The sequence below is a fragment of the Macrobrachium rosenbergii genome, chromosome 51, assembly GCF_040412425.1.
Source record: "Macrobrachium rosenbergii isolate ZJJX-2024 chromosome 51, ASM4041242v1, whole genome shotgun sequence".
In the NCBI taxonomy this organism is placed as follows: domain Eukaryota; kingdom Metazoa; phylum Arthropoda; class Malacostraca; order Decapoda; family Palaemonidae; genus Macrobrachium; species Macrobrachium rosenbergii.
The window spans coordinates 18,836,422-18,908,510 of record NC_089791.1 but is presented as its reverse complement, the minus strand read 5'-3'; the positions used below and the strand labels follow the sequence as shown (position 1 = coordinate 18,908,510).

The window sequence follows — 72,089 nt, the reverse complement described above, 5'->3', positions numbered from 1 at the left end:
CCTAGGACTATTTCTTTATGTATTAAAGGGTTGTTACTCACCTAGTTACTAATAGTAAGTCATGTTCTACAGCATATTCTACACATACTGTAAGTAGGTTTTATTTTAGCTTTAAATTATATAAGCTTATAATCTTAAGAGAAAAGAAGTCTGTTTAGTTTGTGTATAATTATTCAGGCAGCCCCTGGTTTACGGCAGGGGTTCCGTCCCCAGCAGCACGCTGTAAACTGAAAATTGCTGTAACCCGAAGCATCATAATTATAATAGGAATAAATAGCACTTACAGCACTGTAAGTTCAGGTAATGGCGCCGAAAAATTGGGGTTAATGGCGCTGTAAGTCTGGAACGACGTAACCCAGGGACTGCTTGTAATATTTTTATTTTATTTATCAGTATTTTGGTTTCCTAGCATTTTAATGTTATTCATATATTCTAGATGTAAACTTATGTCAAAATATCCAATAGCATGACACTTCTGGATTTTTTAGTAGTTTACATGTTTTGCATGGTTGATGGGCCTATCAGTCAAAGCCCTTATCCAATTCAGGTATGGAATACATTGGATTAAAGAGTGGGACTTTACTCTAAAAGAAGAATGAATTTGCATGGATATATATATATTTTTAATTTAGTGTAATTTTCATTATTTGCATTCATGTATCCCTTGAATTGTGAATTCTTTTTACGGTTTTAGATAAACATGGCATTACCTTTAATTATTTAGTGACAGTTGATTGTTGCCATTCAACCATATGTGTTTTGAGTGAATATGAAATATTTGCACAGTACACATTTGTCAGTTCTAAGCATCCAGGACTTTTGTTTTTTCAGACATGCGATCGTTCCTCAGTGAAAACCAAGATATTGCCAGGGCCAGCTTAGCTCAAAATGTTCTACGCGAGATCCCTGCTCAGCTGACGTCATATATGCGCACCATTCACTCAGTAAAGTAAAGGCGTCAATCTGAGGGACTTCATGCCGTTTACTATGACTTGGTATTTCTTGTGTGATCTAATTAGCTTTTTAAGTGACAAATAGAGCTATGATTTTTTTTATTTGCATTACAGGTTGCATAATTTTTCTTTTTGCCCTGTTTCATTGCCAGTTGCAATAATTAGGTTTATGTATAATCTTATTCCCTTATTTTACCAACAGACGTTCAGAAGTATTTCAGGTGAATTACTCTCTGACATGAATTCTTATTGTTAAATTATAAAATTCAGAATCTCACAGGTACTGTATCATTTTTTTTATGTTTTGTTTTTTAACATTTACATAATTTTAGTTTAAGCTACAGCCTCATGAGTTTCATACTGATACAGCTTTGTAGGTCTTTTTAATCTCAGTATTCTGGCTTTTAATGAAGCTCTCTCTTGGAACTATTTTTCCTTTCTTTCCCATAGTTTGTCATGGAAAGGCATTTTAGGATTAAAACTAATACTTTGGTAAAATGTAAGGTAAACCTTGAAGTGCACTCTTATAGCAAGTCCAGTATGTTAAACTGCAGAAACATTAGTTGTCAGTTTTTGTACTATGACTCTCAGAGGGATTTCATATACACTTTCTGAATTATTCATGCTGCCATAATATTGTCGCTCCAAATATTTAATCCCGTGAGAATTTAATTCTTCCAGAGTAGGAAAATACTGCAGCTTATAGGAATTGCATTCTTAAAGCAAGATTAATTAAACAGATAGATGTATAATGTGGCTTGAAGAGAATTTTATGTTTTAAATTATGGTAAAACTTTAAAATTTTGGCCTCTAATTTAGTCAACAACAACAACACTGCCTTTAGTGTATGTCTTTATAAGTAGGTTATTAGAATATAGTCAACTGTTTTATTTGAAACAGTTGTGCTTAATATTTTAGAATGATTTCAGGAGATGACTTTAAACAGTTTAAGGTAATAGTGAGGCCTGTAAAAATATACCTTAAAGGGGGCAAAACTTTGTTGTGAGGAAATTTGTACTGTATTTTGAAAGTGCCATGAAGAGGAGGGCCACAAAACATCCAAAGAGAATATAATTGTTGCATTTATATAGACAGTGTTACAGCAAGTAATGCAATGGTAAAAATTATTGAGTGCCTTTTTAAAAAGGTACTAGGGATTTGATTTTTTTTTACAGAGGCCAAGATTTTTTTTTTTTTTTTTCATTCATCTTCCTGTAATAAAGCTTAAAAACCCTGCAGAAATGCAGTTACTGAGGGTAATAGGTCCTTGTCTGTCACTGTATTTGATTTGTATTATAGTACAGTAATTCTTTGTATCTATTGCTTTTAATGTTTCTGGAATATTTCTCATATTAGTTTTTTAATTTTATAATTTTTGTAAGTGAGGTTTTCTAAGAAATGCTTATACATTTTTCAATACATTATAGTAATGTACAGCATAAAATAAAAAATCTGGCATATATGTAGAGAAATTGTAATTGCCAGAAACTAGAATTGAACCTGGATAGGAGAGTAGTACCTAATGTTAATTTTCTTTCTAACCTGTCAGTGAAAGAGCAGGAATTCTTAGAACTCTTACATTGAAATTGTTATTTTATGTGAAATCTTGATATTTTCGAAGAGAACAAATTATAAAAGAGAACTATTTCTTAAGACGTATATTGAAATTTCACGTTACACAAGGGAACAATAGAGTGCACTATATTCATAGTACAGGTATTACTGTAGTATTTTATATATAGAATGTTCAGATTACTTTTTCAAAACTTGGCAAAGAATATTTTAGCCAGCATTTTGTTCCTCTGTCCTTCTTCAAAGAGAAGAGGTATATCTTCAGTTTTGGGATGAAAATCTTCACAAAAAGTTGGAAATTTATCATATTTTGGATAAGAGTTAGACGTTATATTTGGAAAATATTGGTTCCTTTTAGAGTAATGCTACCATAATGCTTATGATTAACCACAGCTATTGCATTCTAATAATGTTTTTTTCATCTTCTATTCAGGTACAAGCAGACTGTAATACAGAAACTTGGTTGTAATTTTTTTTTTTACTGAATTTAAAAGTTCTTTATAGTAGTCTTGTATAGCATATAAATATTTTTTTCATATTGGTACTACAAATGAAGTACAGCACCATGACTATACACTGATATTGATTTTTAACATTTTTATATGTTTGCAATATAATTTATTAAAATATGCATTCTAACTTGAATTTAGCATGTTGCAGTGCATCATAATTTTAGTAGGAAGCAGGAGCAGCTTTACCCTGTGACTCCTTTTTGCATATTTTTTCCTTTTCTTTAAGTTTACAGTATTATATTAATCATAAAGTCTTATGATAATTCTTAATCCATCATATGAAGGCCAACCAGATTTTTTTTAATTGATGTATTTTTTATAAATTTTAATATAATGCACTCTCAGTTCTCTGCAAATCTAGTATAATTTACATGTTTAATGAGGAATTCAATCCTACACCCTCAGTTTTGTACCAGTAACATCGTTGTTTGTAGCAGATGTACCAAACATTATCAGTATTGATGTTTGTTAATATACTGAGCAGAAGTGGTACTGGAAATATATTGTAAAGTCTTTCTCTTAACTCGATGTAGATCCCACTTTAAATGTTTTGCATTTACCATTTTGTTGTTGATAGTGCCATTCAATGCCTGTTTGTTACAGGTATCAATGGCCAGAAAAAACTTTTATGGCCAGAAAAAACTTTTATGGCCAGTCCTTACAGTATAACCCAGAAAAAACTTTTATGGCCAGTCCTTACAGTATAACCCATCATTCAAGGTGTAGTAATTTATGATTTGTGATTCCATCATCTTTTAAAATAGTGAGTATATCGTGTTTTTATAATTTCTTTGTATTCTGTTAAAACTCAGCCATATATTAGAGAAAGCAGAAACCTTTATTAGTTTTAATATATTGATTCAGGTATCTTTATTTGATGTTTTAGTGGTTTTTATTACAGATAATTTTGTTTGAAAGTGCATTTTGTTGATTGTGAGGGGACTTTAATAGTTTATACAGATATTTTGTTTGAAAATGCATTTTGTAGTTTGTGAGGGACTAGTTATTTTTTACATGTACAGATGGAAGTGTGGGTTTTTCCCTATACTGTATAGGTACTGGAAAATTTTTTGCACAAGTTCAAATAGATATATATTTAGAAATAATGCCTTGCTCACTTTGCTATTTGTATAGTTTCGAAGTACAGTGGATCCTTTTTTTAAGAGTGATGACAAAATACTTGTGTTTTGTAAGATACATAATCAATTGGTTATGTATTTACTCAATTTGTTTGTGTGTGCTAGTATTGTATGTGGAATCCTTGACCTATATAGGTGGATTGTTCCATAGAACCCTACATAAGTCGAAAATATGTGTGTCAGCTAATACTGTAAGCTACACTAGCCTCGTGTTAACAAAGTCACGAGTAAAAATGGTTGTATTACAGAATAATATATACAGGCATATATGGGCAAGTTAGAACAGTAAATGTGGATCCCGAACTTGAAAGAAAAGCCTGAGGAATGCTACAGATGGAAATGAGAAAGTTGTATTGCAGAAAAGTATGAAAGTAAGCAGTACAGGAACTCTCAAGCTAACTTCATGAAATAAGGAAATGTCATATGACGAACATTCACTACAGTATTACTATATTTTGCTTCCACTGTCTATCACACCTTAAGTATATCATATCCACAACCACTCTTAAATCATGCTTTGGGTAAATAAATGGCAATTTTATTTCGTGCAGTACCATTCATCTGCAGATATTTTCTATATATGAATATAACCAGTAATGCTGTCTTTCAGAGTTAGTTGGCTAGTATTTATATTTATCCCCTATTCCTTTAGAATGTTTTACAAGACTCATTTTGTGTTAATGTCATCATTACATAAAGACTATGTGGAATAAATTAATCAGCAGTAAATTGTAGTCCTTTTTTTGAAAAATAATGTTCAAGTCATATAAAACTTGTCATGAAAACATGGAGTGCCATTGGGGATGCAGAAGCCATTATTGAGTTTTCTTGCAAGAGTTTAGAACCTTTTTGGTATGTACTGATCTATGTACCTTGAGGAGTGCCTTGTATTTTGAGCTAATTACTGAAAGTGGAAATTTTAAAAACTCCATTAAAAAATGTTTGGCTCAAGATTCTGATATATTGTCAGTTGGTGTACATTCAGGAACTTGTACGAGTTTCTGAAACAGAGGGTCCAAATCCTTAAGGTAAAAAGTTGGCAACAGAAGCATTTCCAGTTTTTCTTGTTTTGATGCAGAAAATGCAATTATTCTGTCAAAAGGTGTTATTATTTGAATCATCACTGTCAAATTATTATTTGTCAAAACCTCATGAAAAAATCTGTCTCCTGGCACATATTTATATTTCTCTTAAGTAACATTCCTGAATGTTCCAAGAGGTTTCATTCAGCACCAGAGCAGTTCATCCTGCAAGATTATCTCCAAATTTTAATTTATAGTTAATCTATTTTAAATCAATCCCAGAGTAAACAACTTTTGAATATGGTACCAAAATAATTCATTCTGAATACAATTTGTTTGGTGACCTGGAATCTCAATTGTTTAATTATTTTTACTTATTGACATGGTTGCACTGCCAACTGCCAATATAAACCACCTGAGAGCATATTAATAAATTAATGCTAGATTTCCATACAATACAGGAACCCTATAAATTTGAGGCTTTTGCATAAATATAGTAAAATAGTTGTGCTATACAGTAATGTTTACATAAATGAATACAACCACAAAACTTTTGTAACTGCTACAGCAAAATATGCAGTTTATCTTATCTAACAAAGGAAGATTGCATGCATATGTCCCACTGTTACTTGTGTATGCATATGTCCTACTATTACTTGTGTTTATGTAATGCAGAAAGAAAAGTAGCTAAAATAGGTTATAACTGAGCTGTGTCTTCATGATTTGTACCTTCAGTGATTAGGTAAATTTTATGGTTTTACTTACTGGCCTGTACTCGACTAGTTCTGATGCAGTATACTGTAGTTTATTTTAGACCTTTTCTTTTACTTTGTATGTAAATGAAAATTACTTTTATTATTGAACTACAGTACAAACTTTTTTAAAAGTTAGTATAGAAGTTCGTCTTCAATAGTCTGGTGCTATTAGAAATGTTTCTCAGGAGATTATGTTGACATCCTTTCAGAATTGAATTGTGAGATACATAGAAATCCCTTTAACCAGCCTTCCAAGAATATTTAATTGACTGTGGTCAAGGATATATTATTTTAATTAACAAGCTTACTAATCTCCTTCTGTGAGAAATTGGGCCCTCAGGCCTGGCTAAGCTTATAGATTAACTACTCCATATTCACACCTAAGAATATGGAAAGTGCTTCTCCTTCTTATAGTTGCTTATTAAAGTTTAAAAGTTCACTTCCTTCCTGAGTCTCCAAATGTCTTGCTTATTAAAGTTTAAAAGTTCACTTCCTTCCTGAGTCTCCAAATGTCTTGCCTTCAATGTATAAAGCTTGTGAGGTCTGAAGAAAAGTTATGAGTAGAGAATACATTTTCATAATGACTGAGGGTATGCAGTCTAATATAATGAAGACATATTTAACTGGTGAAATTATTATTTATAGGAAGAAACTCCTATCTCAATCTTATATTCTCTTCAACAAAATTGGGGGATAGAAAATTTATAGCAACAGAAACTAAAGGATCCAATTTTGCTTGAATATTTTTAGTCCTTTCTTTGGAACCTTTTCTATGTGGTTAAAAACAAGAATATTATAGATTTAATTTTTTGTCCTTAATATTGTGTGTACAATTTGTCATAAAGTTTCATGTTCAAGTAAGTCTGAATGTGATAAATACACAAATGTGTTATGTAGAAAAGAAAGAAAACCTGAGTATATATAGCTGACAAGTTCAAAGGCAGACTGCTGGAATTATTGTGTTTTCCTCATCTTTGGGACAGAGGATGAGACCATTTGTTCTTGTAAGAATATTTGTAGCATTCCATAAACATTATTTCTGTTTATAAATAAAAGTAAAAAATACATTAACCCCTTTTATTACCATTTAATCCAAGTATAGTATTTCCATTTAATCTAAGAAATTTGTACATGGAAGTATTTTACAACTTACGATGGAACTTTGTGAGGGTAAGTTCTTTGATTACTTAAACACCCCACTACCCCTAACAAGATCTTACCATTCCACCTCATCTAAGGTAAGTAAATGAAGGGTCAAAATTTACAAAAATGACATTATTATGTTTTATATATATTTACCAAGTAATTACTTGGCTATAGATTTCACTAGTGCAGCAAACCCTAAATTCAAAATATCGCGCCAGCGCTCTCATTGCATCATAGGTGACAAGCACCGCCCCACCACACGGGTTGGTCGGTAATGACACTTGTCGGAGGCGTCATTATGGTTTGCCATTTATTTCCTAAAGAGGGGAGGAGGGAGGGCTCCGATTCAGTAATTACTTGTTAGGTATATATAAAACTTTATATTTTATTATTGAAAAATGTCATTTTTATATAAGTAACTTACTAAGTAATTACTTAGCTGAATCCCACATTGAAAAGGGAGATGGGATGAATGGACACATTCTATTCCAAAACAAGCGTGCTAATGGCTTCGAAATAGAAAGGACAGCCAGAATTGAGAACAATGCTTGTCATTACCATACTTGGTTAGAGAGCTACTGCAGTTGAATACTGCCTCAGGTTGGTGCTCATCTTATCCCGCAGTGGCGCGGCGGTTGAGCTGAGGGTCACCTCTACATCAGTGGGAGTCTTGCAGCAGAGGATATGCCTGATCGCTGACGAGATGTATAACAAATCAATGCCCTTGCCCTGGGCGCAGTACCAATAATTTTAACAACCAGACAACACTTGTCACCTACACTGATTACAAAACCACTACCCATCCATAAGACTGGTGTGCACTCCAGGCTCCATGTCAAATATATCAAAGCCAAAGGATCTAAAGCCCTTACTTTATTAAAGAAAATCTCACACACCAAATGGGGTGCAGGACGAGAGACAATGTTAATGTTATACAATGCAACAGTACTATCAATTATAAATTATAGCTGTCCAATTTATTCAACTGCCTCAGAAAACAACTTTAAAATCTTTAGATGCTTTACATCACGAGGGAGTACGTGATGTACAGGAGCCTTCCGCTCATCTCCAACTGTCTCTATCCTAGCAGAGGCAGGCCAGCTGCCCCTAAAATATTACAGAGATCTAATTACTTTAAGAAGAGGCTTATCCCTTCAAGCAGGCACATCTCCTGCATCAAATAAATTTCTCAATCAAAATACAAATAATAACCCAAATCAAAACTCATTTACTAAAAAAATTAATCTATTGAATTTACATAACATGATACCCAAATTTACCCAAGAAATAAATCTGGTCACACCATGGACACTAAAAAGGGCAAAAATATGCACATTTATCATATCTTTCAAAGAAATATATGTCCAACACAGAAATGTACCATCAACATGCCATGGAACACAAGACGGAAGGGTAATCCCTTCATAATCTACACAGATGGATCCAAAAATGAAGCTGGAGTGGGCTCATCAGCCTATTCAAGTGATAAAACTATCCAAATGGGCCTTCCTCTAATATCATCAGTATTTACAGCAGAATTAACAGCCATACAATTGGCTCTCAAGATTATAACAAAAAGAATTCCTTCAGCACTCATATTGAGCAACTCAAGAAGTGGAATTGAAGCAATAGGATCATTTAAATCAAATAATCACTTTGTCCAAAATATACAACAGGAAATACATCAGTTAATTACAAACGGCCTTCAAATTCAAATTTGTTGGATCCCAGCCCATGTAGGCATTGAGGGTAATGAGAAAGCAGATAAAGCTGTAAAATTGGATTGTACAATCCCCCCAACTACTATGAAAGCCCCCATATCAGACTGGCTAGCATCAGTTAAACCCTTAATTTATAGGGATTGGCAAAATGATTGGACAAATATACCCCCACAAAACAAACTAAAACAAATTAAGAACGAAGTTAAAAAGTGGCATTCTTCTACCCAAAAGCAAAGAATTAATGAGGTTATTTTAACAAGACTCAGAATAGGACACTCCAGACTCACACATGGTCATCTGATGTCAACTCCGCACACAAACCCAATAACTTGTGAAAGATGTAACATCCCAATAACAATCAAACACATCTTGATTGACTGTCCCAGATGGCATCATGAAAGAAAGACTTATTTACAAAATAAATCAATAAAGGATATTCTAGCAGAAGGTGATAACTTTGCAATTAATAATATCATTCTCTTCTTAAACAAAATTAAATTGATAAGTAAAATATAATCTCCCCCCCCTTTTTTTTTCTCTCGATTTTTTTCTAATTCCCCACCCCCTTTTTTTTTATTTATTTATTTAGTTAACTACTTAATTTTTTATGTACTCTTTCCCCCATTCTTTTCCCAGCCCGAGAAGAACCCTAAAAGAGTTCAGAGGTCTGGTTAAACAAATCATTTATGACTAACTAACTCCAGGCTCCCTAAGACTTGATACCCTACGTCAGGGCGAAGAGATAAAAGAATCTCCTATGCTTTGTTTCCCAATACCATGCCATCCATTGATAATGGCCCTAGGGTACTGCAATCTTCAAACACTGTTTCAACTTCATGTAAGTAACAAGATGTGAATATCAACTAATATCTCCAAGAGGTAGATCGAACAACGGTCGAAAACGACTGCTCAGACTTCATACACTTTCACTTTAAACTTCAGTCAAAGTGTCTCTCTGCATCTGAGAAGGTGGCTCAGAGAACAGGTCTCAAGAAGAATGACAGGACATTCTTTGGAAGAGTGCAAGAAGAATTCTCGACAGAACACCCATGGTAGTTATAAGGTCCTCTGAATTTTCATGGTATCTTGCAGAAAATACCTTAAGACTCCGACTGGGCAGAGCCCTTTGCTCATCCTCCAGACTCCAGATTCCATTAAAATTTTAAAAATGGAAGGAGCGGGTCCAGGTCTTGGGTAGATCCTCCTTCTTGGCTAGGAAAGACCCAAAGTGAAAGAACAGACTGCGACCCTTTGGGAGAAGTCTATGCTTTTGTCAAAAACTTGCAGTTGCTAACTAGTTTGGCAGACATGAAAGCTACGAGGAAGAATGTCTTCCGAGTGAGGATCTTGAGATAACAATAACAGATCCGTGAGTTCCTTTTATCACGACATCTAAATTCTATGAAACTAGATCGGACTTCTTTGTTTTGAAGTGTCGAACGGTTTGATGAGGTCATAAAGATCCTGGATTGGTCACAGGTACCTACTTCTGTGCTTAAAAGCCGAGATAAATTTTGCTTGGTATCCTTTAATGGAGGAAGCGGAGAGACTTCTAGAGGTCCTCAACTAAAGGAGGAAGTCCAGTATTTAAGTTAAAGATGTCTCAGAACACGAAACATCATGTCTTAGGCACCATCAATGAAAACACTATAGTTAATTGGCAGCTGTCACAGGAAGAACCAGAAACCCCTCCTTCATTGGCCCAACGGAGCTGTTAAATGTATGTTTTTTTGTCCAAAAGAATACTCTCGATCTTGTGTTTACGTTTGTTAAAATGTACGTTTAGCGTCTAAAAGAACGCTCCCTATTTGTTTACATTGTATTAATATGTGAAATTTAAGTAGATTTCTGAGTATTGTTAAACTTTACTTATATGACAATTGTGGAGTGTGTTTAATCAGGTATGTATGTGTTTGTGTTGTAAAACAATTATTGTTTTGCCCCCTTTATGAGGGTGACGCCTTTTGAAGTTCCCATTCCCTGTGCTGTGTCGTATTTATGCCCGTTCTTTTCAGAGTTTCTTGCTATTTTTATATTGAAGTTGTAAATTGATGTACCAATTGTGTTTTTGTATCTTGTTTGTACCATTATTGTGAATTTTTGATTGAACTGGGAATTATAAAAAGAACTGTGGAACCTGTTACGTTCTCCCCAAGCTGTTTGAATTTTGAATTTTTGTGAGAGGAAATAAACGATTGAAGGAAGCGTTTCTCTCTCTCCCGTGGGAAAGTTGAGTATTGAGGAGATAATGTCTCATGATGAGGCGCCAGAGGCCCCAAATAACCTACAGGAGCTATGACTGTCATCAAGACGTTGGGGTGCGACAAGAACTTAGTTAGAACTTTCCTCACCATGTTGAAGGGCAGGCAGGCATACAGATCCAAGCTCCATCAGTCTTGGAGTCTGATGTCTGCCGCCTGTTAAAGGATCCTGGGTTGGAGAGCAGAAGAGAAGAAGACTTTTGTCTCTCCAGGTGTCAAAAAGGTCTAGACGTGATCCAGGGTCCACTTGGTGCGGAGGACTTGCCTCTGATGGCTCGGTTCACCCGCCCCGTCGTCTAATCTTCCTTTGAATAACTCTGGTGAATAATGTAATATTAATTTTAGCGTGATTCCCCTGCTTGTCAGGGGAAGCAGGAGCGAGTGCTCTCCCTTGTTACAGATATATCACAATTCTTTGGTGTCATCTGCATGCACTACTACTGTGTGGTTGCCATTCATATTCGAGAAGCCCCGATAATTTGATATGAAGTTCTCCTTTCTTCTCGATTGGTTATTAGGCAGAATTGTAACACTCTCCTATGCCATCAGCCCAACCAAACAAAGATCTTGGTGGGCGAAAAAGAGACTAGTAGGCTCGTCCCTTGGCGGGCCTAACATGACTGTAAGTCATTTTACGTATATCTCCTTCAAAGGGGATCAAAGAAGCCATTTGTCCAGGTAAGACTGATGTTGATGCCCATCTGGTGAATGATGTCCTCGACTTCTTTTGTGGCTCTCTTCAGGAGAGAGGATACTTCTTCCGAAACAAAGGGTGAATGCTTCTCTGATCCTTTTGAGAAGTTCACCAAACTGATGGCAGAGGTGACTAAAGGAGGGTTCTCCATGCAGGGGATGTAGTCGCCCACCTTTAGAATTTGAGAATCCACTAGTCAGCCCCTTGCTATCCCAATTCTCCCACAAAGGGAGAAGTCTGGTTACCACCAGGCCACGAAAGACTCTTATCTCACATGTAGATTGCAACTAAGGCTTGCTTCCACGAAAGGAATACTGTTGCAGAGGAGAGGCCATCTACACCTGAACAGAGAAGACGAAGAACTCTTTGGGGGCTTGGCAGGCCGAGCTAAGAGGTCTTGTGTGGATCCTTGTAAAAGTCCGAAACGATCTCTTCCACAATCTTAGTACAAGAGGGGGTGAAGCGAGTTCATGGGCAAATTCACAACACCAACTTCTAAGATTACTTAACTCCTCTGATGGAAAAGAAGCACTAAGTTTTTTCTTTTCAAACTTTGAAAGAGAAAAGGTTCATGAATTCTGAAGAGCCATCTCTGATGTCTTCATCTGTGCATTAAAGCACACTGAACAAGAATGCCTGAAAGTGCACTCCTAAAAACCTGAAGTTTTCTATGTTCTTCACTATAGCTCCTACCATCCAATGTAGGAACCTGAACAGTTAAAAAAAACTATGAAGAGGTCCTTAAGAAGGTGGTCGAAAAGAACATAATTTTCGCTGAAGCGAAATCCAAACTACAAGAAGAGTTGATAAGGCCGGAGAAGTCCCCCCCTTGGAAGATCGCTGCTCCACAAAAGGGAACCTCCCTGGTGACGAACGAGAGGTATCCTGCAGAGGAGAGGGAGGAAGCAAAGTTGTCTTTCCTGTTCTCTCTTAGAAATGAGCAAGTCTTGGATTTCCTTAAGCACCTTCTTGCTTAGGGAGTCAGGAACTAACTTCTGGGTGGCTCCTCTTCAGGAAAGAGGAAGCAGGATAGGCCAGGGCAACTGTAGGGAAAAACAGGGATGGAATATTCGCCAACACGAGAAAGGAAGAGCTTGCCACACTAAAGGAGCAGAATTGTGATTAATCTCCTCTTCATTCTCGACAATATTGGAGACAGGGATGTGCCCTGGGGAGGGTTAGAGGTGGGAGCTTTTCTAATTAATTTATAATCTCACACAGTTATAGTGTGATGGACACCAAGAGGGGCGCTGGGCACTTGTGACACGCTTCGGGCGCTTGGCATCCAAAAGAGGACTCTGTATACCTGTATAATCTGGAGAGAAAGAGCCCCATAATCCCAATGAAGAGCAGAAAGAGGCACCAATGCAAGGACAGAGGGATCACTACAAATCTACGGGAAGGCTGTGGGCTACCTAAACCCTCTTGTCCCACTTGACAGGAAGTGGGGGAAGACTGACTGGAGTTGCCCACCTGTCTCTCTGACTACCTGGACGAACCAAGGGAGCGCCTTAGGCGGTCTCATGGCGTTGAGTACTACAGGAATCTGATTCCGAGTTGAAGACACAGTACATACATTCACGTGTCTTTCCAACCTCCATCTGTCGACATCTAGGATTTTAGTAGGCTCAACCTAGGGGGGAGGCAACTTGTGTGTAACTCCACTAGCATACCTCGGACCTCTGGTATGTCTTTTCCCCAGGTAGTGGAGCAAAACAGGGACCTTGGTCTAGGAGAGCCAGGGAATGAGAAGCCGAGTTGGAAGACAAATTACACACATCCAACGACATGCCTTTCCAATGGCAGTCTGTTGAAACCTGGGATTTTGCCATGGGTTCAACTGAGGAGGCAGCAACCCGTGGACACACCCCACCAGCCTCACTTGGACCTCCAGTATGTCTCCTCCCTGGTACAAGGGAGTGGGACAGGGACCTTCGTCTAGGAGAACCGGCAGGTAAAAAGCCAACTCCTCCACTTACATTTCCCTTGGCCACTTTCTTAAATTCATCTGTCGAAACCTGGGATTTTGCAACAGGCTTGACTGAGGGGGCAGCAACCTATGGGCAAACCCCACCAGCCTCCCTTGGACCTCTGGTATGTCTTCTCCTAAGTTTAGGGAAGCAAGACAGGGACCTTCATCTAGGAGAACCGGCGGGACAGGAAACCACCTCCTCCACTAGCACTTCACTTGACAATTCATTCAAAGCACTTTGAATTCACTATGAGCTTCAATTTGTTATTGAACCTGGAAATAAGATTGGCAATGGTATTGGGGTTGGAAGCATGGGAGCTAAGCATGGGAGTATGTGGAATGATAGAAGGCAGGGAACACAAGAAAGATCGTGACCAGAAATAGAAAGAATAATAATAATATGATTAACTTAGGATAGGGGAAGAATCTAGACAGACTGGATTTTCTCTTGGCCCTAATAGCCTCTTGTAATACACCTGTTCCCTACAATTACTGCACTTGCATGTGTAACACCTCAAAATTCAGTTAGTCTAACCTAACATTCTTCACTACAACAGCAAAGGCTAGAACTAGAATTAGACATAACTAAAAGAGATATTCTGTAATATATGACAGGTCCTTAACTATATTTATTATTAACTTGACATAACTAAAGGCAAGGGATATTCTACCTTATACAATAGAAATCTCCTATCAATATTATCATACATATGATATGTGGTCGTGCCTAACTTCCTGTCGTAAGGGAGAGAGCCTTGTATGACCGTCAACCATGTGATTAGCACTGGAAGAGTTAGTTAGCCTAGCATTACCTCATCCGCTTAAAGAGAGAAGGCTAGGCTAGCAGCACTTGAATTAGACATAACTAGATGAAAGGGATATTCTGTAGTGTATGAAAAATATCTCTCCATGAATATTATCATAAGTTTGATATGCTGTTGTGACTGAATCTAAACGTATGTCAAATTCTACTTTTCTACTAACAAGAGTTCTTGACCTGTCAGAGATTTTGTACCAGTAAGCTAGAATAACCTTGACTCTGCCTCTTACTCGCTCCCATGTTATACTGGTGACCCCAAAGATGACCAATGCCACCAGCCCACCCAGCTACAACACAGCTGCAGCAAATATCCGCCTAACACCCTTCGCAACCCACAAAGCCAACACCGTCCTCAAGTTCCTGCCAGACGTCTTCAAGCAGATCACAGACTGGCTCGCCAACCAAAAGACAACCGTCACCTACAAAACACTGAAGGCCCAACTGGGTCATCCTTCAGCATGCTGCCCACCCTCAGAACTAGGAAATTCCTAGATGATGTAAGAGCAACAATAGGAGACCAGCAGCTGTCACACATCTACCAGCAACTACGGCGACTAATTATGATCCCTGCCACAGACAGCCAGCCAGAAACTACGTTGGACCTTGTGTGAGAGGTAAAATTACAAAATTACCCCGCCAAACAGTAGTGGCCATCCCCACGCATGAACCATGGACCTTGACTATTTCCTGAAGACAGTCAACGCTGTCCACCTGGCCCACAAGTCAACGAAGCCTACACAACCAACAATAGCAGCAGCCACCCCATAGCCAAAGCAGCAGACTGACAGAGAGACAGACAGTGATGCAGAGGGGTCCCTGCCCCCATACACCACTACTGGAGCTCCAGGTGGAAAAACAAACCAAAATACAAGCCCAAAATAGAATGTCCCAAGGGCATTTGTTTCTAAACTGGAGGTTTGGGAGTGAACCCAGAAAATGTGAAAATGATTGCCAAATGTCAAGAAACATGCAAAAGGGTCAGCAGCAGCAACCTAACAAAATAAATGTCAGCGGTGGGTAGACTGACTGCCTTGTAAGAGACACTGCACTTGCTTTCCGCTGTCTTTCTTCCAGATACAAGCAAAAAGACTCGACATGTTTTTTCACCAAAGATGAAACATCAAATGCAGAGTTCCTGGTTGACACCAGTGCACTAAAATCATTTGTGCCAGCCAACCAGCACAAATGCCTCAATCCAACCCCCAGCACCCTACAGGCATCCGAGCCCAGCTGAAAATATACCGGAAAGTGTCATTCAGCAGGAAGAAGTACTACTGGACGTTTGCCACAGCTGACGTAACAATCACACTTTTAGGAGCAGACTTCCTAAAACCCCATGACATGCTGGTAGACGTAGTGAAGCAGCAGCTGATCAGACAACCCACCCCTGTAGCCTCACTCACAAGCCTTCGGGGCATGGGACAGGCAGGAATATGCCAAAAAGCCACCACCCCCTGCGCATCTCTCGTACACATGGTACCAAAACCTGATGGCACATGGCGACCTGGCAGCGACTACCGGACTCAACATCAAGACAGTACCTGACAGGTATCCACTGCCGAACATCATCAACATAACCAACCAGATGGAGGACGCTAAGTCCCAGTCACAAAGGAGGACAGAAAAAGAGGCCATTATCACCCCCTTAAGCACATACACCTTCAACTACAGCTGCTTCGGCCTTCGGAACTCAGGTGCGACCTTCCAACGTCTGATGGACGGAACCCCGGGCAACCTACCCTTCTGCATCGTCTACATCAACAATACTGTATACTGATAATCAACCACAACATCAAACAACACGAGAGACGTCAGGCAGATCCTGCAAATGCTTGAAGAAAATGGACTTACAGCTCAAAAAGACAAATGCGAACAGGCAAAACCTGTAGTGGAATCCCTTGACCACCAAATAAACCCCGACGGTATCAAACCCCTCCTGACGAAGGTCCAGGCAATCACCGACTTCCCAAAACCAACAACAATCAAATCAGTCCAAGAATTCATGGGTATGATTAACTATTACCACCATTTCATACCTAACCTTGCTGAAATAATGGCCCCAATATATGAGTGTTGAAAAGGAAAAACTAAAAAACTATGTTGGTATGAAAAACCAGATAAAGCCTTCACATTAGCTACAAAAGCAATCACCTCTGCTGCAACACTAATCTTTCCTTTACCCCAAAGGTTCCTCAACCAAACAACAGATGTGAGTAGCACAGCAATGGGCACGGTACTTGAACAAGACACGGATGATGGTCGTCGCCCGCTGGCATTCCTCAGCAAGAAGTTATCGCCAGCAGAACAAAAGTATTCCACGTCTGACTGAGAGTTACTGGCAGCCCACAGAGCCATTTGCCACTTCCAAAACATGCTAGAAGGATGACAATTCTTGGTGCAGATGGACCACCAACCATTGGTACACGCCTTCACCAAAAGCGAAGATGGGTGGTCAGCAAGACAGCAACGTCACCTATCGTTGATAGCAGAACATTCTTGCACCATCAGATACTTAAAGGGCTCTTCCAGCAACTCCAACAACACCGTCGGATATCGTATCCCGACACAGCATTGGCTCAGAAGGATGACATGGACCTGCAGCGATTTCGGTGGGAGAACCTTCGTATAGTATTGGAAAACTTCATGCCATCGAAGACAGCATACGACATAGCAAGAAAAAAATATGTCCCCAAAGACCTTACAACAGCAAAGTATGTGTTCATAAGAATAAGACACATACAAACCACCCCCTCTCTTCAACCTACTTGGGACCACACCGCATACTACAACGCAAAGAGAAAGTGCATCAGTTGAAGGTGGACGGGAAAATCACCTGTTTCCATCGACAGATTAAAACCAGCCTTTATCCCAGACTATGACCTACTCCCCTAGGTTTACTTTCGAGGGGGGAGGGGGTGTTACTGTGAGGTCCAGAGTTGTCGCCGGAACCGTCAGGCCATCCTCACTTCAAAACAGAAATCTACATGATGCATCAAGACTCTCAGGAAACAGATTCAGCGTTCCTGATTCAAGCGATCTTTTATACATTTTTCATTAGATAATTTGTGTCCTTGTCAGAACTGTAATTACTAATGTACGTAAGGCATTGCAAGCTTTCTAACCTCTTCCTTATTTGTATATAGACTTGTTAACCATTCTTCAGGTGTGAGAAAACACATTTGACTGTGTACAGTATAGACGTCCCTCCGTTTTCTTCTAAATGTCAAATTCTACTTTTCTGCTCACACAAGTTCTTGACCTGTCAGAGATTTCGTATCAGTAAATTGGAATACACCTTGACTCTGCCTCTTACTTGCTGCCTCGTTATAAGCTCCTGCAGAGCAAGGCTTTCTTGCAGCCTAGCTAAGAAGTCAGGTCTTTCTGGTTTTTGAGTACAAAAATACTAGCTCAGAAGGCAGCAGTATCATTGCAACTGAACCCAACTATGATGCTTTACTGCCTTCCCCATGTTCAAGGGAGATAGAAATGATAATGCTTTACTGGTTATCCCCCTCCCCTTGCTAAATGGGAGACAGATGAAGTTGCATCCATCAACTACAATGCTCTATTACATAACTCACCTACACCTGGTCAGATTAGCACATACAATGAGAAGAAAACAATCATCCTTTACTCACCCTACTCCATGCCATCCACAAATCTTAAGCAAGATGCTTTCTGTCTAATGGTCACTGCCCGTGTTGAGCAGCCACCTAATGCTCTAAGGAGGTGTTCAAGAGTTTGAAGGATGGAAAGAAGGTCTGGCAGTGCCAAACACCTGCCCTCAGTACCCAAGTAATTCCTCTATAATGCTGGGGACAGGGCAATGCCCATAATTTTGTGGGCCCTTGCCCATGGTAAAGAATCATCTACCTCATCCAATAACTATTATACCCACTTCATGACCATAAAAAGCCAGAACAATACTGTTTTTGAACACCTTCTTGTGCTTAATGTGCTAACAAACATTCTTTGGTATTCAGGCCTAAGATGTCAAGTCTGTGCACATAGTACTGAAAATCTCTGAAAAGGACACAAAAGCATTTAATTTCAATCCTCACCTCCAAAGTCACAGATGGAAGGATTGAGAAGCTCACGAATCTCTTATCATGGACTGACTGGTTATAGGTTTTTCCCCATAAACCCAGAATTGAAGAAGAACAAGAGAAATCTCCAATCCTTCATGTGCCTAACTATGATAGGCTGTGAAGCTTGCAGACCCTTCTGCTAATGCTACAGCTAGCAAGAAGAAAGCCTTGGGCATGCTACTCCTGTCTGAAGCCTCCCTACAGTGCCAGGGTGAGAGCACAGAGCAAGAGTCACATCCAACTCCCAAATGAAAGTGTGCTGGTGGGCAAGACTGCTCAAAGTTCAAGAGCTGGGAGACCTCAACCATTGCACCTCCAGAGAAGCATGGCAAATTTTTACAACAATTTGCATCTTCCTCAAAATACAAAACCAAAGTCATCTGCAAGGACTGTTTTGGCAACAGCTGGTCCAGTCACTGAAGCCTGGTTTTAAAATTTTCAAAGTTAGCAGAAGTTTGTGCAAGGTTGTGGGCAATCACCCACACATACATTCAGATGGGTAGTAACACTCCTTTGGCAGCAGGGCAATTGCTGGAAGTTCAGAGGTAGGATTATGATGAAAGACTTCTGATTTACGCATCTAGGAAAAAAATCAAATTATGGTATCTTTTAAAAATTTGCTGTTTATTCCTACGACACAAACCTGCATCTTTTAGCCTATATGGAGACTTTCTCCTTATGTGGGAGGAACAGTCTAGAGATCATGGCTGGTGTTGATCTCCCACCTGGAAATACCAGACTCCCGGTAATGTAACTGAGCAGGGGAAAGAAGACTCTTGTAACTTCCTGCCCATCTTCATATAAGTGAAGCTTAAGGTAAGAAGTGAGAACCTACAAGACAAAATCAACATACACTATCTACAGACTCCATCTTGCCCAACACATCTACACTGTTCATGCACAACCCAATTATTATTATAAACAATATCCGTAGAGTTCTGAAGAAACACAATCATAATCAAAGCCACAATAAACAATCATTAATAAGAGAGACAATAATCAAGAAAACCTTCAATACACAAGTCAGCTTAGAATGGCACCTGAAGAAAAAATGGTGAGTTACTGGCAGGTGAGTGAGTGGTACTCACCTACCTAACACTAATTAAATACCTTCTTACAAAGCTTTAATGACCTGGCACCAGGAATATTCATACCTAAAAGACAATGGTTTTTATTCCAGTAAGAACAAACTAAGACTATGTTAGCTGAGACTTAACACAAATAAGTTTGATCAATTTCAATCTTGTCTGGTTAAAACTAAGGATTGTTGACACAAAAATGGGGTTATGTAAGATTACAGAGAAGCAAAAGGTCAAAATGGGTGACATAGGGTTAGAAATATCAGGCAAATGAACAACGAAGTCAATGGTGAAACATAGAACACTTGAGAGGCAGTTAGAATAATATAGGGTTCCACCATGTAATCACTGAAAATCACAAAGCAATGATTAAAAGATTAAAGGTAATTGTGGCAGTGGTCATTAAAAGGATATGTACTAACTTGTCTTCTTAGCCTAACCTGTGATGTGTCTAATCTGGCTTTGGGGTTACAGCCCCCTTGAACTCCCAACCTTGGCTAAAGATGTGGCAATCCATTCAAATCTTGCCTACTCTAACTCAGGCATCACGTCCTACCTGGTTGGGGGGAGGGGGGAGCTCAAGACCCCCACCCAAGGGTAAAAGTGTATCAATGGTACTACTTCCTATCCAAATCTAACCTTGAGTGATATGTACTACACGGGTAGGGGGAGGATGGGCTTTGCCCCAACAACTCCCTAATCTAACTTATACGTCTTGATTATATACCTTAACTTGGATAACAGTGTTCTATAGGCTACTTGGAACTTTCACATAATAATGCATGTCCCAGATATTAAAAGCAAAGTATGCAAAGAGGGCTCAGTCAACACCATTACCTGATATTTTTAAGAAAATATAATTGCCAGAAACTGTGGCTCTCCAATACAGTACAGTAGTTGTAAAGTTATCAAAATACTTTACACTTGCCTTGGAACAATAACACTGGTTTTTCACATCCAGGGTAAGATGTATCTTAGGGAATAATTCAAGATTTATCCACTATAGCTCCTAATTCCTCCACAATGTCAGCAACTCATTCTAAAGTGGCAAGGTACTAAATATGGGAAGTCTGAAAATATCAGAGAAGTTCCTCGTTGGACAGGTCGGTATAGTTCTCGGCTAGCACTCTGCTGGGCCCGCATTCGAGTCTCCGGCCAGCCAATAAAGAATTAGAGGAACTTATTTCTGGTGATAGAAATTCATTTCTCAGTATAATGTGGTTCGGATTCCACAATAAGCTGTGGGTCATGTTGCTAGGTAACCAATTGGTTCTTAGCCACGTAAAATAAGTCTAATCCTTCGGGCTGGCCCTAGGTGAGCTGTTAATCAGCTCAGCGGTCTGGTTATACTAAGGTACACTTATTTAACTTGAAAATATCCGAAAATCTCAATATGAGATTATTTTTATTTTACTGGCTCAGGAAAATGAAAACATTAGGCTTGTATAGGATTAAGAATACATGGGTAAAGAAAACAATGGGGAAAATGCGACCATGCATTGGCTACGATGTTTTCCCGAGCTCAACAACATACAATGATGACTGTAGACATGCAAGGGCACAAATGGGGATTCAAACAATCTAAAAATCATGTCCACATAGATAAATCTTGCCTATAAATAACTTGACTCTTACATTCCACTAGGCCTATTGCTATTCAATTCCCTTTGGGGCAAGTAATTAATTACGTCATACTGTACTGTTATTTATTTGCTAAGGCTGACCTAACCTAACCTGACATGAATCTAAAGCACTGCTTACCCCATAATTTAAATCTGACCAAAACTTTCAAAGTATTTTATTACCGTATTTTACTGTAAAATAACCTTTCAGCCTAATTCAATCAGTAGTCTTCCTTAAACATACCTTCGTTGTCATTAGTTTAATTAACTTCTTTTTGACATGAAGCAACCCATCACTATTGCTCTCTGCCATTTGTTTTCGTTTCCTTCATAGTTTATTCAACAGTGCATTGCCTACAGGTAGAAGGACCACTTAGGAGTAAGGGGTATTCACTTCGGGGAAGCAAAACAGGAATATTTGCTCCAACAGCAATGGTGAAACTGCGAACTAAAGAGAAACTGTTGGAATGCTAGAGATACATGCGGAAAATTGACGAAATATTACCTAAAACAGTTTCCTCTGTGCAGTACGTTCAACATGTGGTGAACTGGTGATAGGTCCACACGAAAATAAATTCATTTTCACACAGGAATTTTTTTCATAATGTTAGCATTTAACATCAAGTAAAATTTTACTGTAAACCATTATCGTATTTTCAACTTGACAATATCATTTTCCTATATTTTAACGTGTGCTTTGAACGATTCTGGCGTTTGGTTCGTCAGCAAATGACCAAACCAACTAGACGTAACTTAACCTGAGGGTATGAGGGCCTTAATCTAGTGCATATTAGTTTAAAAACATTCCACAAGCTTACCTTATTCTGAATATGAATTATCAATGGGATTTGCGTCTTGAATTTCACTCGTTTTGTGCTTTCCACACCCTACAAAGCAGTTTTCACATTGTGGTCCACCGAAATGTAGGATATAAGGGTGCTTAGGGTGGTGCTCATTATCTCCAAAATGTACTCATTTGCAGACATAATGAATGTCAGACGTTCAAAGTGCACATTAAAACAGAAAAACAATATTTTCAAGTCCAAAATGTAATATATAATGGTTTAAAGTAAAATAACACCCAGCATTACCTTTAGATGTTGAATACAAAGAAGCAGCTTGCCAATAACAAAAAACTCGTTCGAATGTCAAGCGGCCAACTCGCTTTTCGAATCGAGTTGTTTGGATAATACAGTACTATTATCATATACTCGGCTGGAGTGTCCTCCATTTGCCCTGTCCTCCAGAGTTCTTCTCTCCTGAGGGCATGGGAAGCGAAGACCGTTAATGACCCACCAAATTTGGTTGAACTTTGACGCGTGGGAGATTTTTACCACTGTCCTTTTCTCCCGTCGTTGAAATCGTCGGCGCCATGTGCTGTCTGGTTATGTCTTTGAAGGCGGGAAACTTGCATGACGTCACCGTTAACTTATAGGAACGTATAGGCGTAGTAGTTGACGTAGGAGTAAACAGGAGTGCTTACGCATACGTACATACATATATACATATTTTTTCACCAATAAGCTATTTCCCCAAGAGCTGTAACTATAATTCTCTCTGCCTATATTTGTCTCCTTTTCCCCCAACACAAAGAAACAATTTGATTCGTGAACGTCAAACGGGCGAACAAAAGTTCACTACAGTGAACTTCTGTATTTTTTTACATCTTCTTTCTTTCTAAATTACACGTAACTAAAAATTGTATTTCTCCATCAGTATCAATGGCATTTTTATAAGGATCAAGTGAAAAGCGTCAGAGAAATTTGGAAATCATCCTCTGTTGCATAAGGACCAGTAGTTAGTCAACAAACAAAACTAAGAGGGCGCAAGGAAGTCAGCTCGGCTGAGTAACTTGGTTTCTCAGCCGCCAAAAGTAGCAAATCTAGTTTCAGTCATGCATTATTTATAGTTAAATGATCCCTGGCCACTGGTGAAGCCAAACAACGAAAAAGATTCCTGGAATTCCGTAGCAACAGTCATTTCTGCCCACTTTCCTGAATCACCCTTGATCTCGTTTTCTGTTGAAAGACGATTTACAGAATTTAGTCTTTTCCGCCGTTGTTAGCGACACTTCTTTATTTTAAGAAAGTGACGCAATTTTCATTTCTTTAATACTGATCTGACGTTCGAGCTCTTAAAAGGAGGTACTTTGAGTTCGATGATTAAGTTACTGATATTTTATTTTCTAGATGTTTATTGTTTTGGCGCCTTTCAAGTTGGTCTAAAAAAAATTTGGTAGCCTACATATTTTATCCCACCGAACTGTTCATATTCACAAAGAGAAATGCATGGTTCTCATATCTTCTTGATTAAACATGTTACGTCATCGAAGGAGGTATGAGGCTCAATTGTGAGGCACCGTAAGGGACACAAAATTAACCGAGAAGTACTTCGTCTTTTAGTTCTAGCTACGACTAATGTTAAAAGGGCAACTCATTTACTTCGTTGAAAATTTTCACCCTTCAAAACAATATAATTTCCTTTGATTTTTTGTGTGACATATATATATATATATATATATATATATATATATATATATATATATATATATATATATATATATATATATATATTATATTATATATATATATATATATATATATATATATATATATATATATATATATATATATATATACTGTATATATGTGTGTGTGTAAGATCCATAATGAAATACTTGTTTAAAACTTAAGTATTGAAAATGTGTCAAAAGAATTTTCATAGCGTAGTTCATTGTTGAGCTTACTTTACATTTTTGAGAAGCACGACACAGTACTTATATATACTGTATATATATATATATATATATATATATATATATATATATATATATATATATATATATATATATATATATATATATATATATAGATTATATATGTATATATGATAGACAGAACGAGAAAAATGATAAAAAGGACTGTCTCCATCTTACTGTAGCTTCCACAGTGACTCTCACAACTTTCGAATTTCTCTCAGGAGTAAAGAACATTTCGAGAACGTTCTAGTACGGAGGCGATGTGAGAGGATGGAGGTGGATGAGAGAGAGAGAGAGAGAGAGAGAGAGAGAGAGAGGGCCTTCAGTTCTATCGAAATAGGAATATGCGTGATTTTAATGTCTGCGAAGTCCTTCGACTCGAACCATCGAGAAGAACCCAAATGGTTCGTCATGAAGGTGATGAATATCTAGACATTCCTGAAGGCTTACAAGAGCTTTGTTAATGTATTTTTTGTTTTTTTGTTTTTTTTTTTTGCTCTTTCTGTTTTTATTATTTTTGAGCATGGGTGTTCAGCTCCGTAGAAGCTTACTTAATTAGTTATTCAGTCTTGTCCTATATTCTGAGTTAGACTTACTATCATATAAGTTAATTCGTTTCAATATGGGTCTACTGGCCTAGCGCATCAACTATATCAGTAAAGTGTGAATGTTTATTAACGATTATGATTAAAACTATTGATTCATCAGGTTTTAAGAAGTGCTGCGATTTACCCACTCAGATGCATAACAATATCAAAAAGAAAATGCTTTTAGTACACAACCAAACACATCAATCTGGTGTGACTCACACTTCAGTATTTATGATCAATATATATTTAAGTTTTTGGAAGATTTACAATTTTATGACGGGGGGAAAACAGATAGTCCATCAGGAAAGGGAAGTTGAAGCACATACTATATCTAGGGCAACCTTGTCGCTTACTTTAATAGCCTCAAAAGTAAACTCTCTCTGTCTCTTTCTGTGGGTGTGTGTTTGTATGTGTATCTGTGTGTAAACCTTGGTCTCTTTTCTTTGTGGTTTTTAAGACTGGTGCAGTAAAACGATCACGGTCTAGGTGAATCAAATGTTTCCTAAGAAATTAGGCTGATTTTCAAGCTTTCTTTACTTATCATTGGCACTGTCACTAGTTTTGTACTAGGCATATCAGAACCAAACTTACAGCATATAAAGGTTATTATTATTATTATTATTATTATTATTATTATTATTATTATTATTATTATTATTATTATTATTATGCATGTGCACTCTTTAAAACAGGACACGCCATAAAGGTCGTTAACTTAAAGGAGTTTTTTTTAGGAGAATAAACTGCTCATGGGTAAAATATAAACCAGGCCAAGAGAAGGCAAATATGAATTATTAAACTAAATCATCAAATAGATAAACATATATGTCATCAGGGTCTTGCTTTCATAATCATTTAACCACCATCCGGGAAAGATAAAAATAAAAAAGCAGTCAGCGTGTCAGAGCCATAAAATCCGCCCAGTACCTCCGAAAATTCTTTCTCGAGCTCGCACATGTTCACATGTGCCATGTCCTGAAAGGTTTTCAAATAATCTTGAGCACATTCCGTTTAAAAACCCACTCATAACGCTAAACAAAGGGGGAACAAGTCTCGCAAATAATATTAGGCTACAATACAATGCACGTGCCCCAGCGCGCGCACTCGTACACACAGACGCACACATAGAAGTACGTAACGAGACGCACACACGAACACACATTCCTGTTGCATGCACACGCCCATCCCCGGCAGGCTCTGTCTTTTAATAACGCGGGCCAGTTCGGTGTCAGACCTCACAGGACTAAGACGTCGCGCATCGCTTCTCTGTCATCTCCCCACGTCGGCAGGTATTGTGTTAAGTATATACTGTACCGTATGTCAGTGCTCATACTTTAATATTATTCCAGAGACAGCTCGAACACTTACATAGAATTAAACTTAAAACAGGTTATTGGGGATAAAAATGTTGACTGTTTTCAAGATGTGGATTAATTTTTAACGCGTTTAGAATCAAACATGCTTCACCCTCTCTCTATACTTACAGCACACGAATCGAAATGCTATTATTTTCACAGCGTCATCAATACAACTTTACGAACACCTGTACATGTTCTAAACAAATCGCCCCACTTCCCACCCCTCCATCAATGATGTGCAGACGCACAGTATCTTAACTACAAGGCCGTTGACACCATTCTTTCAGAATCGATTAAGTCTGCAAATGGTCTAGTAAATCGGAACAACTCATAGGCGCGGAATGCGTGGAGCACGTAATGCGGACAATAACTTACATTTGACAGTCATATATATTCTCTCTCTCTCTCTCTCTCTCTCTCTCTCTCTCTCTCTCTCTCTCTCTCTCTCTCTCTCTCTTTCAGATTATATATTTCGAAAAGGGCGTTTTATAAAAGGGCACAAATTAAAAGAGGAATCCAGTGAAGTTACGTAGCATATCTCTACATGAGACAGGTCTTGTGAAAATGTATGAAGAATCGGGTTTACAAAGAAATGGTAAATGAACAATAACGGAAAAGTTATATTTCGAGATAGAAAAAACCTAAAGTTTGGAAAATACTTGAATAGGAATAAAATTAAAACAAATAAAAGAAAGAAAAATAAAAAAAAATGTATTTGCAGTTAGGAAGAAAGAGTCTAGTTCATACTATACATCTTTGGTAAAGTTATATCCCTAAGTAAAGTGATACGTAAATGGAAACCTTGGGCATTCCACTGACATCCTCTGTTGCCTAAAGAGTGAATAACGGCCTTCTCATAGAATCATAGCAAAGAGAAGGCAGCCTAGCTAAAGACTATATAATCTACTCTACTCCGGTGGCTCTCGGGCCTCTTGGTGGCCCATGGCCGCTTGCACCAGACCTCTCGACGTTCCTCTGTTGAGAGCTGTATATCTCCAGTCATTCTCAGTATCCTCCACTCCCAATTCTCTTAGGTCTCTAAACACATTGTCTTTCCATCTCATCCTCGGTCTCTCCACCGGACTATAATGTCTTTTTTAAGAATTTAAGAAGTAATGTTTAGTGTTATCATGTTAGGGTTGACTGTTTAAATGCAGTATGTATTCTTTAAAGCAAGACGCATGATCAGTTTTGGCAGCTTCCCATCTAATTTGCTGTCAGGTAGTCCTTACAGCTGCCCGACATATTAACAAGAGTTAATTTAACACCAATATCATATAATACAAAGAAAATCCATACTTTATTTTTGACGTACAAGAATGATTTGAATTGAGAGGTTAGTGGACGGACAACCCGGTGCCCTGCTCAGGCCCAAGCAAACAAGAAAAAGGAGCGGGGGAGGGAAGGAGGGTGGAGGCGGGAGAAGAAAAGAAAGAAGCCATAAACCTGCCTGTTGAAGGAACAGTCAGTTTAAGGTTCAGGGCTGCAACTTTGCCTTTGCAACGGCGCCCCAGCTGCTTGTGTGAAGATTTCCTAGTTTGGAATATTCCATGTCCTTTTGAGTTGGCTGAATCTGTAATCTCTGCAACTGCACCTCTTTATGTGATTCAAAATTGCTTGTCACATATGGTAGAAAGTTTAATTTTTTTTTTACATCTTACTGTCGAATAGCGCCATTCATCTATTGCCCTGTGTCTTTATGCGGGAATAATACCCACATTCATTACATGCAGCAGTTACACCACTTCTGTCGCTCCTTCCTGCCAACAATGCTTGGGTCCGCATCAAGGAGGCAGTAATTAGTCCTTTCTTGGAAGTTTTCCAACAGTCTTGGCTTAACCAGAAAGAAAATTCCCAGCCCTATTACCTAGGCGACTACCACTTACTTCCCCACCTTTATTCTCTCTCTCTCTCTCTCTCTCTCTCTCTCTCTCTCTCTCTCTCTCTCTCTCTCTCTCTCTAAAGTCTTTGTGGATGCTACTATCAGACAGATCGAGAATTTCCATCAGAAGCTACTTTTACTGAAAGTTCGTCTAGACAACTCGAGACAACCGAACCTCCTGAGCAAAGACACAACAAAACCAATTACTGTACGGAATTCGTACCTGTCCTAGATACAGGACGTAACGTGAGCGTTTGATACAGAAGCCTCTACAATTCACAAACTAAAAAAATGTCTTTTGGAAGTTGCTATTGGCCAACTTCCCCCGTAAGGACTGACTACTGGCCTATATGAAAATCTAAATAGAATGGTGGTCAAAATAAAGTTACATTGACTCATTTGATACCCCATCTTGCTAAAAGAGAGACTTGTCAGTGAATTTGCGCTAAATTAAAAGAGACTTTTCGTAAATTAATTTCACCTGGCGGAGAACTCGTATCTGTTGGGCTCCGAACACCTCTTTTCTCACGCAAGCAATGTTACACCCATCTCTCTCTCTCTCTCTCTCTCTCTCTCTCTCTCTCTCTCTCTCTCTCTCTCTCGAGACGTGTAGACACGCTGATACATAATGAATGCGTGCGTGTGTACAAAAATGCAGGTTGAAAATAGCGAATAATATATTTTAGCCTAGCAAAAACAGGTGATGCATCCGTTATTGTAAAATTGCAACTTTCATGGCAATGGAATATCTGTCATTGGTTTATGTTGCTTCCGTTGTTTGCAAGTTTAACTACATCGTTTGAGAGCATCATTCTGTATTAGCTCTGAAGGTAGAAAATATAACGCCTTCATATTCTGACACTATATATATATATAATATATATACTATATATATATATATGTATATATATATAATATATACTGTATATATATATATATATATATATATATATATATATATATATATATATATATATATATATATATATATATATATAAATTTGACAAAATTTCCTTACTGCGAAGCAGTATACAGGTACTCACAGACTGTAACCAGAGCTTGGAACAGCTTCCCTGTAACTGCCCGAGGCATTTACTCGTATCATTAATAATCCTAATTACCATTTAATTGAAGTCCGATCAAATTTGTCTTATACACTTAACAGGAGCGATTGCGGGATTTATGGAAAAGATTAACATAGATGCCATCACTTTAATTGGTACCTGCAACGAAGTTGGACGGAGATTACAGTACAAATATTCCACCCTTGTCTTCTGTCTTGTTTGTTAATAGGTTGTTTCCCAAAATTAATGACGGATTTTAATGAAGTTCTGTGCAGGGGCGGAGTATAGGCCTAGGAAAAGGTCAGTATAATTTCAAGGTGAATATAGATCCGGTTCAAGATTAGTGTTATCGTCCGAAGCATGAGCTCCCAGAGTGCTTTCTAGCTCAGAGTGAGACTTGATTGGCGAGGGCAGTCGTGCGGAAAGTGTTTACCTCCTGGAGATGTCTAGATAAGAACACCTCTGCTTTGATGGAACAGTAAGCGCTTTGAAAGGAAATATTCGTGGGGAATATAAATGACTAGAGTCCATAATCTCTATTTTTGTTTCCGAAATTCAAAATAAAGTATAGAATTTGCGCATACCGGGCTTATTTCGATTCGATTTGATGAGACGGGCTGGTTTTAAATTAAAGTCTTGTTAACACCAAATAAGTCAATTAATTAACAAAGTGACATATAAAGAAATAGACAAAGTAAAAATAATTACGTTAATTAACAAACGATTGTATTAACTAATAAATACCTGAATATACCGATTAAGAAAATACTGAAAAATTTGCAAAAAACCAGAAAACCTAAGGCAAGTAACCGACTACTGATTACTGTTCTCTGAACGATTTTTTCACTTTCAACGAATTATTGGGAAACCGGGGATGATCTACAGTAGACTTCTTTTTTGGAATCCGCCTTTAGTCATCGGGGAAACATTTCCTGAACGCGGCTCCTCTGGACGCTGCATTTCATGGGGGAGGACCGACGCCAAATTTGGTATTCGGGACAAGGTTGGATTCACTCTGATGCGATAAAAAAAAAATGAATTTGCATACGAAAAGGGAAGTGTTTTTACTATCTTGGATTCAACCTTTCTTTTTTCCACAATGTGGTGGTTGGAGTACCTTTTTCTTTAGAGGATATTTTTTGTTAATATTTCAGTGATACTGAATTCACTACGCCTTTGTTTATGGCTGATGGATGAATTCACTGTAACCGTAGTGGCTCATTGGTGAAAGTCACTGTTTATCGTTTTTTCTAAGGCAGGCAACGGCTTATCCTGCCAGTGACGAAGCACTATATATATATATATATATATATATATATATATATATATATATATATATATATATATATATATTATACATGTGTGTATACAGTTGTATTTTATGCATATGCTACTGGACCTGTTTATAAATATATATATATATATATATATATATATATATATATATATATATATATATATATATATATATATATATATATATATATATATATATATATAAGCAGCCCAGTAGCATATGCATGAAATACAACTGTTTACACACACGTATGAATCTGTATAGACACAGCAAGTACAGAAGGCACTTACTCTGTATCCCGTGAAAGCCCCAGAACTTCATTTGCATCATTATCGGAGAGTAAACATCCAACATCTTCACAATCTTTTGCCATTGAGCTGAGCGTCGTCGGACGACAGTATTTACTCCAGAGAAGAGTGCCCAGAGTTCCTCGATCTCGTCAGTTAAGAGAGATGCATTCAGTGTCGTTACAGGGAAATAATCTCTTGCAAATGCCGTTGCGTGATGTGACACAGGCCGTGTGCTGAATAATTTATGGCAGACGACAAATTAGCATACATCTGCGGCATCAGTGACAAGCTTCGGCTGCGTCTGTTCGTTCTCATCTCTTTCTCTCTTCTTCTTCTTATTCTTATCCATGATTCTCTATTGCTCTCTCTCTCTGGAGAAGGAAAAACGACCCTGACTCCGTACTTTCGAGTCTTTGTCTCGGCACAGATTTCCTTCTGAAGGCCTTATAAGGCCACCACAGGACCCCGGCTTAGGACTACAAACTCTCCTTCTCCTTCTCCTTCTCCTCCTCCTCCTCCTCCTCCTCCTCCTCCTCCTCTAATGCCCATTAGGCAGGGTCGTAAAAATTGTGAAAGGGCATCCCGGGTAGGCAGGCAGGCAGCAGCCGCCGAGTGGGTGCATGGTGACGTCATCGCCGATGACATCATAATCTATGACATCATGGTGTGGGGAGGAAGGTACGATTGAAGAAAGCGGGACCCTGGTGACCCTCCAATTGACGAGATGCATAAGAACATTATTCACTTGCTAGTACTGGTACTACTGCTGCTGCCACTACTATTTCACGCTGCACTGAACTCATGTGCTGGATCTGCAAGAATATTTTGTTCGCTGCTTTCGTCTTTCAGTGAAGGATTGGTAAAATAAATGAAGAATTTAGTTAATATTCTGATCTTCCGTTTTCGCCTTTCTTTGGAAGTGTTAAGTCTTCACAATGCATATTGGTATCCCGTTCAGTTTTCAAATGATTTTTTTCCGTGGATTTTTGTATTCCCTACACACTTTGAATTAGGAAAAAACTGAGAGGCAGTACTTACTGGTGTGACTGCGTGGCACGCACTTCATTTCTAAATATCCATCTTCTTCTCTATTTACTATATTTATACATTTTTCCTATGAAGATCCGTTGATGTTAAAAAAAGAAGATTTTAACCTTCGATGGTCTCGTCAACTTACGAAGTCTACGACAGTCTCATTTAGAAGATTCTAGACGCCTCTGCATTTTTTCAGTTATTGTCTAAGTACTGTTCAAAACGTATTGTTCATATCTCCCAGGTATTTTCATTACTTTCATATTTGTATTCCCTTTTCCCCTCGAGTGGGTAAATACAAAAGATGATTACACTTTCGTTCTCAGCACTGACTTGGGATTGAAACTATTTCCTATTACTAGCGTTGCTGCTGCTGTTGCTTCTCCCTCTCTATATATGGGGGTTCAAGTTCGGCTAAATGACACAGGCTCTAGTCTAGATCGACGTCATTTTCACCCAGACCTCGATTGATATCTTCCTTAATGTCCAGGTCACCAAATCCTACACAACGCTTTCACTCTGATGATATCAGTTGTCAGAGATGTATATGTGGCTGTGTGTACATGTATGTGTATGTATGTGTGTGCGTATGTGCTTTATTGCCTGTGTGGGAGCCCAACAGCACCAGTCAGGAAGTGGTTTGAAAACGGCCCACATAGAATCCTACATGCGAGATCCTCCACCCTTCGGTCGAAGGTTGGTCTACGCCGTTTTATTACCTGATCCCTATTAATTCCAGAAGGACTGCCGGTGGAGAAAGTTGCCGGAGCTGTACTCTTTTCGAATATTCCTTCGGGTCAAGGTCAGGTCACCGCAGTGTTACTGCGAGAGCGAGAAAGTTCGAGAGCCTTTCTTTCTTTCTCTCTTGCACGCACACGTCATATATACGATCAGCATAATATGCATCTCCTTTTATTAGGCCATAAAAAGCTCGAAGCAGGTGATCAGCTGTCTCATATTTCGGTCTAAATAATTTTTGTGGTCTAATCTTGGAAATCAGAACTCGCCAGGTCAGCTGCTGCCAGAATTTTTCCTGAATTGAATCGAATATAGAATTTAGGCCAAAGGCCAAGCACTGGGACCTATGAGGTCATTCACTGCTGAAACGGAAATTGACAATAAAAGGTTTGAAAGGTGTAACAGGAGGAAAACCTGGCAGCTGCACTATGAATCAATTGTTAGCAGAGGGGTGGAAAGTAAGACGGAAGAAAGAGAATACGAAAGGAGGTACAGCAAAAGGAACGAAAGGGGTTGCAGCTAGGGGCCGAAGGCACGCTGCAAAGAACCTTTAAGTAATGCCTACAGTGCACCGCATGAGGTGCACTGACGGCACTAACCCCCTGTGGGGCTGAAGCCTTCTCACCCAGAATTAAATCATAATGAGACCAATATTTCACTGTCTAAGGGTAGACAGAGCAGTCGAGATCAATTTTGAACAGATGATCCACACGTGCACAGGATTCTTTAACTGCAAGTGATGATAATGACAATCTATCTATAATGGTTCTGTTTGCGATCAAGGCTTTAATCGTTAAGTATTTCTGCCATCAACAAATTCATTTGGCCTTCGTAACGATAAAGTAGATTAGCAGACTGGATTAACAAATGATAAAACGTTCTACACAAACTCCTGTTGATATGTTATGGCTTATTGCTTGTCTTGGGATTTAAATATTTTTCCTTGTTGACATTTTCCGAGATGTGAAGAATAATATTTCGTATTTTTGGATATACCAAACTTCCTTTAACTTTAATGCCTAATCATTTTCAATATTAAGAAAATGAGGATAAGAATGTTGGTGTTAGTTGATGTTATATATATATATATATATATATATATATATATATATATATATATATATATACATATACTAATATATTTATGCATATTGTATTTATAACATATATATATATATTATATATATATATATATATATATATAGAGAGAGAGAGAGAGAGAGAGAGAGAGAGAGAGAGAGAGAGAGAGAGAGAGAGACAGGCTCCCCGATTTCTATCTTCAGTACGATTCCTTATCATCGAAGCGTGTTGCCAAGCGCTTCAATCAGGGCGTTGTTGAGAACTTGTAAAATGTGAGGGGGACCCGATTTCATTTCAGCTCGGTTTATTTGCTTATTTTCAATCTAAGTCGCCTGCAAAGCCTCAGTGTTTAAGTTTATCAAAGCGCTCTTTTACAGCTCGAGATTTTAGTTGTAATGTAAGACAGAAGGAAATCTGTGTATTAAGTTTACATGCACATGCATACATACATACATACACACGCTCATACGCACACACACATAAATATATGTGTTTAAAGTATATGTAAACTATATATTCAGGTTTCCTTCTATCTTATGTTAAAACTAAAATATCAAGAGAGAGAGAGAGAGAGAGAGAGAGAGAGAGAGAGAGAGAGAGAGAGAGAGAGAGAGAGAGAGATATTGGCAAGAAGAAAATTCAAGAGGTAATATAGACTCACTAACAACACTTTTGTGTTAATTTCATAAGAAATCGAGAACCATTTTCGTAACTTAGGCCTATAAAAAAAGAGACCAAAAAACAGAGACCATGAAATATGCCAATGAAATATTCTTCTGAAGAATAAGAGAAGCACAAAAACAAAACAAAAAAGGTACTGGGTCTTTAGCTCCCTCAAACTGAGGAGAACGAAATTAATTAAGAAGCAAATGAATACTGGCAACATTAGCTCACATTTCCCAGTCATGAGGTTTACTTACCGCGTGAGGTTGTCGCTGCAACTTATACACTCACAAAAGCACAAGCAGAGAGAGAGAGATAATGTTATTTTATGGTTTACAAAGTAATTTTTCAAACTGTTAAGCATACTTCGTCCCCCACTAGAAATGGTACAGATAGAGAGAGAGAGAGAGAATGTTATTTTATGGTTTACAAAGTGATATTTCAAACTGTTAAGCATACTTCGTTTCGCCCTAGAAATGGTTCTCAGAGAGAGAAAGAGAGAGAGAGAGAAAATGTTATTTTATACTTTACACAGTAATTTTTCAGACTGTTAAGCATGCTTCGGTTCCCCCTCTAGAAATGGTTCAGACTCTTCTCTCCGTCAGATGAATAGACAAGTATCTGGAGAATATAATATATTCGTTTTTATTTTTTTTTTTAAAAATCCTTCAAATAGTTATGAAGATTATAATAATATACATAACATTCTCTCTCTCTCTCTCTCTCTCTCTCTCTCTCTCTCTCTCTCTCTCTCTCTCTCAGTTTAAGAGAGAGAACCGGATAAAACGTGTCTTATGGGAAAAAGGGGGTACTCTATATGCCACTCTCTGAGTCATAAATATACCATATTCAGTCTCTCTCTCTCTCTCTCTCTCTCTCTCTCTCTCTCTCTCTCTCTCTCTCTCTCTCTCTCTCGTAACTTTGAGAGGCTCCCTTAGGGCCCCTAGGTCCTTTCACTCTGACCTTCTGCCTATCATCCCCCCTACACTTACCGCCCACATGCTAAGGGTTACACAAGTTCATCCACATACAACGTCCCGCCCACAAGGTCACCCCCCAGCAAGTGTTCCTCCGCCCACGTCCTCCCACAGGTCAACAAGAAGAAGCTAGATCACCTGTTGTCTGGTCCACGCAGAGCTTGACACCCCTTCCCCCTCACCCCACCCCCTGGCCAGGTCTGACCAAACCTGTTCTATACGAAACCAGTATATCACCCACTCTCATGTGAAACTCGGGTCCAGGATACGAGGCTGGGATATGCCAGGATATACATGCACAGATGCCTTGATAAATATACATTAATCTATTTGTCCATGTATATCTGTAATCATCTTCAGTTTTGCTAAATATTTCCTTCTGGACACAATACCGCACATGGCAAAATAAAAAACTCGACCATAAGACGGCAATTGTTACTCTTGTACTGAATTTAAAAATGATCGTAAAGCATCACACATTTTATATATATATATATATATATATATATATATATATATATATATATATATATATATATATACTGTATATATATATACATATATATACTGTGTATATATATATATATATATATATACTGTATATATATACATATATATACTGTTATATATATATATATATATATATATACTGTATATATATACATATATATACTGTGTATATATATATATATATATACATTTATATATATATATATATATATTATATATAATATATATATATATATATATATAATATAACTGTAGTTGAAATCCTTTTCCATCAAGGGGCCCAGTTCAGAAAAAGGCAGAGATTAACGAGAGATGAGAGAGAGAGAGAGAGAGATTTTAACTCATTAAAAATGTTTACTGAGGTTAGTGGAGAAACTAAGCCTCGCGGCTTATCCGGGTCTTGAGAGAACCTTGATTTAATGACAAAGACTAACCTGAGTAAATAAATCTGTGGTGTTTCAAAAGCAAAAGTTATCGACGCCAAATTTTAATCCAGTCATCTTGCGCCAGGTTATGTGCAAATTTCTCTTTACCACGAAGGACACATTCTCTCTCTCTCTCTCTCTCTCTCTCTCTCTCTCTCTCTCTCTCTCTCTCTCTCTCTCTCACACATTTTTTATGAATTTCACTTTGCATATCCAGTGTCAACTTTGGTTAAAGTGGGGTCATATTATTACCTTCAGTGGTGTTTGGAATTCTCTGAAGATAAATTTATATGAAACAAAGAATTAAAAAATCGAAGTCCTCAAAGAGAATAAAAATATCTAAGTTCGTATGTCCATGGCAAATGCCAAATTACTATGAGATTAGTAGGTTAAACGGTTCGTAGAGATGTAGAGGACTAAACCTAGTGTGGGTGTAAAATGTGGGCTGACGCCAGTGCTCTTTGCAAAGGTGAACTCGGCCGGATAAAAACTATAGTACTTGTCTGACGATATTTCTATTTTCCTGTGTGCCGGAGAACGAGATAAGTGTAGAAATAGACAGTAGTATAAAGATGACAAGAGTTACATAGGCATCTGTTAGCATCCTGACTTCAAGTAAAAAAAAAAAGACAATAGTACTTTTTAGTACTAATCCGAAACGCTTATACTTTACTGGCTTCTGTAACTCCAGCAACCTGTTCTTTTTAAGACTGGCAGCTATTAAGGCTAACAAAAAGTTAAAAAGAGCCATTGGAATGATGCTCTTGCGCCTCTGCACCCTTGACTTGAAGGAAAAAGAAACCTACAACTACAGAACTCATCTGGTGATACTTGTACCAAAAGCCTTGGCTTAGCCTACTACGCCTGAAGCGACAGCAAGTACGACCAACAGGAAGCTGAAGAGAGGACTGGAAGTGCCCATCTGCATCCCTGACTTCGTTGTAATAAGATTATAGCCATCCGGATTACGGACGACAGCCTCCAGCCAATAACATAACAAGAACCAAGTGAAATTGCAGGAAGGACTTACACGGTTCTCGTATGACCCTCGCTTATGGCGGATGAGTTGATGACGCTACCTTTACTCCTCCGCCAAGGGTAGGCTAGCGGATGATTTAGCAGGTCGGGAGTGATTTGTTAGGAATACCTTGGTCATTTGTTTGTTCTGTAATCTATAACTTGTAAAAACTACAGGGTAAATTTACGCTCTATCAACCATTCTAGAGCATTTTTTTTTCTTGTAGTAGCAGAAATATATTATCTATCTATATATAGTTTCTTGCGTTAATTGTTAAAAAAAGTCTTAACAAAGTACTCTGGCGACACAAAATGAGAGGTTTTCATCCTACAACAAGAAACATTCATGGGAAATATACTAATAATAATCGGGGCATGGAGGATTTGGTTTGGCAAAGTAGGATAAAATCAAGCCTCAAGAAGAGTTATTTGTTAGAAGTATTGGGGAAAAACAAGAAGACGGAAGACACAAGAAAGGTATAGACCCATATAATTTTTTTTTTTTGTGATTGCTCAGAGCTTTCATTCTTTAATGATAGATTTTCGTTGCCACAACTTCAATAGAGTTTAACAGAAACTTAGTACCTACTTCGAATGTAGTGTAAGAAGGTTCGTGGTGACGACAATGGTTAGATTTAATTATTTAAAACGCAACAAAATAATTTTAGATGATTGGCAATAATTCTTATATGTAAGAGGATCGATGGGTGTGCACGACAGGATTTTCATTAAAGGTGACAGATTTCAAACGTTCGGAATAACAATGAAAAAATATAATTGTTCGTAACTACAACGGCGAACTGTAATGTGTTCTAATTTAGTTATCAACCCTCAAGATATGAGAGAGAGACCGACTTGGAATAAAAAATATATATATATATTGAAGTGAATTTAACCTGCGCAACGCAATACTGATTAAAAAGCACTATGGCAAATCACGGAAAAGTATTGTTTTAAGAAAATCATGCAGTGTTCGCAGATGACAAATAAAAAGTGCCATTTCATCTAAACATGAGATGGAAAATAACAGCTGTAAAAACTTACACGAACACATACCGAGAGAGAGAGAGAGAGAGAGAGAGAGAGAGAGAGAGAGAGAGAGAGAGAGATCAAAAACATACGGGTGGGCTTTAGGAAATCCCCTCGAGAACCATTTAATTGTGGGGAACAAAGCTTCTCTTGTCTGCTCTAAAAACAACCGCTGGCCACTGGGCGCGTTCCTAACTAAACCTTATGGCTTTCCACCTACATAAGCAACAGCATGTGATGGTCAGAAAGCGGGTGTGGGGTTCCTGCATGAGCTGGAACTTGTTCTAGTGATAAATCAAGCCGTAATAATTCGCAGAGCAAGAAAATAGGACTGAAAATGCAGAAAAACAAAAACATAGGACTAGAGGTATTTCCGCCTCAGCCAACAAAACCAACCCTTTTGACTCGCCACCCATCTGAGCAACTCCATCCCCGGCTGCCAAGTCTAGTCATGATGATACAGTGTTGGTAATTGAGTAATTGCACCTCAAAGTTTCATTCAAACTTAAAAAGAAAAGGAAAAAAGGTTTATCCTTGACACACTTACTGGCTCATTGGGTGAATGAAGGGTGTTCATGTATAATGTGCCCATATTTTGTGGGCTCTTATTGAGAAGTTAAATATGGACTGGATGTTTGGTGCTCAAGGTATATTTTTTGTGCCTGATATTTATACTTGCGACCATGTAGCATATTAAAAGATTGACTTTAATTCACGGTGCACTATTTTAATTCGATGAAATGCAGGAAAATTTCAACTTCATGCAAAATTAGAATTTAGACATATGGCTGCCAAACATAACGGTGGTGGTCCTTCGATCAAATCTACAATATCTAAAACCTATTCGTAACCATTAGCTTGAGAAACGGCTTGAAGTGGAGTTAATATATGATATCGGGCCATGTTAAAGCAGGTTTCTGCTTTATCAGCAAGAACTGGTCATACGGGATGGAATTTGAGAAGATATCAAACATTCAGAATCACCGACGATAAAGCAGTGTAGCTTGGTCCATTTGAACAGCTCTCTCTCTCTCTCTCTCTCTCTCATCTGTCATCATTTTTGTGTTCTCCGCGTCTTCTACAATTATTTGTTCTCGCGCCCACCTTCCACATTCTTTGTTACACCCACACGCGTTGTTTGGATGTTGCCCAGGGGACAATGCCAGTAAAATTTATTTTCAAGTCTGAGCATTTTCTCTTTTTTTTCCGCCAGACTTCGAACATTTTCTGCTAGTCTGTAATTTGCTTAATTTCCAGACATAATTTGCATTAAATATGACATCTTTCATTCATAATTCATTTACTATTTTGCTCAAGGACATCACCGTAGAGGTTATTATGAATGACAGCTATTTTTATTAATAATATAATCTCGTTCTCTATTTGTAACGTAATACTTTAACGCAGGTTCCTAGATTTTTATAATTAGAAAATTTATCCGCATTTTTATTTTTATTTTATCTTATTTAAATAAGGGAACTGACGTATCTTCAGAATTAGAAAACATGCAAATGAGAAGTCCAAATAGCAATGCCTGGCTTCGACGCCATAATGTGAGAAGAAACAAGGTACTACCAACTGCAAATGCTTCTGAGATCATTTAAACTGGTCAGCAATCGTCACCAAATAGCTGACAGCTAATAGAGAGAGAGAGAGAGAGAGAGAGAGAGAGAGAGAGAGAGAGAGAGAGAGAGAATAAAATCTTACACCTGTAAATTAGTTTTTTGCTGGTTATAAAGATTTGTAACAACGCTTTACAGTTAGTTTCTAAGTTATTTGTTCGACATTGCATTTCTTGACTGTGTTCAATGGATCATTCTATCAACAACAGCATGGTAGATGAGTTTTAAAGGCCACTCCATTGAGCCACAATCTGAGGCAGAGTCTGTTAAAAAGGTCATAATACTTCTTAATCATACTTAAAAAAGGATCAGTTTGAACCAAACCTACACTGCCAACTCTTTGGCTCTTCCATATAACATACTTGGAAGAGTCAAAGAGTTGGCAGTTTAGGTTTGCTTCAAACTGATCCTTTTTTTTAACTATGTTTAAGAAGTATTATGACCTTTTTAACAGACTCTGCCTCAGATTGTGGCTCAATGGAGTGGCCATTAAAACTTATCTACCATGCTGTTGTTGATAGAATGATCCACTGAACACAGTCAAGAAATGCAATGTCGAACAAATAACTTACGAACTAACTGTAAAGCGTTGTTATAAATCTTTACAAACCAGGAAAAAACTAATTTACAAGTGTAAGATTTTATTCTCTCTCTCTCTCTCTCTCTCTCTCTCTCTCTCTCTCTCTCTCTCTAATCGAAATCCCATTGAACCTGTGGGTAACAAGGGACTAAATCTAACAAACAAACAATAACAGAGGCACGGAATGTGTTATATAAGAGGGTTGTTCCATCTGGCGCCCAGCCGTACAGAAAATGGATCGAAGTCATTATATCATTCCATTTAAGTTAATTACTGAGGAATGCGCAGTGGTGTTTACGTAATTAGGATATTCCACCTGCTGACCAGTAGTATGAGAAACAAATTCATTGGATGGAAGCAGCCCATAATGTTAAATTAGTCTACTAAAACAGAGGAAGGAATTGCACTCGAGCAAAAGCCTCGCGAAGCAAACCATTTGCAAATTTGCTTTGCTGGTACAGGTGTTTTTGATCTAAGGACCAATTATACCGCAGAACACTGTTCTGTTGATGTTCTTCAAACACTGTAACAAAAACTGCAGTTCTCACAGACACTATCGAACTGCAATATACCGTGCAGGGAGGGGTGGTTAGAGCATGTGATCGGTAACCTCACCACGGAAATCATTGCTCAGAAACTGCCAATCGATCATAGCAGTCTGGTGTGACCGGCAATGGATTGCAATGAGTCCGGAAAAGCAGAGTAAGCGAGCACTCAGCTCCCCACCTTTCCCCGGCTCCTACACAAACACACACACACACACAAATCAGGAATTAGGATCTAATTAAGTAGGTCAGCACAACACCTACCTGAATCCTACGCTACACTTTAGCAGTAGTTTATATGATGCTTCTTTGACACATGCGGATCATTTACATATTAAAGAAACTAAATAAATCCTTGTTCAAAGATAGCGAACAAACGACAAAATTTATGATTCTCCTGGGAGAGCAATAAATCTGTATTAGCCTAGGGCTCGGGCTCATACAAGGAGAAATCTGTAGATATTTCCTAGACTCCGGGAAAAGCCAGGATTTGGCGCCTTGATGGGAGTAGTGGTCGACCGCCACTTTTTTCTCGTTTTTTTTTTTTTTTTTTTTTTTTTTTTACGACTGAACTAAAGCCCGTTGCCCCTTTTCGTTTATCTTTTTCTATCTCTTTTCTCCCTTCTCGTTGCCTTTTTTCTTCGTGTTTTTTTTTCCGTTGGAATCTTTTGATTTTTCATGTGCCGTGTCTGTTGGGATATTTTATTGTTTTTCATGTTATCTTTACGGTTTTTTCTTTTACCCCATCATACTTCATATTATTTACCAACTGCAGGCTATATTTTCGTAGCCTAGCAATACAATATGTCTGTCAAAATTACTTCATCTAATTTACATTGGGAAGTGAACATGGACGTATTTGCTAAGGAAATATGTTTACAATAATGATTATGCATCGTAAAGCACACACACAAATTATATATAGAAAGCTTTCTTCATGGAGGTTAGTTGTCGGTTTTTTACAATTTACACGTTGCCTGTTTCTTTACTCTTCTATACAAGTACAATTATACATTACAGACCTTCAACTAAAATGTACCGTGACAAAGAACTTTTATTTCAGGAACTTGCTGTGTAAAGTTTAGCCAATACCTTCGATGCCTTATGTATTCGCAACTAATTCACCAAAGCTTGCTGATGTATATATGGAGATATTGTAGCATAACATCTTCTTCTTCTTGGCTAACTAACGACTAGAAGCCAGGGCAAGTCGCCAGCTCTGGTCGTCATTAACATTACAGTATATCAGTAGAAGAAGCACTTTTTTTTTTTTTGCTAATTGTAGAAGAGATTTGGTAGCCACTCACAAGTAACTGTAACGTACAGCAACTTAGTCTAATATTAAATCAAGACTGTTCTCCTCCGTTAGTCTAAACATTTCATTAACATTTATTTTTCCTTTATTTCAACGCTCTCAGATAGGCAACTGTAGAAGTACATCGATTGTTCAAGTCAGAAGCTTTTAAAAAAATCTACTAACAATGAGTTCCTTCGGTAAGTCAGCTGTGGATGGGTTTGCTTTTTTTTTTTATTTCAGTATGACGCCCATGCTACCATGACTCCTCCTCCCACCATCCCTTAAAATAAATGTGCATCAAGAGTATGTAAATATTAGACGTCTTCTGATCAACCGAGATTTTATCCTGTTGGCTGAGCATGACCACTCGTAGATGTGTTTGCTTGTCTATGTTTTCAACGGATTTTACCACTTTTTTTATTGTTTGGCTTTTTTCTTAGTTTGGCTTTCGTTTTTTTTCATAGTTCGTTTGCTTGTAATCCGCCATGAAGAATGACTTGAGAGATTTGCTGATTTCTGCTTAATATAGCCTTGTCCGCCATCTGTATGTTACCCTGGTGTGATTTTGTGTTCATTTTTGTTTGCCATTTTTTCTTATTGAAAGGATTATTTTTGTTTCGCATTTATACAGTATAATTATACTGAATGAATGTAGCATTTTCTAACGCTCTGTTATAGAGGCTTTGTAGAGGGCTTTGCATGATATACTGTATATATATATATATATATATATATATATATATATATATATATATATAATTATATAATTGCAGTTCGCGCTCAAAATCAACGTAAACCGTAAATATTTGCGATTGGAATGAATAACAGAGAAAGGTAAGCTGCTTGATGCTTTAACAATTACTGACTGGAATATGTATTTGATAATTAACACTTATTCGTGTATAAATAATTTTGTATTTTCATATATAGCGTGCAATGATAAATGAGTTTGGTCTAAAATACACTAAATTCATAGAAACTTCAAACGAATATTACTGAGAACATTAACTCAGTCTAAAGTCTACAGAAGCCAGTAACAATGTAAGCATATAAACGAGACAAAACTGTGACAATAAACAGAAGAATAAAAAAAAAAAAAAAACACACACACCAAAGAAAAAATCAAACGACCATAAGAACTTTAACCTTTGCCAGAAGTGGGTTAGGTCGTCCGTAATAGGCGTTTATATCCTTTATTAACTTCAGGTGCTGATGGCTCAAGAGAGAGACTAAAGTTTTATGACTTTCAGTCATCGATGCGAGACTCGAGAAGGGTCGCGTGTAAATAGACTCCCACTCGAAACTTTGGTGTCGAAATAATCGCTGGAAATCGTTGACGATTTTATTTCTGGTGTGAGAGGTCTGTTGGGCGACTTGGTGATGTAGGAGCAGGGAGCGAGCCTAGACCTTGCCTGTCTGTCAATTTCGACCGCGAGAATTGTGGGGAGAGGGAGAGAGAGAGAGAGAAAGAGAGAGAGCTTTCCTCGTTGATAATTTCTATTGCTTGAACAATTAAGGATATTTAGTAATGTGGGAGCGAGGCAGAGGAAGGTATTTTCTCCTTTTTTCTATTACGAGAAAATTCGATCTGATTTGTTGCACTGAGAGAGAGAGAGAGAGAGAGAGAGAGAGAGAGAGAGAGAGAGAGAGAGAGATTTCCTCATTTTAAAATTCTCTCCCTAGAAAAATTACAGCGATTTTGCAATGTAGGAGGGAGAGAGAGATCCTTCCTTTGTTTTATTCTATTGTGAGAAAATTCGAGGTGATTCTGTGCTGAGAGAGAGAGAGAGAGAGAGAGAGAGAGAGAGAGAGAGAGAGAGAGAGAGAGAGCTCCTTCCTCTCTTGTCATTTTAAAATAACACACGAGGGTGTAATGACCTGAGGAGGGTATGGGAGCGTATGCGAACGTGTTGGACGCCGACCGCCCTGCTTCTAAAATTGTCTTACGTTGACCCCCTTCTTTTATACGAGACATTGAAGAATGTGTCTATAACTAAGGGCTGCCGAGAATAAACGCCAAGGAATATCCTCTTGTTTCTTCCTAACATATATACAATATATATATATATATATATATATATATATATATATATATATATATATATATATATATATATAGTTTTTAAAGTAGGCAGTTGAGAAACCATAGGCCTACTTCATGAAACCATAGACCTAGTTCTTTATAACTATTTTCTTGATGGTCAGTGATAGTAGATAATTCTTTAATTATTTACTTCTGTTGTAAGAACGAATTTTTATGTTCGTACGATTCGTTAAATATTTTGTGTTTTCCATCAATTTCTTATATCAAGGGATATAGGCTCACAGATATCAGTGTCATGCACACACTGTCTATAAAAGCATCAGGGAATATCTTCGTCAGGAACTTCACAAGCGAGTAAGAAGCTTAAGGAGTAGTACATTAGAGTACGGAGCTAAAATATGTATTGTGGTAAAAAGCCTTTTGGACCTATCTCCCTTTGACACTGAGCGAAGAAGACTAAGTACCAGTAAATGGAGGACCTTGTTGTAGTACCTATCTAATTCTTCTCAGGAAAACCTGTTCATGCGCACGTTCAGGTACTTTAAACGTTATCACCGTTCCCGTCATTTAGTTCCGGCTGCAATTTTGCTTTGCGTGACTAGAGGCTATAAGACTTTTTCTCTAAAGCAAAGTGCATTTTGCATACCTTTGGAAAGCAGGACATAAATACTTTAATACTGTACGTACAGAAGCTCTACGGGGAAATCGTTAAGTCTAGAGTAGTCGTAACCGATGAGGTGCAATATCAATTGCAATGCCGTATATCTTCGTAACAATAGAGGTAAAATGACGAATGCGATAACTTACAGCGTGGAAACTGACGTGGTTAAATATAGATTGTGATAACCTATAAATCCGTAAAAGACGAGATAAGATACAAGCGAAGATATCGATGTTCATCAATATTGTCGCACTGAGAAATGATTCACTTAAAGATCTCAGTAGGCTGCTTTTAGCATTAGGTCAAAAGCATTTCGGAACTGTAACAAGGAACTTTAAGAAACAAGTAGTAATATTAAAAATATTTATATTCACAGTTTTGTTTTTATCCTGACAGGATGTCCGAATGAGCAAGTGCCAGTGCAGGCATAAGGCTAGCTTATTCTACAAATAACATCCTGGTATTTTCGTAGAACCGACCTTTACTTTCCTTCAGATAAATATTCTCGCATTGCGGATAAAGGTATAAACAGCCGTTGAAGATTGAGCTAAATATTCTCGTATTGCAGATAAAGATATAAACAGCCGTTGAAGATTGAAGTTATGACAAGGCGCAAAATTTCTTGAGGCGTAAAGGCAACGATGTTTAGAATTGAGACAGTGAATGTTGAAAGCCACCTTTGCTCTCATTTCGTTAATGTTTCTTTGTTTTGAGTTTCAGAGTATACAGCTAAAATAAACGTCTTCGCTCGTCTTCATTTATTGCAACGCTAAGTGCAACCTCCCGCGTTAATAAATTGTGTTATATAAAAGACGCCCCCAGTTCGCGAATTGAGAGCATAGCTATCATACTTAGTCACTCCGTGTTTTAATAGTTACAGCATTATAGTCATCTGTAGCGTGAAAATAGTTCTCGTACTTAGTCACCCAGTGTTTTAATAGTGGTAGCATTGTATGCCTTATTTGTAGCATGTTACTGGCATCTCACGGCCTGCCTTTGGTCATTCGGTCCGATGCAAAATAACTTGAAAGTAGAAAACGATGTACTGCTGACGATCTAAACGATAATTTCCTTAGTCTAACAAATCAAAATTATTAGATAGCAGACGATGTCTAGATGATAAAGAGACTATTATAAACTTATATTTTTCTTCGGAGCAATTATTTCTGTTAGAGTTAAATCCATTCAATATGAACAGTCGGAATAGCTGACCGGTGGTCGATCACATGCTTTGAGGAAAATCGCAAACAACATAACTCACAGAGCTGAGTGAGTGCATGTCAGTTTGGACGATGACGTAATCTTTCTCTCTCAAATTTGACCAATGAGCGGGGCTCAACCGGCGTCAAGGGTTGTATACCATTCTTCTGTTACAGCTCGGAGTTTTGCGAAAGAGTTCCTCTTCTTGAGGCCAGCTGCGGAGAGGGATGGTGTTTGTATGTGTGTGTGAGAGAGTGAGTGTGTTTAGAGTTATTTAAAGCCTTGTGGCGACAGAACCGCATTCACTAGGTTTTATTAACCGGTATTACGACTTGTGGCAACGTGAAAAAACCTCGGGATTCTTGTCTGTTTGCCACGTTACTCTGAATCTTTATATTTTCATCTCCATAAAGCTTTCTTTCCTCACATAAAGTAATCTCCCCCACTCTGTGTGTGTATGCGTGTGTGGTTTCCGGATGTTAATGCTCACTTCCGGTCAGACACAGACAGTCTGTTATCTAGTAAACACCAAGTACGTTCTGCAAAAGGAAGCACGTCACATTTCCGGTTTGAGTTGTTCGGCGTATTATAAATAACACCGGAGTCATTCTTCGTCCACTCTTTTGCTCTTTAAGTCAGTCTCTCTCTCTCTCTCCGTTGATAGTTTTCTGCATGCACGTGGGACCAGAAGTCTTTTTTTATCAGAGAAACGTGAAGAATATCTGTCAAGATTGTATCGGAAAAGTCTTGAACATAGCCTGTCTGATCTTATCTTAGAAGACCTGACAAGTATTATGTCAAATCGTGATTTGCTGTAGCCCCGAGTGATATGAACATACCTATATTTTTATTCCCGTGAATTTACTTTGAACTTTGTTCAGGAAATTTTGATGTTGAATAAACATATTTGACAGTTTGTAGATACCCAACAAAGAAAATATTTTCTGTAAAACTAAAATATTAACTTTATTACCTTTATATCAGCAATTTTATGACCAAACCTTACTCCTTGATTTTAGATGCACAATATAATTAGCAGTCGAAAATAAGAATTAGCCTGCAACACAAGAGAAACGAACAAGGTCTGTAGAAATACAGCTTAACAGAAACAAGAAATATCCTGTAGACTTATGTGGAAATAAAACAGACGACGACTACGGTTAACTTTATCACCACTCGCTTTTCGCTTTTGATGGAAAAGAATACATAAGTTAGCCGTCAAATTGTTACACAGAGGAAAGCAACAGAAAATGTAGTTCATTAACGGTTTGGTTAACACTAAATATGACGACTTGAGGTCTTTTATAAAAAAATAAAAAAAATGTAATTTCCTAGTTAACGAAAACTTAAAAATACAGAAGTCATAAATTAAATTCCAACATGAAGCCAAAGAAAGTACCATAAACAAAACGGATTTAATAAACATACATGAGGATAGAGTTACCCTGACGACCAGGTTTTTTTTTTAAAGTTTCGACGAATGTCAGCAAGCCTATGTTTCCCTTTGATCTATGGTGAGATCACCTGTAACCTGATGATTTAACGATATCATATGAAGATCCAAAACTCGTTGGGACCGGTCGTTGAGGGTGGTGAGGAGAGTGGGAGGGAGGGAAGGACCGGAGAGAGACCTACGTAGAGATGAGGTAATTTTAGAGAGGTTCGAACCTTGTGAGAAGAGACTGAAGTCTTTCATCTTCCTGTCTGGGACTCCATTTAGTGCTGTTCATTTGTTTGCCTTCCCTTTCGCGCCTGACCTCCTCTTATTTGAGAAACATTCTGGAGCGTCTGGATAGAAGTTTATATAGAATTCGATCTATATCCACAACTTATATATACACCAAAGTAACGACCAAGTGGGTTTTTGCTCGTTTATACAAGCCTAATTTTTTGGTGGTCATCAGTAAAACGAGTCTACAGGCAGCCGAGTCACGTGAAGAGCACGGGAATCTATTATATGAAGGCGTAGGTTCGTATGTTAGGAAAAATACAAATTTCATCTTTATTTCTCTTATAACTTGTCTAAAATGATTCGTATTTTAAGCTTACTTTGATTTTTAAGTCGCTCGAGTAATTAGGGTACGATCTCCACGCAGCTGTAATAATGCTTATCACTGGAGCTAATTTTCCAGTTCAGAGAAGCATTACTTCTACAGACGTCGTAAATCGGGCTTTAATGAGCATCGCGGGTAAAGGAAAGGTTTTGAATCCTACTTCAGAAGAATGTTTAGAAATTAACGCCTTGAAGAAAGAGTAAAAATATACAAAGGAAGAAGAGGTTTTGGGAAAAGATTGGCGAAAATACGAAATGCTGAGTACAGAGAGAAATAAGTTCATTTACTATGCACAGCTTTACTTCGTAAACCGGAAGAACGAGGCAGAGAGAGAAAAACGATGGAAACAAGTTTATGATAAACAGAGGAAAAGAAAGATATTCACACTTTTAATACCCAAAAGCTTATTGTCATGCTGCTTTTTACCCAAACTTTTGTATGTGAATAAATGTGACATTCATTATAAAATGGAAAACTGGAGTGAATAAACGAGATATATATATATATATATATATATATATATATATATATATATATATATATATATATATATATATATATATATACACACACACACACGTGTGTTCATTGGCTAGATAAATGAAATTTTTCTTGACTTCTGAAAGACTTCCTTTCTGCTCAAGACTTTACCACTTACATATTCCTTACTCTAGAAATTAAAATTAAACTATGGCACGTTACTTTCTCGTATTCATCCAGTTTCTTCCCCACCAATTTTTTTTTATGGGGTAAAATAAACAAACACGACGATAGTTCCGTTCGCCTGCTCGTTTTTGCAAAGAAACAAGTTTGTCATAATTGAACACGTCCTTTTCTCTTCAAACTTTTTTTTTTATTGCGGTTCCACTTTCACGGATGGAGAATTATTCTTTTTCGGGATAAGTCATTTTCTTTTGGACGTTTACATCAGAAAATGAAATTGATAATTGCATTAAAGAACTGAACAAATTTCATCTTATATAATTGTGTTATTTCCAATTTTACTTCCATTTTTACGTCAAAATCATCACGTCCATTTTAATTTTCACGAACGCAGAATTATTCATGTTCTGGCTAACAGGCATTATTTTAGACGGTCAACTTAGAGAATAATGAGAGTGGAAATAGCATGAAACAACCGAACAAGGTATGTTTTATATGATTATTTTTCTCATTTCCAATTTAACTTCCTTTTTTTTAACGTCCAGATTGTCAGGTTCATTTAAAGACATTCGACTCAGGTCATCGGTAGTTTTTCAGAAATATTTTAACTTATTTATTTTTACCGGTTTAGGAGTGAGAGGTTAAGGAATTTGTTTACAAGTGCCTGCATTTGTTTATAAAACAAGCTCTCAGTCTGTTTACGGGTGTGTGGAGTAAGAGTGATGATTCGCAATAATAAATAGCTCTTCAAATGTGACATGGTGGATAAATGGATATTTCTCATGTACTCGTGTTTTGAAAACAAACCTTTATTTACGGCGGTTCTCTGGGGGAGGTGGGAGGGGGGAGAGGGATTGAATGTGGTGTAAAGGTGGGCGGTTATTAGGGTCTACGGTTTGGTGAATGGAAGAAAACTGTGGATGGATTATTGAGAAAAAGGAAGATGATTTTGTAAGGGAAAAGTGACGAAATGGATAAAAATAATTGATGAATACATGGAGGTGAAGAGGAGCAGGTGGATCATGGCTATGATAACGAGTGTTCAGTTGGAAACCACCGTAGGGGGTAGCGCCGTCAGCGCACCTCACGCGCGGTGCACTGTAGGCATTACTAAAAAGGGTTCTTTGCAGCGTTCCTTCGGCCCCTAGATGCAACCCCTTTCATTCCTTTTACAGTACCTCCTTTCATATTCTTTTTTCCGTGTTATTTTCCACCCTCTTCTGACAATTGTTTCATAGCGTTAACAGCGAGGTTTTCCTCGTGTTACGAGTTACGCCTTTGTAACCTTTGACTTTCAATCAATTTTCCTTTCAGCGCTGAATGACCTCATAGGTCAGAGTGCTTGGCCTTCAGCGTAAATTGTATATCCTACCTACTTCATAGATATTACAAAAAGCTAAAATGAGGAAAGTAGAGAGCATTATGCACAAAACGAAAATAAAATTTATCTCTGCCACCCACCCACGCATCCCCCATAAAAAATATAAAGGTTAACTAAGAAAACGCTTCATCAAATGTTGCTGAAAAAAGAAAATAATTTAAAGAAAACAAAAGTCAACCAAGAGAACCAAGGGTCGTTTAATTTCTCTCGTTTGGAAGGAACGCATTTATAACCTCAGCTGTCTACCGATAGTTTTCCGTTGACAGAATGATGAATATCGGAACCTCTGAGTGATGAACCCTTAAGTCCTCCCACGGATGCAGATAAGAGGTCCAAATGAAGTGGAATGAATTTTAACACTTCGGCCGAGATGCTATGAATAATAAATGGCCAAGGTTGTTGGTGCGTGTGTTCGGTTGGGACGATGGGTCTAGGAGACCTTTGAACGCTTATTTCTCTGGTTACGTTCATTTGACTCGTGGGGTTTTTTGCTACACTTGCCAAATTTCCATGTTGAGTGTTTTGTTTTTGTTGGCATCGTTGCCCATAGAATTTGTGACGTCAGTTTGTGGTACAACATGAATCACTATACCTTTTTTTTTTTTTTTTTGTACTAAATGATTGGACGCAGCATAACTAAACAGAAATGATAGAACGATAAAGTTCCACACCACGAGAAAGCAGTGTGTGCTGAGCTGCCCTCATCTAATTTCCGTGGCATTTCTCTAATCAAATTCACCCTTTCGTTGCCCTGGTTTAGCGATGGGACTGTGTCAGGATGATGGATGACCTTATAAGAAGACCTCTTGTTAATCCAGTCATTCAAGAATTAACAAATCACATGATCCTCGCAGGCTGTTATTAATATCTTTAAAGGAGAAATGCTTTTAACGTTAATAAGGCATAATCACGATAAAAATATTATCCCTTTGAAAGAGAAGGATAAAGTAAATATGACGTGTATTTCAGCAGAACGATATATTGTCCCTGTAAACATGTGTCATCGTCTGTGCCTCACCTAACTGTCTCTTCCATATTTCACGACCTTCAGCAACAGCTGTAAAGAGAGAGAGAGAGAGAGAGAGAGAGAGAGAGAGAGAGATGACTGCGACGCTTTTAGAAATCCACTTGAGCTGACATTTTGGCCCTCTCCTGTTACAGACGTGTCTCTCCTATTTTGCACGAGCCTAAGCGGTTGTTAGATCGTTTACAACCCGTTAACTAGCGAGTGTCAGGCTCAGGGATTTCGCGACAGTGGGTTGGGGGAAGAAATTTCAAAGGTAGAGGGTTTGCAGACGCTTCCCATTTCGGGGGTTATATTGTGTTTGCGTGTGTGTGTGTGCGCGCGTGTGTTCCTGGCACACATGGATGGTGTTACTGTCCCCAAATGCTTTAAATTACGAATTTTATCTTGGTAATGGATGGCTGATTGCAGCAATTCGTTTACACGCCTCTCTCTCTCTCTCTCTCTCTCTCTCTCTCTCTCTCTCTCTCTCTCTCTCTCTCTCTGTGTTGATAATTTAGTACCATGAAACAACACACTTATCGCTAAATTAAATATACTGCCAGCAACCAGTTATATTGCCGTCTCCTATCTAACTGTAAACATTTGGCAAAAGCTATACACGAACAATAGATTGCACGTCACTTCGTCGGCTACTGCATTAAAAAAAAAAAATTGCACATTCAAGCGTATTACTTACCCCCTTTGATGTAAGTAAATATACCTTTCTCTGGGGTCACAGACCTTCAATCGATCTGCGAAGATGATAGCCTTCTTTTCGAGGAACAGCTCGGGCGCACAAAGGGGGCTTGATTTCTCACCTTCCCCTCACGAGTGGCAGGTGTTTGTCACTTTTAGAAATGGGCGAAACTACTGCACTGCTCACAGCTGCTCTGCTGTCATGACCTGAGACGTGGCGCCGATCGAAGTTTCCTAAACTGGACTGGTAACTGGCGTCGTTAATTAAGGGCATTTAAGGTGACCCGTTTTCTTTGTATTAGGAGTAATTTGCCTGGACATACGCGATTGTATAAACTTAGAACATTTACGAGTTAATGATATGACCGGTTACGTAGCTTTGTAAATTGTGTGATTTGGCTGCTAGTTTCTCAGTGTTTAATTAGGATATCCTAAGCCCAAGTGACAGTTTGATGTCGCACTGTGTGGGGGCCATTAAATCACTCATTTTTATGCGTTTGCGTCCAAGCAAGTGTTATATTTATGCACATAAGAATGCATAAATCTTTGATCTGGGAAGAGAGAGAGAGAGAGAGAGAGACAGAGAGAATGATCTTGGCAAAGATGACACTTAGTACAGCCAAATCCCCGTTGACTCATTGTATTGTCGTGTTCATGAAATAGTTATGTTCTTATTCACGTCATGCATCGCACTAGATGCATATGATCCTACATGCAAGCGCAGACGAATGCTCAACTGCAGCAGTTGGTGACCCACCGTGCTAAGTACAGAAAGTTTTTTTTTTTTATCGCTCTGCAGATCTTTTTCTGAGCTGTTGGCAGTGTTCTGGATGATCTGACTAGGGGAATTCTGTTGTTCGTATGCCACAGAAGCTGATTATTTGGATAAAAGACTGAAATCAAAGGGATGAAGTGTTTACTTCCTTCCCGTGTTCTTTTCTCATGTTTCCCGCTAGCTGCGCAAGGAGCAAGACCCCGTGATAGTACCATGTCAGATTAAACTATAAATTATTTTATTTTAATGGTTTTCGAACCGTATTATGTATAAGCATTGATGTTGCTGTTGTTGTAGCTTGACCTGGGATATATACCAACTCGTAAGAGCAGATGTCGATGAGTCACTGTTTAAGAAGCCTTGTTTAGAATTCTGGTTTACTAAGCCTACAGGGCCTAAATGTTGTCTTCAAACCGTCTTCCGAAAACGGGCCGAAAGAAATCATATTTATGCTATATTGTGTCTGCGCGTAAGTTGTCAGTCCTATGTAGTTTTAAAAAGTCAAGAGATGAACGTGAATTCATTTGAGAAACGCACAGAAGCAAATAAAAAAAATTATGAAAACTTTGATTTGCTCATTAGCGAGTTCTCAAGTCTCGGAGAGTGACATCGCCTCTCAGATTACTATTGGGGAAGAAGTAACATCAGAATAATTTTATTCCTTTATGATATATATATATATATATATATATATATATATATATATATATATATATATATATATATTTGTTTTTTTTTAATACCGTTCATAATCAGAAAATTATCAGTGTTGGTATAAATGACATTTATTACCATTTATACATTTGTCATATTTAATGTCTTCTATATTTCAGTTATACTGCTGGCAGAAATTGTTTAGAGATGTTGATATTTTGGCGTCACACGACAACGATTGATCCGTGTCAAAAAATAAAAAAAAAGCGTTGGCAGAGACGGTCTTGTTATGGCGTACCATGACCTGCATCAGCCGTATATATATATATATATATATATATATATATATATATATATATATATATATATATATATATATATTTATTCACTCTCACCCGTGGTCTAGTGGTTATGATGCCTGCCTCATAGTGATTGGTCCTATTCGATTCTCTATCCATTCATGAAATTCATTATACGTCATATTGGCTTAAGCAGTGAATTATGCATATGGTAGCCAGTCGATTGTGGTAGATTGCAGCATGGATGGTAAAGGGCATGCGTTTATCAACTTTACTCCAAAATTCCTGTATCTCTGCTGATCTGCGTAATGAATTGGTTATTTAGTAGTTAGTCGATTGTGATGGATTGTAGTTAGGGTGGAGATGGGCATGGGGGGTTTATCAACTGTACCCAAAAATTCTTGCTAACAGCTTGAGGGGTAGTTCCTTCTGGATCCCCCATCTTGATTGGGTATATAGTGTACAGTGGAATTTTGTTATAAATATGCAGGAGTTTAGGAATTTTGTTATATAAACTTCCATCAAAAGTGGATTTTATTAATTATTCGGTAGTTAGTCGATTGTGGTGGATTGTAGTTAGGGTGGAGATGAGCATGGGTTAGCAACTGTACCCCAAAATTCTTGCTTACAGTTTGAGGGGTAGTGCCTTCTGGAGCCTCCACCTCGAAAGGGTATATAGTGTACAATGGAATTTTGTTATAAATATGCAGGAATTTCATGTATTTTTTCCAAAAGTCTCCTATGAAAGGTGCATTTTCATCACTATTTTCATTATCATCATCACCATCACCGCTACAAGGAAAATGATGATGGCCGGAACCCACATTGCTTTCTCCTTATTCACTCGAAGGTGACGAGGATACATTTCAGCGTTTCTGGCAGGCGTTCTCAAATCCCCCCCTTGTTAGAGTTGCTAAGCGGGCTCGCTTCTTTTTTTTTTTTTTTTTTTTTTTTCATTAGTTCGTATTTTTTACTTGACTGTACTTTCTTATTCTTTACTTTATTTGTTGTTGTGTAATTATTTTGTTTTTGTTAAGTAGCTACTTTCTTTGCTAGAGACCTTTTTTCTTTGTTGTTAAGCTGTAGTTGAATACGGTGTTTGATTTTGCATATTACTGCAGTTTTTTATTACATTTGTTTTCCTGTCTATATCTGTTTATCCTCTCTGTCTTCATGTATCCGTCTCTTCGTCTTTTTGTCACTGAAATATCATACTGCCCAGTCGTAAATATTCGCTTAGCAACAGTCTTATGTTCCGTCGTCCTGACGCCAGCATCAGTCATTCTAATTTTTCTTAATTCTTCTGTTTTCCCACAGGATTCAAATCGTCCATAATGTCATCCTCCAAGTCCCTGAGCATCGTCAAACGCGAGTCCTTCCTGGACGACTCCTTCTTCAAGGAGTCATGGGAGGAGTTCGACAAGGCCATGCAGAGTATCCTCGACAAGTTTGACGACCAGGGTCTCAAGGTCAGCCAAAACTCTCCACTTTCAGTTCGTCTGCCGGATACTGTTAAATTGCTGTTTATATTTCATTTATTTACTTATTTATTTTTTTAGTTATTCATTGATTTATTTATTTATCCGCCGAATGTTTCTATATTATCTTTGCTAGGCGGACAGTTTAGCAAGCATGCTTCATTATTCTCAAAAAAGGAGAAAAAAAATAAACATCCTACATGAAATTATATACAGTTTTCCTTCCCTAGGTGTAAAAAGGTCTGGCTTCACTTTAACTGTTCAGTACCCTGTAAAATGCTCTAAGCAGGTCTGAGTAGTGTTCTTAAGTTGTGTTCTAACTGACGCCATTAACTACTCAAAATAAATCAGCCAAGATTTAGACGTACGTTCTTTTCAACATCACAGGTCGACGGCGGGTCCCGAGTAGCCTGCCGTGATCTCTACAGCAAAATCAGATCCAGCAAAATCGATGAGGACCTCTACGCGTCCCAGGCTCTCCAGATCACAGAGAAGGATGGCAACTTTTCGGTGAGTTCCCCTTGAGAGATATATTATCCATTTCGTTTATGCTAACGGTGAAAATAATGTGAGCTGTTCGTAGGAGTACGATCCCTTGCTGGCACAACAATAACGATCTTCTTCTTCTTCTCAGGCTGTCATGGACGTGAAAGACTTCAACCCCAACGAGTTGCAAGTGCGTGTAGTTGACGACAGAGTGGTCGTAGAAGGGAAATACGAAAAGGTAATTCGAGTTCTTTACTATTTTTCTTTTAATTAAAGTAGGCAATGGGACGGGGGAGAAAAATTAAATCGCGTTGTTGATTTTGGTCGCGATGCTGCTGGAAAAAGAGAGGTCAAATTTTCATCGTAAGTCCTGCACGGTATTTTTTGCTTTCACTTGTCCTTTTTTGGTTTCATCTAAATGACTGCTTGATAAACAGAAAGGGAGATGATTTTTGTATCAATTATATTGAGATGGCATACAATTTGCGGTGCAACCTTAAGTTCAAAAATAGATAAATTAGCACTGGTTTAAAAATGGTATTTAGTATTATTCGCGATATCTCTAAATGCCCAGTGAAGCCTGAAGGCTTCTTTATGAAATTCAAGGATAAAGAATGAAATTAGAGGCTAGTTAACTGAAAAGACTCCCTTCCCCCGCAAACTTCAAAAATATGTTCTGTCAGTTTGTGATACTTTTTCTTACGTAGTTCATAATGATCATTGTGTCAGTTTTACTACTATTTCTCTGGAAGTTTTTTATTTGTTGTCTGTGTTATTTTGGGGGGTCTTTTGCTTATCGTGTTAATTCTCTTGCAGAAATCCGAAGATGGTTCTTCAATGTCGTCGAAATCCTTCTACAAGGAATTCACCCTGCCACAGGTGGCCAACATCGACCTCGTCTCCACTGCTCTCTCCAAGGACGGTGTTCTCACTATCAAGGCTCCAAAGAGGGTAAGATAATAATAATAATAATAATAATAATAATAATAATAATAATAATAATAATAATAATAATATAATAATAATAATTGGTCGAAGATATCCACTATGATACTGTATATAGATTATACATTCTTCTGGTCCTTGCAATATCTATACATCTATCTAAATATCTATCTGTCTACTGTATATATCTATCAGTATATATGTATATATATATATATATATATATATATATATATATATATATATATATATATTACTGTGGATTTTTATCTTTGGATTTTAAGACAATTAACAGTATTTTCTTGAATTTTATAATTATAATAAATTAATAATTTTCTTTCTCATGTAGCAGCACAAATCGTCTTATGTATACTTGCACACGAGATGTAGGCAGACGTTTCTATTTTATTCAAGGGAACTTTTAAACACTCTATCACGTGAGTCTTTCGTCACCTAAACCCGATGTCTTCTCTCCTCTGCAGGAAGGCGACGCCCCCAATCCTAGCGGCGCCGTCACCCAGAGCAGTTCCTCCGTCCAGCAGTCATCCTCCTTCCAGCAATCTTCATCTGCCTCAGCCACCTCTTCCTCATCCATGACATCCACCAAAAAGGTAAATATTTTCTCGAGTATATAGAACTGAGACCAAGGCCAAGCACTGGGGCCTATGAGGTCATTCAGCGCTGAAAGGAAAATTGAGAGTAGAAAGGTTTGAAAGGTGTAACAGGAGGAAAACCTCGCAGTTGCACAATGAAATAATTGTTAGGAGAGGGTGGATAGCAAGATGGAAGAAAGGGAATATGAATGGAAGCTCAGTAAAAGGAATGAAAGGTGTTGCAGCTAGGGGCTGAAGGGACGCTGCAAAGACCTTTAGTAATGCCTACAGTGCACCGCGTAAAGTGCACTGACGGGGACTACCCCTCTACGGGGGGAGAGTAGGTATGTTTGAAAGGTGTAACAGGAGGAAAACCTCGCAGTCGCACTTTGAAATAATTGTTAGGAGAGGGTGGAGAGGAAGATGGAAGAAAGATAATATGAATGGAGGTACAGTAAAATATTTTCTGTGAATGCTTTTGTTGACAATCCCGTCATCAGGTTATGATTTGAGCACATGAAGGGGACAGTATTTTTTCGATGTAAAAACATGTTATTTTTTACTAAATTTTATAATCAGTTTTATTTAGATACCTGTAATGAAGCATAGACTTCGATGACGAAGATTCTATTTTTTTCCTTATAGGCCTATTTGAGATAAGTTACCTTAACATATTTCGTGAAAAGAACAAAGAGGAGTAAAATAGCTGTCCCTGAGATATCTTCTATAAAAAGGACATTACTGGTGGATTTCTCTGCACTGTTGCCAAATTTCCAGGACGGGAATGTGCCACGAAAAGTTCAGTGTGTCTGTTTACAGTGGTGCCATATTTCCCTTCATGTGAGGATTTTTTAGATCACTGTTACGTCTCCAACATGGCAATTTTATAAAAATTATGTCAGCATTAAGCTTGTCTGCAAGGATGCCACGCTCCAGTTAGGAATAAAAGGCTAAATTAGGTTTGTCTAACTATTGGTATTGGGTAGAAAACATCTGGAAGCATATTCCAGTGGGAGTACTGCGTGGTCATTTAGTAATGAAAATCGTGAATTACTTGGGCGGCAGGGACATATACTCAAAAATATTTAAGGCTACTTGAGTGATAGTGGAGAAGAATGTAGAATTACTCCAGTATAATTTTTTTTCAAGTCATTGCGCAAAGTCTAGACAAAACCATAGAAAGGTATTCTGTCGTAAAATGGAAGACTGCAGTATCTGCAAAAATACAAAACTGAGAAAAATGGCAGATACTGCAGTTTTCCCTTGCCTTACTACTGATTTTGCAGATACTGCAAATGGGATCCCCTAAATACTCGTTGAAAGCACTGAAGAATCACTCTGAAACTGCAGTAACTTGTGTATTTTGTGTTTCACAAGCCCAATAGGTGGCATATCTGAATTTCCAAAATTTTGCAGATACTGCAGTTTTCCATTTTAGGGCAGTCATTTACGACTAATCAAGCTAATGATTATGATATTCGTGGGCATCCACTAATTTGGGTTGGGGAAATAACGGCTGCAAAGGCCCTTTTAAAACCGACTGTGAAACACCGAAGTGTTACAACTTCCTTCCTACCTTGCAGGTCTCCATGAGCTCAAGTTCGACCTCCAGCTTCTCTTCTTCCTCCTCCTCCACCTTCAGCTCCAACATCAGCAGCTCGAAGATGGGAGGCATGGAGTCCCTAGAGGACATGGCCAAGGACATGAAAGACCGTCTCGTCTTCTCACACGAATCAGTGAACTTGAAGTTGCCTGAGCAGTAAACGAAGCAGCTTCGGAGAAACTATGGCGACAGTCATTTGATATCAAGCCACATTTCAATAATTCCTTGTCACAGTTTTTTCCGGCTTTTCAGATTGAATGTTGAGATAGGGATACCTAAAAACACACAGCGCACTTTCAAATTATGGGGTATTTTTAAAGAAAGCTTACAATGACAATCGTTGTGTTCGGTTTCGAGTTGCTACAGAGTATCGAAACATTTGTTCGATTCTGACATGCACAGAAATTTGCTGTTGGAATTATTATTTATTATAAATTTATCATTCGTTTAGTCTGTTATTTATTGACATACAATTTACAACCGACTCTGATAAGCCCAAAATTATTAGCAAACGCATTATTGAAAGGAAATGCGTCCTCAACATTACGTAAGTGGTTCAGTGCTCTGAACGATTCGGAACTGATACCAACGAGCTTCGAAGCACAAAAGGCAAATTCTCTGTCAAGGGGTTCACTAATGTCAAGAATTTCTTAAACTAATAGCTCAGATGGACAAAAATGGTGTTGCAGATCACACTGGAAAATGAATTTTGATGCTATTTTTAATACTTTTAACGCAAGAAAACCGAATTTTTATTTGGTGTAGTTTTAGCTTGGAAATATAATTAATGGCCACAATTGAATGAATCGTAGACTCAAAATTAAATGTTCTTGTAAAGAAGCCTTCAACATCAAGATGAAATTTGCATTTCATGGGACAAGACGTGGTGGTGGTGGTGTAATCCGATGTATTGCTTTCATTCATAATGAAGTAATTCTTTCTGTTGCTTAGAAAATTATTACACGTTTGAAATGAACAACATGAGAATCGCCAAGCATCATAATTGTTCAGTGAAAATACGACAAATCTGTTTGAAAGGTTTCTTGAACTTGCTACTGAAATTTCACATTCTTATTTAACCATAGATAGCGACACGAATTTTGTAAAAGACACATAGTCTTAAGTAACTTTTTTTTGTTCTTAAACATAGAATTCTCTTTTTTTGTATAAAGGGCGTCGCCCTGTAGACGCAGGGCAGCGCGATAGGTAATTAGCAGTTCATTTAAAAAAAAAGTTCGCAAAAAATCCACATTATTACCAGGTGTAATTAATGTAAACAAAAAGATGTTACGGTAATCAACCCGCAGGCTCAGATCTTGCGATCGTACTCAGGGTGGTGGAGAGGTACTCAAATTTCTTTTCAATTTTCTTTTCCATGAAACGGGAACATAAATCAGAGATGCAATCCTTCACGAAGGGGAAAAATTCAGTTATCCATTCTTCCCACATGACCAAACCATCTCAAAATACCCTAAAATCAATCTTTTCACCTTATGATCTACAGAAGAGTTCATATGACCCAGGTTAATCTCCTGTGTCGTTTATTCCTGCTTCTTCTTCTTCTTCTTCCCTCTGAGTTACGTCAAGAGACGAGAGCATCTACCTGCACTTTTTTTTCCCCTTTTAAGATTAAACTATTCAGAGTATGTTTTTTTTTTATTTCGTCAAAACTTTTTTTTACGTATTTGGTTTATTCATCAGTTTGTGTATCGAACGCTCAAATTTTGCATTGTTCGTTCTGAGTTTCCTCATGTACGTAATATAATCCATTAACATTAAACTTTTATTTGGTGTACTATTTGTACCTTAGAACAAGAACGGTAACTCCTGAATATTTTTTATTCTGTATGCAAAATCATTTGTAATATTTACTCGGTATCAGTTTAGTCATTAATTTAGCAGCTCTGGATTACACATTTGTATGTTTACGTTCTCACTTTCGCCTTTTATTATTTATTAAATATCTTTGTCAATTCCCTTTTGAGTGTCCTGTGATAAGTCATGCAATAAAGGTTTTTATGGATTATCATCTAAGGTTTTTTTATGGATCACCTTAAAGGTTTTTAATCGTGGATTATTTTGAAAAGGTCGTTGACAGTAAAGTAAATATATATATATATATATATATATATATATATATATATATTTATATATATATATATATATATATATATATATATATATATATATAAATATATGTATATATAAAAATATATACACATACTCGTATATACTACTTTATATATACACACACCTATATACATATATATACACATATACTATATATATATGCTCACACAAATGTATATATAAATATATATGTACAGTAAATATATTGTACACAAGTTCGTTTAAGTTAATATACGTACATGTGTGAATTTCATTCTTTTTCAGGCTTACAGGGTGAGAACAGGTCTCAGCGAACAAAGACAAAAATACTGCATTTGCCTTTTAGAAACTTATTCTTTTAGAGTTATCTTTGTAGTTACTCTTGGAGGTAAAGTGTAGTGGATTCTCCGAGAAAAAAAAAAAATGGCCTGCAGAGCTTTAAGGAAGAGTCGCAATGATACATTTCTTACTCAGACATTCCGCCCCCAACCCCCCCCAAAAAAAAAAAAAAAAACTGGGCTTTATCACTTCAGTATTCTGTCTTACTAAAAATACTTTTATAACTTCTTAAAATATAGTTTTTGTCCCTCCTCTTTCAATGTTTCTCTCCCTCTAGCAAATTTATTCTCCGAATCCCCTCTGTTTTCCTCGAAAACTGCCTTGTGTGAACATGCAGCAGCTGTAATGTTCATCCAGCTTACTGGTATTCTAATGCCTTTCCCGATATACTCTATCCTTCCTTACTATTTCACATTGAAAGTTCATAAAGTGCTCATGCATCTCAATTCTAATATACTATATCCCCCTAAGGGCATTCGTCGCTGGTTTATCAATGACTCTAATGAACAAAACTGCTCAATATTTGCGTGCTTTTCAGTGAAGATCGCTGTATCCCCTTCAACTAGGCACAGAGTTCTTACTGCAGCTGTAGCGACTACGCTTTTGAACTATAATGTTCATTTCCTTGCGTAACTTTCTTTTTGATCATAGTTATTAATTCTGCAAGGCACTGGCAATATTGCCTGGCTCACGTCTGGTTTTGGAGACGTATACCATTGCTGTAAACTCTATGTTCTGTAGTGTTGCTGTTCTGGGTAATGCTCTCGAGAATTGCTAGGATGTCAGTGATTTCTCTTCATCCATCATGTGACAACAGTCAGGCTTCATATTCCCGCAGAGATTGTAAGGTAATACATATTTACCACTTATTCTTACTTCTCTTCTTACAGTGACTTAGATTAATTTTTTCTTGCCTTTTTTTTTTTTTTTTTTTTTTTTGTTCTTACAGCTGGTTAGTTTGGGTGTTTTGACACGGGAAGATATTGGGGCAACCTTTGCAGTTATAGAGGTTCTAAAACTGTACAATAATAAGAATTCTGTTTTGCTGTCTGTGGATTCTAAGTTCATGTAACCAGGTAAATCAAAGTACATGAGATGACTATCGAAATGAAGGACAGTAATTAACCTCGAAACTAGGAATTTGACAAGGAAAGGAATAAAGTGCACCTTTCCAAGTTAACTTTTCTTGACAGAACAGGCAACGTTCCCTTTTAAGTTGTTTATCGGGAGTGAAAAATAAACTGAACTGTACACTGGCCAGGAATGAATTCAGAAAGCCTCTAAATAGGATTCAACCACTACAAGGAATAGCAGCGCTAACTCACTGTGAATTGCTCATATATCAAATTATTCTTCAGACCTGTTTTTATTTCCACATCGTCAAGATAAATCGCAAAAGGAGAAGCATCATTATAGTTTTATTATTACAAATGAGCAAATATTCCTACAGAACACGCCTAAAAGCCATAACCTTTAATAAATTGGAAAGCAAACTTCTACGGAGCAAAATAAAACTAGTCTAAGCTGAAATCTAATTTAACAGTATGCCTTATTAAATTCATTAAATATATACTCTATGTAAAGTAATAAAATACATTCAAATGCATCATAAAAGTTCAGCCATTTATGATTAGCTTTTGTTATTCTAAATAAAAATGTCGAACTTGAATCATTGCCATTAAATTAATGTGCTTATGCAGTAAATACATAAGGATTTTAGGCCGAAAATAGTGGAAGCATTTGAACTCTTTTGTGCTGACTTATTTTCTTTCCTTTGTTCTTAGGTTTCTTTTACCTGTCGAGTACTTCCCAACATGAATAGGTTACAAGTAGACAAAACTTACTCAGACTGAAGTCCAGTCTTCAACTTGGTACTGGAACCCGACCCCAGTCAGGGTAACGAAGCGTTTTGTTTGCAACTATTTGAATTAGTTTCACAGTTGCCACGGGATATCCCATTGTTCTAATGTCCCCCGGCTTTTAAATTTGTGCAGTGTTAGCAGATCGGTTACTCCGGTAGCTTTGCACATCACCAAGTATACGGTTCTACCGAAATGCTTTGTATTACTGTGTCTGCGACAACAAGTGATTTCAAGGCGTCACTACGCGAGATTCTGCGAGAATCTGCGAGACAGTCGAGACTAAGCCTTGGTGGGTTGTGGATGTCGTGAGCGGAGCCGCAAAGCCTAGTTATTACTGTCTTTTAGTTTTCCAGTGATTACCTAGGTTATACGGTAGTTTACTTGGACAGAAATTTCTGTGGCCGTTCCTAGCAACGTCTGTAAAGTGGAGGAAATAGCCACTGTCACTGGAGGTTTAAAAGAAGACATTATCCCTACATACCAGCAGGAGGAACTTCTCTGTAACATGGAAGCTCTCACCTAGAGCTACCATAAATCGTTCCCAAAAGTTGTGGGAAGGGGACAAGGTGCAAGTCCACTATGGTGAGTAAAATGGAAGACTTTAAAATATGTGCACATCCTGATAAAAGAAGAGCATACGTAATTTTTTTAAAATTCCATATCAGCAGAGATTCGGGCATTTCCTCTTCGGCAAAACACGTTAGGAATTGTTTGGAGTCGTTCAACAACGGCTGTAAGAGGGAGGCAGGTGATCGGCGCATATACTATGGTATTATGTCCTTTATCGTAAATTAAACTTTGTGTAGGAAATATGGTAAGAAGTGAGCATTTTGAATCCAAAAGGTTTTAAATTTTAAAGGCTTTAAATTCACAGAAAGCATTCTTTGACAATTTCTGTAAGTTAGAAACATTAACTTTGGGCAAGCAAAACTTGGACTTACGTAGTGAATCATTTATTATTTTCCATTATGCAATCTGTTAAAACAGTGTACTGTGTGTGTGTGTGTTTCTAGTGTTTAACGGGCAAGAAACTAAATTAGGTCTAGACTCACCGTGGGCTGAGTAGTAGTGCGCATGCTCATAGCTATCCTTTTAATACTAAAGCTAAGTCTGTTGTAGTAGTGTATATACTTCTTAAGATTTATTTATTATTAAAATGGTTTAACCAGACCACTGAGCTGGCTATCAGCTCTCATAGAGCTGGCCCGAAGGATTAAGTTGAAATACCAGGTCTAGGCTATGGGCCTAGAACTGGGACCAAATAGGTCATTCGCGTGATGGTGAATGAATGAAAATGAAATTTAAAAGAAAAAACTGTACAATGAACATGCTTTTACACTGAAACACATGTATACAAACATAAATACATAAATACATCGTTGCCATACATACAAAAAATTAAAAAGATTAAAAATAAAAATGGAATTTCAAAAAATTAAAAATTAAAATTCAGAATAAATTAATTTTTTATTTATTAAACGCCCTACGGGCTTTTGTATTTTCATTATTGACTTAGTTTTATATTTTGTCTATTAAGTTACACATCCTCATGAATGTTAAAATTGGGATAACTGAAAATGTATAAGATTCTGACAAAATTTCCCCCATCGATTTATTTCCAAAGGTTGATACTCGCTGTTGGTTACATTTTGGACAGTCACACAACACATGTTTGACTGTTATCAACACTTTGCCTTCTGGGCATTCGGGAGGAGGGCCATGTGGACTGTTCATCAAGTGTCCATGTGTCAAACGAGTATGACCTATTTCCCGGGATTAGGCATAATAACAAAATACCCTTTGAAAATCATGGTCTCCTGGTATCTGTTGAATTTCATACCACATATTATGCATTTTTATTCAACTGAGGAAATCTTTATGGTGTATACTGGTACTTTATCATGTTTAAAACTGGAAGTTTGAACAGAGATTGATAAGAATTATATGATTTTACTAACTCAATAAGAAGTAAAATGATACGCAGCATGACAGAGTCTGATTGCTTCAGATACATGAGTAACATGAGCACATTCTGGGTGGAAATGGAAATTTATTTCCTAGAAATTCATAAGAGGATCGGAAGTCCAATTAAGCTGTAGGTCCCATCTTAGTTAACCAATTGGTTCATAGTACGAAAATAATAGTTCTTAGCCCTACGAGAGCATAATAGGCCAGTGGTCTGTCTTAACCTTTTGATACGCAGCATGACAGAGTCTTTGCTGTTCATGAGTAATAAGCTTCTGGGTGGAAATGGAAAACCTGCATAAGAGGATCGTAGTCAGTACTTTTAGTTCATAGCCTTGTTCTTAGGCCTTGTGAATGTGAATTCCATTCATACTGTAAATAACTGTTGTAAGATAAGCTAGTCAGCACCTGGTTGTCAGTTGAACAAGTTTAACATTCAAGTACAACCAACTCTTCTTGAATCTTGAAATCTCTCTCCTCCGGGCTTTTTTTATATATTATTGAATGTAAATTATACAAAAAATATGAAAGTGAAAATCCTGGGATTTGAAACCAAATCCCGGGAAACAAAACTGGGCTAAATGTGACCGGGATCCCAGGAAAGAAACCCTAGACTTGGAAGACCTGATTTTTCAACACCATATAGACGCAAGGGATTTGCACTTTTTCTGTTTCATTATCAAAATTTACTTAACTTATTCCGTGATGAAATTCAGGATTACGAGAAAAAAAAAACCTGATTATCAACACTATTTTTCTTATGGCTGTAGTAAGAAGAGCAGTTCAACCGCTTTTCTTGAATAGCGTCTCAGAGGTCATGATATTCAGTTCGTGAAGTATGTAAACGAGAACATTTGTCGACGGTCGATATTGTGCTTATTTTTAAGTATTTATCTCATATTTGGGCCATATCTCCTTTCCTCTCCATTTTCGAGAGATTGAATATGAGACAATTATTATGATGTTCTACGCAGCATTACTTTTCCTCTCTAAATGCTGAAAGATTTAGGTGTATTATACACACACGCACACACACACACACACACACACACACACATACACATATATATATATATATATATATATATATATATATATATATATATATATATATATAATATAATATATATATATATACACCTAAATCTTGCAGCATTCAGATAGAAGAAATGGGTAATGCTTAGTAGAATATTATAATTCTTTATATTATATATATACATACATACATACATACATACATACATATAGTATAGATAGATAGAGAGATAGATAGATAGACAGATATTTAGTGTACATGTGATATATAACTTCTTCCACATTTACTTTTCCTTCTTCACACATTTATTTTAAGAAACTGTAACCAGGTGATGCAATACAGAGCCGGAGAGCCTTTGCACCCTGAAGCAACATTAGCCTAGTTCTGAAATCCTCGATATTTTTATTGGCTTTTAGTCGGATATTATTATTTCGTAAAATTTTGTCAAGGGTAAGAGAACAAAATACACCACTGAGAGGAATATTTTATTCCAAAATTCACACTGTATAAAACAAGACCATATATTACTTATTTTAATAACTTAATAATAATGCAGTTGATGCCAATAGTCTAACTCAAGTTTGTCCTTCTGTCATGATTGTTTCGCTGTTACGGGAATTTGATCGCAGAGCCTGTGGATCCGTAGGCCTACTCCGTTAAACTCAGGCTGTTGGGCCTTCAGACCTTATTGTAACCCATTGTCACGCATATCAGACCTTTAATGCGTCGCCTTTGTCCTTGAAAACCTCATAGTGGTTAATTCTTCGTTGCAGATACTTTGCTGCCAGACATGACCTTTCTGCTCCATTACCAGTAGTACCAGCATTTGGAAATAAGATAGTAAATTGACTCTGATTTTTAGAGTGGAATATTTTCCAAAGTTACAACGTGGTCTGCTTGACACCAGAACGACAGAAGAATCCATAGGTCTTGTTCGCGACCTTGAAAACAGAGTCCTCTTACAAGCTCAGGAAAGGTATTCATCATGTTGTACTGATTTCCTAATACTGATATACGGTCTTTCAGCTGCGGGTACTAATTCTCACACACAATGTAGTGCCTATCTTATGGTTATGTGAGTATTAAATTGTCTTTGTAATATCAAAAAATATCTTTTAACCCATATCATCCATAAGCAGTAACATAAATAGTTCAATATACATCACCCCACCCCACCCTCCCTGAACATCAAAAAATACTCAAAATGTCATTATCGAAAAAAAAACCATCTTAAAACTATAAGCACAACAAGAGCACCAGGCTTTTGAAAGTTATAATTGCAAAAAGTCTTAAATAAGAGGAAAAGCATCACAGTGATAAAGTACAGAACCATTTAAAAAAAATACAATATGGTAGTGATATACTTGGGGTTTTGCATGGCACGCACGTCCCTATATCTCAGGTTATAGGGTGTATTGATTTGTAGTATGGGAATAAGCAGAATATCTTAGAAGTTGCCATCTCCAAAGTTTGAGGAGAATGATTTATTTACGGAGGACGAGGAGGATGATGTGGAGAAGGACTTCATTAACCTGGAGGAATTCGTTTCCGGGAACATGTTGGCCATGTTTGCCATATTAGCCATGTGCTGATGGGACATTGAAGACATGTCAGAGAAATTGGACAAGTTGCTGAAGTTAGACATGTCTGAGAATTTAGACGATGCATCACTGAAGTGTGTGAAGTTGGACATGTCAGTGAAACCAGATCTCCCAGACAGAGTGGAAGCCATGGAGTCTGTTGACATCTGGGACATGAGCGAGTGTCCGCGGTCCATCAAATTTCTCAGGTCGTCAAAGCCTGTTGGAAAGTTTGGTGTCTGGAAGAACCCTCCCATGTCTCCTGCTGAAGTGGAGAACGACTGCTTGACGGATGATGTGGATGTAGAACTCTTCTTTACTGACATTATAGATCCATCGGGCATCTGTTGTATGCAGGATTCACTCACCTCGGCAGCATCCGCAGCTTCTGAGCGCTTGAATTTGCCCTCTGGATCTTCTTCATGTTTTGACATTTTGGTTGTGGCCTCACGTCTCGCAGCTTGACTGTTCTTGTCTGTGATTTCAGCGGCTGTTTCGCGGTGCTCCATAACGCCATCTTTTTCTTGTACTATGTTAGATGTCTGAGAAGTAAGAACTCTACGACCATTTTCTTCGGTGATACTAACGTTTGACTGGTTCCCAGATCCTGTTCCAAAGGATTTAGGTTGTGGGCCTTGAGGAGCAGTCTGTGACAGTGGTTGAGGTTGTTGCTGATACTTAGGTTGAGATTGTTGTTGGAACTGTTGATATGTGGGTGGCTGAGGGCGTTGGTGCATTGGCTGTGTCGGTTGCTGTGGCATTGTTTGTGGAGGCTGCTGATATTGGGGCATAGATTGGTTAGGAGGCTGATACATTGGTTGCTGCTGGTGTGGTTGGTACATTGGAGGCTGGGGCTGGTGAAGTGGAGGCATTTGTGGATGCTGGTAAGTGGGTTGTTGAGGCTGCTGATACATGGTTTGTTGGGGCCCTTGGGGCATATGTTGAGGAGGCTGATGACCCATTGGTGGTTGTGTAAACATTGGCTGAGGTGTGGGTTGGCTTGGACTAGCTACGTTGAAAGACACCTCAGAACGCACAGGTGCTTTCTTACTGAGATCAAATTCCATGGTAGAGGAAACTCTTGAGCATTCTGATCCAGTTTCACTGGGAGCTGGTGATGAGCATGTGCTTGTTTTTGTTGATCCAAAACCTGAATCACTGAACATAAGCCTCTCTCTCATTTCCTTGGGCAAGCTATCGAACCCATCATTTGATGAGCTTTCAAAACTAGAAGAAGACTGTATGACAGTCTTAGAGGATGAACTTTTGAAGGAAGACGTTGAGTTATTATCGTTTTGATTGAAAGAGGACTGTTGCATACTTGAGGAGGAACTGCTACTGCTACTCTTCTTAGGACCCTCGGTAATTGCAGCACCTTCCTGGAATTAGTACGTTAAGTGACTTCACTTGGTATTATGTGATAATACTATTCATTATACTGAGTTGATTAGGGTAATTATCAAAATGTGTTCATGTTGCTGCTCATTTGAAAACTGAATAGTTTCTTAAAGTAGCATCTGATTTATAGATAGTCATCCAGCTAACTTTAATGGTACTTACGATATACAGGAGACTTTATATACCAATAGAAAAATGACCAAGAAAACATGAACATAGGTACAACGAACCTTCTTTGGTGCTCTGATAGTGAGGACTCCATCCTTAGAGAGTGCAGTAGTCACCTGATCAATGTCTGCAGCATCGGGTAATGTGAATTCTTTATAAAATGATTTTAGAGATTTTGAGGTGCCATCTTGAGAGACCTGTAAACATAACTGGCGTTAAAATTATTTAAAGAAAGGCTTAATTCTAAGTCTGATGCATGTGTAGTAGTTTACCATAAATTGGATAGAGTGCAAGACAGTTACAAAATTAGAGACCCAAAGGACTTTAAAATATATTTGATATTTAAAAAAATGAAAGCTAAATTATATAAACAAGTTCAGTACATTTTTCAGGTTTATACTAGAGCATAAAGGTCATTAGATGAAAATTAAATGAACATATAATTCTAGCATTTCGCCATAAAAATGTACGGTAAATTCACAGTATCTTAGCCATTTTGAAATCATCTAAACAAATTTGAAAATTTCATGCCCTTAAGTCATGGTGGTTGACTTAACATCAAAGAAAACTTGAACAGAGTCTGAGTATCCCGAAGATGGGAGTGACTCATAATGTCTAAGTAAATACTGTGAAAGAGTTCATCTATCTATCAAATAATGACCTTCTTTGGCCGGATGTGTATCATCTTATGTACACCAGATCTTTGTTTGGGGTGCACTTGAAAGTCGTCAGATTCTGTATTTAATAAGCCACTTATGGACTTAGACGACAACAGTCAGTTCCATAACAGTCTTTGTTAAGAGTAGTACATTTCGATAGTGACGCACAATCAGGTCCATTTAGTAAGATACATAGCGATGGGTTGAAAATGTAAGAAGAAAAAGGAAATTCCTCGATTTTTAAAAGCTCTCACCTTCTGGTACCCGCCCTCGACCACAATTCTGTCGTCCACGGCTCTTACTTGTAGCTCTCGAGGGTTGAAGTCCTTCACGTCCATCACAACCTGCAAGGGGAACCTCTTGAGGTCACACCACAATGATTTAGGAACTCCTAAACTTGATTTTCATCGAGTGAATTACCATAGTCTCTTAATTCACATCTTGTATGAAAATTTACCACCTTTCTGAGGTGAATTTTTTGTCTGTTTTGAGGTAGAAACTATCATGGAATACTTGATAACGTCTCGAATTTAGCCTTCTACGTATAGCTTGCGTCTTACCTGGAATTTGCCATCCTTCTCTGTAATCTGCAGCGCCTGAGAAGCGTAAAGATCCTCCTCGATCCTGTTGGATCGTATCTTGCTATAGGCATCACGACATTCGTTCCTTGATCCTTCGTTAATCTGCAATAAGAGATTTTATTCGATACCATTAACTCCTTGCAGTTCTTTCTTTCATTCAAATGTGAATCCTGTTCATTCATGGGGCGAAAATGTTTCCCTTTACCAATTCAAATATTAACATGCATTTCCAAAGCTTTGCTTAGGGTATATTTCAGAAATGCTTAGAAGGTTAATTGCGTTAGTTGATATTTAAGCAGGAGTAGGGACTTCTCATCACTGTATCTCAGCATCAGCCGGTAGTATTTTTCTTCTGAAAAAATTATCCAGAAAATCAAGGTACTCTTTAAGAGGACGGAGATAAGAGAGGTAGGGGAGAGGGGTGAAGGGGGAGATTTAGAAATCGTACCATCAGTCCTCTGTTGTCAAATTTATCGAGGACACGCTGCATGGCCCTGTCGAAATCCTCCCAGGCCTCTTTGAAGAAGGAATCGTCGAAAAAGCTTTCTCTCTGCACCACGTTGAGAGATTTACCGGACGCCATCTTGAATGGACCCTGGAATGGGAACAAAAATCCTGTTAGTTTTTCTTTGTAATTATGTGATAGTGATGTCTCTCAGGACTGATTTTTTTTTCTTACAAAATGTTTTGATTTTACATTATCTTGTCTTTGCTGAAAAGTATTCGAATCAGAAAATGTCCCCTTTTACGACACGACCATCAAGACATTTCTCTCTTTTATTTGACCTGGTGAAAATATGTGTTAGAATATTCTTTGGTAAAGGCGCTACAAGTCAGCCACGTTTAACTTCTTAGCTTCAGTCACAGTTCAAGAATACAAACGTACAAATCAGTCATATCTTGAACTTAAAACGAATGCTGTGCTACGACTATTTTCTGAAATTTCTATGTAAATAAAATTATTGATTATGCTAACTAGAGTCGTTTGTGTGTGTGTGTGTGTGTGTGTGTGAGAGAGAGAGAGAGAGAGAGAGAGTTGCTTGAAAGGTGTGAATAAAAACCTTTCTGTTCTGCATCCAAGAATACTTTTATGAATAACAGTAAACAAGTAAAAAATGCGCCGGAGTTTCTTCGGCGCAATCGAGTTTTCTGTACAGCGTACAATCAAGGCCACCGAAAATAGATCTATCTTTCGGTGGTCTCGGGATAATGCTATATGAGCCGCGGCCCATGAAACTCTCAGCCGGCCGTGATGACCTGTCCTATATCGTTGCCAGAAGCACGATTATGTCTAATTTTAACCTTAAATAAAATAAAAACTACTGAGGCCAGAGGGCTGCAATTTAGTATGTACGATGATTGGAGGGTGGATGATCAACATACCAGTTTTCAGCCCTGTAGCCTTAGTAGTTTTTAAGATCTGAGGGCGGACAGAAAAAGTGCGGACGGACAGACAATGCCGGCACAATAGTCTTCTTTTCAGAAAACTAAAAAGCTACTCAGTTTAAGGGCAAACAAGATTTTTGAAGACGAACAGTTCCGATTCGCCTCCAAATTGCCTTATATACCTCCCTGGCCAAGATCCTGCTTTTCGTGTACTACATACCACCAAGAAAAGGGTACACGGGCAAGGTACAGATCCCAAATGATATCCACTGCGAAAGATCACACGTAAATATTATTATCGTAACTGCAGTCAGATCGGTCGAGATAATACACTCTTTATACACACTAGCACTTGGG

At 37.8% G+C, this 72,089-nt stretch overlaps 3 protein-coding genes and 1 long non-coding RNA gene across 12 annotated transcripts in view; 2 read left to right on the top strand and 2 right to left on the bottom strand.

Annotated features, from left to right (window-relative positions):
• Positions 1-2,590, top strand: part of LOC136833167 (copine-8-like) — a 31,990-nt gene extending 29,400 nt beyond the window's left edge. For 4 of the 6 annotated variants that reach the window (XM_067094892.1, XM_067094890.1, XM_067094888.1 and 1 more), the window contains one exon: positions 832-2,590. In XM_067094892.1, coding sequence (XP_066950993.1) covers positions 832-953 — 122 coding nt within the window. In that variant the 3' untranslated portion in view covers positions 954-2,590. The remainder of the gene's footprint in view (positions 1-831) is intronic. The other 2 variants (XM_067094889.1, XM_067094887.1) reach the window with 2 other exon arrangements.
• An 18,585-nt stretch (positions 2,591-21,175) lies between these two features.
• Positions 21,176-22,883, bottom strand: LOC136833533 (uncharacterized). The gene is made up of 2 exons (XR_010851493.1): positions 22,448-22,883; positions 21,176-21,804 (listed from the first exon to the last, which is right to left on the bottom strand). It is a non-coding gene; the product is annotated as an uncharacterized lncRNA (long non-coding RNA).
• A 2,819-nt stretch (positions 22,884-25,702) lies between these two features.
• Positions 25,703-60,678, top strand: LOC136833166 (protein lethal(2)essential for life-like). 3 transcript variants are annotated; one of them, XM_067094885.1, is made up of 8 exons: positions 25,703-25,993; positions 42,233-42,308; positions 54,862-55,013; positions 55,410-55,532; positions 55,657-55,746; positions 56,325-56,459; positions 56,936-57,064; positions 58,630-60,678. In XM_067094885.1, the coding sequence occupies exons 2-8, from the start codon at positions 42,296-42,298 to the stop codon at positions 58,807-58,809; spliced, it is 822 nt and encodes a 273-aa protein (XP_066950986.1). In that variant the 5' UTR covers positions 25,703-25,993; positions 42,233-42,295; the 3' UTR covers positions 58,810-60,678. The 3 variants fall into 3 exon arrangements, with proteins under 3 accessions (XP_066950986.1, XP_066950987.1, XP_066950984.1); XM_067094886.1 differs by having other exon boundaries at positions 25,835-25,993; positions 42,237-42,308; XM_067094883.1 differs by lacking the exon at positions 42,233-42,308 and having other exon boundaries at positions 25,839-25,993.
• Positions 60,679-66,432: 5,754 nt separating this feature from the next.
• Positions 66,433-72,089, bottom strand: part of LOC136833162 (putative uncharacterized protein DDB_G0294196) — a 92,494-nt gene continuing 86,837 nt past the window's right edge. For both annotated transcript variants that reach the window (XM_067094871.1, XM_067094872.1), the window contains exons 2-6: positions 70,795-70,941; positions 70,326-70,448; positions 70,020-70,109; positions 69,169-69,303; positions 66,433-68,919 (exon numbers count right to left, since the gene is read on the bottom strand). In XM_067094871.1, coding sequence (XP_066950972.1) covers positions 67,408-68,919; positions 69,169-69,303; positions 70,020-70,109; positions 70,326-70,448; positions 70,795-70,941 — 2,007 coding nt within the window. In that variant the 3' untranslated portion in view covers positions 66,433-67,407. The remainder of the gene's footprint in view (positions 68,920-69,168; positions 69,304-70,019; positions 70,110-70,325; positions 70,449-70,794; positions 70,942-72,089) is intronic.

Excerpts from the sequence above, each read along its gene's own strand:
- LOC136833166 (XM_067094883.1), top strand. The coding sequence starts at position 25,876 with ATGCACACGCCCATCCCCGGCAGGCTCTGTCTTTTAATAACGCGGGCC. Across the intron at positions 25,994-54,861 it reads TCATCTCCCCACGTCGGCAG|GATTCAAATCGTCCATAATG; the intron begins GTATTGTGTTAA and ends GTTTTCCCACAG. Across the intron at positions 55,014-55,409 it reads TTGACGACCAGGGTCTCAAG|GTCGACGGCGGGTCCCGAGT; the intron begins GTCAGCCAAAAC and ends TCAACATCACAG.